The following is a 71,047-nucleotide window of genomic DNA, read 5'->3' on the forward strand; positions in this document are numbered from 1 at the left end:
TAAAAATAGTGCCGAGTACTGTTGTCACGATGTGGGCTTACTTTACTCTACCTACAGTACAGTCCAGCCCCTGGTAGCTAACTACAGACTAATGCTAAAGAACTAACCCAGTGACAAGTTACTTTTCTATGTTTAGATGGGTTCTTATCGACCCTCTGATATCTTTTACACAAACTTACATTTCACTGGTTAGGTTACTAAATTGGAAACAAACTTCAACACAAAAAAAATCACTTTACTGAATACTAGAAAATTCTACTAATTTTGGATCGCTGGGTTCCCTTTTCTCCTTAAAGGATACCCCAACTGAAATGTGACATGATGAGATAGACATGTGTATGTACAGTGCCTAGCACACAGATAACTATGCTGTGTTCCTTTTTTTCTTTCTCTGCCTGAAAGAGTTAAATATCAGGTATGTAAGTGGCTGACTCAGTCCTGACTCAGACAGGAAGTGACTACAGTGTGACTCTCACTGATAAGAAATTCCCCTTTTTTACCTCTTTCTTGCTCTCAGAAGCCATTTTCTGCTAGGAAAGTGTTTTATAGTTGGAATTTCTTATCAGTGAGGGTCACACTGTAGTCACTTCCTGTCTGAGTCAGGACTGAGTCAGCCACTTGCATACCTTATATTTAACTCTTTCAGGCAGAAAAATAAAAAAAGGAACACAGCATAGTTATCTGTGTGCTAGGCACCGTACATACACATGTCTATCTCATTATGTCACATTTCAGTTGGGGTATCCTTTAAACGCACTTTCCAAGTTTGTACGCCAATCGCGGTATTTTCAACTTTCTCTTCAAGTAGGAACCTAATCATCTGAGTCTAGTTTCTGAAGGAAGCCTTTACTGACCGGTTACGAGTATTTGGTCACGTGATACGCGTTCTCCCTTCCTATGGGCGGATGTTTTGACGCGCGTTGCTGTGAAGCTGTACTATACCTGCCTGGTAGTAGAATACTGTGTAACTGGTGTATATGTCCGCCTGTCAGAGATGGCCAGTGTGCATGAGAGCTTGTACTTCAACCCCATGATGACCAATGGGGTGGTGCACGCCAATGTGTTTGGCATTAAAGATTGGGTGACGCCGTACAAGATCTCCGTGTTGGTGCTGCTAAGCGAGATGACGAAGAACACGGAGATCACAATACTGGAGAAGAGGCGCCTGAACAAGCAGATCCTTCCGCTTCTACAGGTCAGTGCGAGGGAGGGCTTCTGGACTATGAGCTGAAGTGTCCACAGCAGCTGCTGACTCTTCCTTCCATTTACACTCTAACCTACATGTTTGACCATTCTATGGACAAGGCTTCTTCATATAGAGTGCATAGAAAATCAATTATCTCCAGAAGAATTCCTTTCATGTGACTGTCTTTTTGAGACCATACAGAATTTTATTTGGGATTCTGCTAACATTTGGTTTAATTAATTTTCAGGACTTCTAAAGGCTTTCTGAAATTGTCACATTGGTAAAATCAGTGCTAGTGTATCTTGGGTCATCCAGCAGGAAACCTCATAGGTCGCAGTTGTCCAATTCTAGCATCCTCTTACAGCACAAAGCGTTATAATTGGTGGAGTAGTGTGGGCTAATTATTTCTACAATCTATCTCACACCTAGACGTTTAAGAGGGTGCTGCCCACCCAATCACGCTAGCGGAATTTCTCTATTGACGTTCTTGTTGGGTCACCTAAAATATAGTAGCTCCCATTATGTAGCGGCATGTCTTTTGTAGTAAACAGGTAGAAAAATAAACACACCAAAAATGTCAGACTAAAAGCCTATCTAGCGGTATGTCTTGAGTAGTAAGGGGACAGAAAAATAAACACACCAACAATGTCAGACTAAAAGCCTAAAGTTACACTTTTGCTTTTAAGGTGAAATTCCACTTTTGTTATTAACGAGCACCTCCATCGTGCTCAAGAAGGTATTACCTGCCTGCTTAGTGTCCTAATACATCAGAATTGGTGGCTAAAAAGCACCCCCATTGACAAAACCGCAATGGTGGATTGTACCTGCAGCCTTTCCGAAGAAATCGGGAGCGCTGTGGCCACCCCCACTTATGTTACCACAGCCTGCCTCAAACTCAGCAATGGTGGTCTAACTGTGCTCTGTACTTGTAGCCCCCCCCCCACCACCACCACCATAGAATCACTGTTCTCTGCTGCCAGGTAAAAGCACTTTGTGATGAGCACAGACTTGTGGTTTTACAAACGCTGCCATTTAGCTGCATTTAAATTGTACCCTAACAGCGCTTTTGGGAAGGCAGCCAAGAGGCTGAGCTGCCTGATGAGGCGTATTTATATCCAAGTTGCCGTATAGTTGGGCACAGGGCGAGCCGAATGACGGATCTCCCTGTTGCCGCAAAACCCCATGATGGTGTTAAATACTGTTACCCCTCTGGGTTGTCGCAACTTGGAGGGAGATGTAATTTGGGATCCAGCAACTGCTGGAGCCCCGAACTACCCTTATGCACCACACGCAGTATTACATTACTGCTATGTGGAGCCTAGTCTCGGCACTGAGTGTGGTGCTTCACTGATAAGCGCACAGTTCAATCTTCCGTATGAAAGAGGCCTAAAGCTGTGCCTGAGCTACCACGCACCACCCTTCCAATCAGGATGATGAAAAAGCTGCAGCTCAGCCCCTTGTCCTAAATGAAATGCACAAGAGAAACAAAGGTGTCTGCTACCAAACCAGTTATCACCTGATTTATAATCTGGCTGCATAAGTGTCTCATGACATTTTAAGGCATAGCACATGCAAATTGCATCTCCAAGCCAGAATATGTAGGGTCTAAAGCAGGCATAGGCAAACTTGGCCCTCCAGCTGTTAAGGAACTACAAGTCTAACAATGCATTGCAGGAGTCTGACAGCCACAGCCATGACTCATAAAGGCAAATGCATTGTGGGACTTGTAGTTCCTTAACAGCTGGAGGGCCAAGTTTGCCCATGCCTGGTCTAAAGGTACTATTCTGCTTTCTGTTTGTCCCTGCAGGAGTCGGCCCATGCAAAATAATTTGCATCTCAACAGGGGTGCCTCGTGTTGGCCTCCTTATTGCCCCTACCCTAACCTCTCTCGAGCGTACCCCGAGAAAGGGGAGCAGCACTGGTGTGGCCCCCACCCTGGGCCCCCACCCTGGGGAAACTGTCTGCGGTCACCCCCCCCCCCCCCAAGAAAAAAAAAAAAGGATTACTACCTGACAGTCCCTTTTCCTGTTTGGGTCAATGGGGAGGGTTGTGTAGCAGATAGTGGGCATATTTTGGATGATTAACCCCTGCAGCTGCTCGCTGGAGACATCACTGCTAGTGAGTGCAAAAAGGAGCTCTAACTCCCCATCTGACTAAAGCCAATCCACTTTTGAGCGGTGGACAGATGGCTTGCCAAGAGCAATTTATGCCTTGATAAAGGGGCCCTGCGTGCCTCCGAAACGTTGACTTTTTAGCATTGCAAGTAACAATAAAAAACAGATGTGCCGGCTACCTTTCTTCTAATGTTTCACAAGGGGCATCAACCCTTTTTTTCAGCTGAAGCACTCCTGTCACAAAAATGCCTATTCCTATTGTGAGTGCGAGGCATACCCCAAGGATCACTGCAGTTGTATTCTTAAAGGATACCTTAGCGCAACTGCCTGCTTCGAGTGGAGCAGGCATGTTTAGTGGGTTAAAATCAGTAACCCTTTGCACGCTCGCATGCAAAATGTTCAAACCATTGCATTCACAGATTTACTCAACCAGGCACCACTGTTATCCCTACAGCTAAATTAAAAGCTGGGGTCTTAGTTCACAAAGGAATACATTCTTTTGTTTAGTCACCTACACTGTGCAGAAGTACCCAGGTAAACGTAGGTGTCCTAAAAGGGTTACTGATTTTTGCTATTTTTCTGTCCACACCCCCTTTAGCACCTCCCTTTCCTTAACCTCCTGAGCGTTACGCCGCTCAGGAGGTTTTGTCACTTTTTGGCTGATTTTAAAATAATTGTGCCTAATTGCTATAATCCCTCTAGCTAGCACTAGGCTAGCTAGAAGAAGTCTCCGTCACCCCCCCGATCGCTGCCGCTCCCCCGTTTATACGTTACTCAGCCTAGATCCAGCGATCGGCGCAGCCTCCCTGGACAGCTCTGGTGTTCACTATGGGGAGGATCGCAGATGACGTCATGCGCAAACCCGATCCTCCCCATAGAGAGACCAGAGCTGTGCCGGGAGGCTGCGCAATCGCTGGATCCAGGGGGGGGTGTTAATAAACGGGGGGATCGCAGGGGAGCGGAGGGTGCCGGAGACTCTTACTAGCTAGCCTAGAGAGATTTATTTCATTAAGGGGGACTCCTGGGGCCACAGAGCGGTAGTGTCGGGTATACCGCTAAGGAGGTTAAATTACTTATTTAAATGTCCTAACTAGAGGCGATGTGCCTGGATTTATGTGTTTTTTTTTCTTCTTATGGATCCTTGTGGCCAGGGTTTTAATCTAGTGCATTCCCTCCTTCCCCTGTTTGTGTTTTTTGTCAGCATGCACACAGCTTATGCTGGCGAACACGGTAAATCCAGCGCTGGACACTTGGGCGCAGCAGCGCAGGAGACTTGGGCGCAGCCGGCGCCACCATAGGCCGTAATAGGAACTACGGCTATCGCAGGCACAGGGAGTAACTTCAGCGCCGTCAGAAGACGGACCTGAAGTTGCTTTTAAAACAATAATTCGGCTTCCAGCAATTGCTGGAAGCCGAATTATTTCATTCCCCCACTATCCATGTCGGCCTGGAGGGGGAATAGTAATTAACACAGCCCGGACTTGTGCGGCAGCAGGATCAGTCATATACTGGCTGTGTCCTGCGCCCAAGTCTCCGGCGCCGTTCTCTCTCGTACGCTATGCTGGTGTATGTGCATTGTGCGCATGGATACATAACGTTAGCTCCCTTGTGCGATTGGTATGATGCATTATCTGTCCCATGAGAGGACGTTAGGATGTGTGCTCCTAATCCCTAGATAGGTTTGATGCAATGAATGTTTGCATGTCTGCACTATGCATGTTACAGGGCCAGAGTTAGGACACCTACATTTACCTGGGTACTTCTGCGCAGTGTAGGTGACTAAGCAAAAGAATGCATTCCTTTGTGAACTAAGACCCCGGCTTTTAATTTAGCTGTAGTGATAACAGTGGTGCCTGGATGAGTGAATCTGTGAATACAAGTGTTTGAACATTTGCATGTGAGCGTGCAAAGGGTTACTGATTTTTGCTATTTTTCTGTCCACACCCCCTTTAGCACCTCCCTTTCCTTAAATTGCTTATTTAAATGTCCTAACAAGAGGCGATGTGCCTGGATTTATGTGTTTTTTTCATGTTTAGTGGGTTCTCCTCATGCCCACCACTCGACCCGTTCTCCTCAGACCTCTTCCGGTACTGCCGACCCGTGCAGTCAGCCACAACCACCACAACCAGGAAGTAAGGAGGAGGGATGGTAGGCAGTACCGGAGGAGAACGGGGGAGCGGTGGATATGAGGAGAGCCCACAAAACATGCCTGCTCCCCTGTATTTAATTTTGTGCTAAGGTATCCTTGTAAATGAATACCGAGAGATCTGCTGCTAAGGCTGAAATGAAAGGCAGCTTGAGCATACTGATTGATTTAAAATTTTATTTAGAGCAGACTAAATTGTGAAGATCAAATTGATCTCTGTTCACGGCTATTTTTTTAAATTCAAAATAAAATTTACATTTAAATGCTCATGTTGTATTAATTATTATGCATGTTATTTGTATGACTTGCGTACCTCACTTTTTGAGACCATTTTTGTTCTTGTTTTAGGGTCCAGATATGTCACTTTCAAAACTGCTGAAGATTGTAGAAGAATGTTGTCCAAATGTAGCAAGTTCAGTGCAAATCAGGTACCTAGCATGTAACACAGCACTTTACTAACCACTGAACACTGAGCCAAGTTAAAAAAAAAAAAAAAAAAAAAAAAAAAAAAAAGGCCCGGTTCACACTCTTTAATGAGAGGAGCTGTTAGGTATAAGGTCTCAGAGAAAATAAACACATATATCAGTAGCTAAAGATTGGCTGTACTTACATTACATATGCATTTCACTGTCCGCGTTTGTACTTCACAGAATTTGTATATAGTATATGCAGAGATTGATGCTCCTGACAGCTCATGGCAGGCTCCAGGTTTGTCTGTCTCCTATGAAGTCAAATGTGTCGTCATGTCCTGCCTGCTTCCTGATCACAGAAAAGCTCGTACTGAATAACACTAGTGTGCAGTGAATATTAATTAGCCATGTGGCTAGGAACAATAGCGGACTCCTGCAGTGTACTCTGCCCGGAGATTTATCTGGACTGAGTTAGAAGCTGCTGAAACTTGATCCTGTCTTCTCCTTAGCAGCCGAGGGGAGGGCCCCAGAATGCTTTGCAGTATGGTATGCGGCTTGCGTCCTCTTGGGTCTAACAGCTTTGCTGATAAGCACACATCAAATGTAAGAGAGATTTTTATCTTCACTATTGCCTTTTTGGCTTCCGTCTAAACTGTTTAACACAGGAGAATAGAGGTTTAAATTAGCTTCTGCAGCCTGACAGTTACTCTTTAAGTTTCAAACTGATCTGATTACCAGTTGATCAGATCCGTTTTCACTTGATTTGCCTTCAGCTGCTTCCGTTCCCCCACATCTCCCCTAGATCCTCATCAGCAAAGTGAATTTTGCTGGATAGAACGGTCCATTTCTTCACTAGTGTGAAGAAACGTTCTGTTCTCCCATTGCCCCCAATGTAGTGTTTCAGCTTCCGTTTCCATTCCGCTGGGTTCAGCAGTCAAGAAAAATTGCTGCAGAAGGAAATTGTGATTCCGTTCAGTGGATCGTGCAGAACAGATCCGTTCGAACAGACGGATGAGAACGGATCCCAATGTTAATATTGGATCAATTTGCATCCGTTCCATTCTGATCTGCCAACAGACAGTTTTTTTTTTTAATGTAAGTGTGAACCGGGCATAAGTCTGGGGTAATCCCACTACCTGCTAATGGCTGGTGTAGTTATTAAGGGACAATTGTAGCAAAAGGGCTTTGGATTCTGACATTTATTTCCTTTTTAAAGAAACACTATTTTTTTGGGAAGTGCTGCTAAGTACTGGTGTATACATTTTAATTCTTATCTCTTTGTTTCCTATCTAATTTCTTTTACACTTTTCAGAATGAACCATGAAAAGGGAGTGGGCACTTCCTCACTCTTCATCTGCTTACGTGTGTGTGTGTGTGTGTGTGTGTGTGTGTGTGTGTGTGTGTGTGTGTGTGTGTGTGTGTGTGTGTGTGTGTGTGTGTGTGTGTGTGTGTGTGTGTGTGTGTGTGTGTGTGTACGCTCTACCTGTCTCTGACTGAGCTCTCTGCAGAGAGCAGAGGAAATATATCTTATGTGCAACATAATATTTGTAATTGTGTGTGAAACCTGACAGGCTTTTCATATAACTCTGCTTCAATATTACACTGTTCTTAGCATAGTAGATCCACATGGAGCAGGCACCAGCGATGAAAATAGTTGTATCTTTATTGATCACATTGATTAAAATCAGCAGTGATATAACAACAAGTTGTTATATCACTGCTGATTTTAATCAATGTGATCAATAAAGATACAACTATTTTCATCGCTGGTGCCTGCTCCATGTGGATTTACTGTATTAACGGCTCCAGTGGTGTGGAACGCCATAAGCTTGGGCACACGTTTCTCCCTACATTGGATAGGTGCTGATCCAAAACCTTTCTTGTGTTTACACTGTTCTTAGCATGTCATACTGCAGAGATTCATATCTTTGCAAATGAGACATTCCAAATGTAGCTAAAATCTACACACAATAAATTAAAGCTTTTGCCTCTATTTAACCACTTGCCGACCGCACGCTTATACCGTGCCTCGGCAAAGTGGCAGCTGCAGGACCAGCGACGCAGTACTGCGTCGCCAGCTGCAGGCTGATTAATCAGGAAGCAGCCGCTCGCGCGAGCGGCTGCTTCCTGTCAAATCACGGCGGGGGGCTCCGTGAATAGCCTGCGGGCCGCCGATGGCGGCTCGCAGGCTAAATGTAAACACAAACGGAAATAATCCACTTTGTTTACATTTGTACAGATCGGCGATCCCCGGCCAATCAGCGGCCGGGGATCGCCGCCATGTGACGGGACGACCTGTCACTGGCTGCACAGGACGGATAGCGTCCTGTGCAGCCTCGCTCACCGGGGGGGGGGGGGGGGACAGGTAGGAGAGGGAGGGGGGAATTTCGCCGCGGAGGGGGGCTTTGAGGTGCCCCCCCCGCCAGCCACACGCAGGCAGAAGAGATCAGACCCCCCCCTGCACATCATCCCCATAGGGGGGAAAAAAGGGGGGCAATCTGATCTCTCTGCCTGCACCCTGATCTGTGCTGGCGGCTGTAGAGCCCACCCAGCACAGATCACTAAAAACCACGCTGGTCCTTAAGGGGGGGTAAAGGGTGGGTCATCAAGTGGTTAACATGAAAAGTAGGAAAAGCAGCTACTTAGACATTATTTGTACATTATCAAACCAAGTGTTCTAAAATGACAGTGTTACTTTAAGCAATACCAGTTGCCTGGCTAGCTTGCTGATCCTCTGCCTGATACTTTTAGCCATAGACCCTGAACAAGAATGCAGCAGATCAGATGTTTCTGACATCATTGTCAGAGCTGACAAGATTAGCTGCATGCTGGTTTCTGGTGTGATTCAGACACTACTGCAGCCAAATAGATCAGTAGGGCTGCCAGGCAACTAGTATTGTTTAAAAGGAAATAAATATGGCAGCCTCCATAGCCCTCTTGCTACAGTTGTCCTTTAGAGTGACCCTGTAGGTAGAAGGTTATTAAGGTGGCCATATTTATTTCTTTTAAATATTCTTATTGACTGACAGTTCTGCTGCTCCACTGCCAGTTGTAGTTTAATACCTGGTACACACCATGCAATTTCCCGTTAGATATACAGGTCGAGTCCTTGGTTAATCCTGAGATTTGAAGACTTGTGTTCTTGGCTTTGTATATGAATATACTGTATGATTTTTGATAATATAAGGCAGATTTTTCAGTAAGGATTTCTTGAATGCCTCTTGTTATCTCGCTACAGGATAAAGCTTATGGCTGAAGGAGAGTTAAAAGACATGGAACAGTTTTTTGATGAGCTCTCTGATTCATTCTCTGGAACTGAGCCTGATGTGCACAAAACAAGTGTGGTTGGTAGGTGCAGATTGTTCAAGTAACAGTTTTTTTGTTTTGTTTAATGAAAGTGCTGCTGACAGCATAATTAAATGTTTGGCTCAATGCCAGTGTTCAGTACAGTACTAAGCACTTTTTCCTTCAGAGCCTTGCAGTGTCTAGAGTAGACACTGAGTGTGCCAGGTGTCTGTGTGTACTTGCAAGCACCTGGAGTGTTGGATACGCCACAGTTGTAATATGAGTAACTGACATACCTTCATGTAGAGGCTATAGCCTCCTAGGGTGCTAAAATAACTCATAATAATAAATAGTATAAGGCTTATTAAACATATAAACATGCCTGAACAGTCAGTCTGAAAAGCGCAACACAGAACTTTTACCTATTGTAAATTGTCCCAAATATAGGGGAAATACTGAAGAGTTGTGGACCTGTAATGAGCTGACCCTCTTAAAAAGGGATAATTATGCAGTTAAATGACTGGCTATGTACACAGCAGTCAGTGCAAATGCTATGGTGCTATAGCGTCTTCCTATGAATTTATATGGTACTGTTTGGTAGTGAGTTAATATTTTCCTTCCTGTGATACAATTCTACAAAAGCTGCTGTGAAACCCAATTATTGCAGTTGACCATTGAGCAGAGCAGTATTAGTTGGTTAGGCGATTACGGAACTCCTGTGGGAAGAATTGCATTGTAAAATCTCAATAGAAATATTTGTGTATAATACAGCCCTGGATTTCACTTAAGCTTTTTGTGGGGGTTGTATGCAGGGCTGTGGAGTCGGAGCAATTTTGGGTACATGGAGTCGTGGTTTCATAAACCGAGGAGTTGGAAGACTTTTGTACCGACACCACACCCCTGGTTGTACGAGTGAGAGGAAAAGCATATCGAGGTAAAAGGACTACTTGACACTACACACCTTGGCTGGAGGATTCCTCTCCAGGGCATCTACTACAAGTTCACTTTATGTTGCATGGTGTCAGTGACCAATAGAAAGATATGGTAGAGAAATTCCAGATTTTGCCTTTGCAGTCTCAAGTCAGAAAATGCAGAGAGACTTTTGCTTAGAAAAAGTGATACTCATCCAGTACTGGTGGCTGCAAATGCCCAAGATAAGGAGGGGTCTGTAGCCGTATTCAGTGTTAGAATGGAATCCTCTGCCTTGACCAGTAACAGTTCAGTGTTCTCACCAGAATTTGCTGATGGCATGAAAATGTAGCCAGTTGGGGTGCAATGGGGGAATGCAGGGCCGGTACACCTCTGCTTACAGCACAGGAGGAGGAAGAGGAGGCAAGCCAATGATAACCAGGTGCTCACCAAAATTAGCAGGGTGGAGAACCCGGCTAAAAAAGAACACTGCAGCTGTTTACAGTACAGGATCTCTCCTCTTCTGCTGTGAAGACCTTTTTAAGTTAGGTGTTGTAGACATGGCTTGTATTAAGTTACACTGGAGGTCTAGTGTTTCATCCTGTTAGAAAGTTAGCAGGATAGAATAAGCATTGGCTACATTTTGCATTGTGCATATGATCATGATATAAAGGCAAGACGCTAGATATCAATGTTGCTATATAGCCTGCAACCACCCAAGAAACAGCAGCACGTAAAACAGAAGTATGGAAATAGAACATTATATTTGATGTTTATTTGCTCTTTCCAGGGCTGTTCCTTCGTCACATGATTTTGGCCTACAATAAGCTTTCCTTCAGTCAAGTGTATAAGCTGCATACATCACTACACAGTTATCACAACAGTGACAAGGCCAAAGCTGTGCCCAAGACAGAAAATGACGAGGCAGAGATGGATCTCTCAAATACTGATGAGGAGGATGAATTGGATGAAGCTGGCAGGATGGAGAAAGAAGACCTTGAGCTTCCTATGGGGTAATGTTTTTTCTTTTATACAAGTGGACTCATTATTGGGTCCCACGCAAAGTTTGAATAAAAAATAAGCTGTCCAGAACTTACATGGCAATACAAACCTGACAGTTCTAATCATCCTGATGAAGATCAAGTATTTCAAATTGATAATCAAGATGAGATATGGAAGCTGTCATATTTGTATCCTTTTAAGAAATACAAGATACCTGGCAGCCCTGCTGATCTATTTGGCTGCAGTAGTGTCTAAAAGCTCCAGAAACAAGCATGCAGCTAATCTTGTCAGATTTGACAATAGTGTCAGAAACACCTGATCTGCTCCAAGCTTGTTTAGGGTCTGTGGCTAAAAGTATTAAAGACAGAGGTTCAGCAGGCTGCCAGGCAGCTGGTATTGCTTAAAAGGACATAAATATGGCAGCCTCCATATAACTCTCACCACAGGTTCACTTTAATTCAAACTTAATGTATATTAAATGCAAATGGCCTGAATGTTTTTGGGGTTTTTTTTGTTTATTTTTCCCTGTATATGGTAATAATTTGCTGGGCTTCCCCCGTCCTTCTCATTCCCATGGTAGTCTCGCTGGGCCCCTCCGAATGGCAGCCATGTAAATATTTACCTTCCCGGCTGCAGTGCAGGCACAGTAGCGGCTCTTGGCTCGGGCTTAGGCGGAAATAGTCGATCCCAGTTGGGTCTGCTTTACTGCACAGTAGAGCGGCCCCGATTGGGATCGGCTATTTCCACCTTAAAGGATACCACAACTGACATGAGACATGATGAGATAGACATGGGTATGTACAGTGCCTAGCACACAAATAACTATGCTGTGTTCCTTTTTTTCTTTCTCTGCCTGAAAGAGGTAAATATCAGGTATGTAAGTGGCTGACTCAGTCCTGACTCAGACAGGAAGTGACTACAGTGTGACCCTCACTGATAAGAATTTCCCCCTTTTTTATCTCTTTCTTGCTCTCAGAAGCCATTTTCTTCTAGGAAAGTGTTTTATAGTTGGAATTTCTTATCAGTGAAGGTCACACTGTAGTCACTTCCTGTCTGAGTCAGGACTGAGTCAGCCACTTACATACCTGATATTTACCTCTTTCAGGCAGAGAAAGAAAAAAAGGAACACAGCATAGTTATTTGTGTGCTAGGCACTGTACATACCCATGTCTATCTCATTATGCCACATGTCAGTTGTGGTATCCTTTAACCCATCAGGGAGCCGCTACTGCGCCGCAGCTGAGGAAGGTGAATATTGCAGGTGCGCCTGCGCCACAGCTTGACAAATTGCCGGCTGTGGCTTCAGAAGGGCCCAGCGAGACCCCCATGGGACGGAGGAAGACTCAAATGGACCCAGAGGCTTCCCCCTCCTGAGGTAAGTACCCCCCCCCCCCGTACACTTTTTTTTGTTACAGTCTGCTTCAAGCAGTGTCAGCACTTTGTAAATTTTGCCTTTTTCTCGGTCATCTCTTCAGAACAACAAAAGTTTACCTGGTCCATAAGGGGGTTCAAAACCCTGGAACTGAAGTGCTTAAACCAATAATAAATGGATGAAACATAAGTTTATCAAGAGACAGGATTTTGAAATTGAAGCATTGTCTATATAAGGGTTCAGTATTGAAAATCAAATGTACTTTGTAATTTTTTTGGAGAGAGACAACCAGTCTCTCTCCCCCCCCCCTTCCTCTCTCAAATAACCACCCCCCCCCCCCCCCTGTCTCTGTCTCTGTCTCTGTCTGTGTATTTGTTTTGCAGTACATACCAGTGAGTAAAGTAATTCACTTCTGCTTCATTCATGCAACAGGGAAGAGGATTTGGCATGCAATGGGCCCTTGTCACAGAAACAGGCAGAATACTTCCTTTCTCAGCAGGTATGAAGTAATCAAAATGTAAGGGGAGACCTGGGACCCAGTCTGTTTTTATTGGCATCTAAAAAAAATATTTGTTATATGTATCAGACATTTGGGGAGTATGCACAAACACTTTTAGAGCATATACATGATGTATTCTGTAATGCAACCATAGGACGTAATTGATACAAAAGACCAGGAAAAAGAACCTATTTAAGCTTGCGGGTTGATGAACCCCATATATAAATAACAATCGATGAATAAATAAGTAGTCCAAGTGATATAGATCAGTGAAAAAATATCAATTTATTATGGACGTATCCCATAAAAACAATTAAAATAATGCAATAGAATCCCCCACAAACTCTGCAGGTCAGCAGAACCCCTCAATGCTGGCTTGTATTGTCAAAATATAGGAATGAGAATGATAATAAATATGTTGGGAGGTAATTAGAAGAAAATGAAAAAGGAGAAAGTGGAGCAGCAAATGAATGGAAGAATAATTTGAGAAGAGTTAATATGTGCCAAGACACACCCAGATAGAAACTTAGTACGTACTTAATCCTCAAAAAAGGGGAATAGTAAGATACTACTTACTTGCTGGACAAGTCTTAGAAATCCAGAGCTCATGATTTCCAAATAAAATTTTTCTGTAAGATGAGACTAAACAAGATATACATTAGTATACTGTATATTTTACTACACCCCCCAAGAAACATCCAAAACTGGCATCCTCATTGAGACCCCTGGGCTGTTTTGATCTCAATATATGAATCCATCTTAATTCACTCTTTAGTAGTCTGATGGTGATAACTCCACTTCTCTCATTACTTTTGAATTGTTTTGTTAGCATCAATGGACAAATGGAACTCTTTCCGCATCTTAAATTTCCTGTAATACCCAATTTGTGTTGGTCCCTTACAAAGTGACTTGTACTCAGTAAGGTTTTCAAAGTCGGGGCTTGTTAGGCCGAAATGCTTGGATGGGGGGTGATGCAGCGTTTAATTACTGGATCGTTCTGTAACACTGCCCAATGTTTTTTTAAAAATGTCATAAAGATGACTCCAGGCTGCATTGTAAGGGGTTACCAGTCTAGTAATTCGGTTTTCCTTCTTGGGTTTCACTTTTAGTAGTTCATTTCTAGGTGTGGCTCTGGCTCTCCTATGTGCCCGTTCCACACACTTCCTCGGATATCCTCTGTTCCTAAATCTTTCCTTAAGTTCCACGCATTCTTTTTCAAATGCATCAGAAGTCGAGCATATTCTTTTCAGGCGAATGAATTGGCCTGTTGGAATGTTGGATTTTAAATTCTTGGTATGGTGTGAGTTAAATTCCAATAAGGTATTAACGGATGTTGGTTTCCGGAATATAGTGGTCTGTAGGACACCCTGCTCTCCCTTAGTGATCTCCACATCCAAAAATTCCACCACTGTATTGGAGACATTGTAAGTTTAATGTTGTTATTCAGACCATTCAAACATTCCAGGCACAGGTCCTGTGGACCCTGCCACAACATGAACAGGTCGTCGATGAAGCGATACCGCCCCAAAATGTGGGGGTGGTACCTCTCCATCGACAAATCCCAGACCACTTCCCGCTCCCACCTACCTAGGAACAAATTGGCCACTGAGGGTGTGCACTTGATCCCCATAGCCACTCCTCTCTTTCTGTACATTTTTTTTTTTTTTTTAATAATTGTTTTCCATAATACATTTCAATAATTGCAAAAGGAAGTTGTTCAAATCATACTCACCAATGCTGCCCATTTCCAAGAAGTATTTCATAGCAAGTAGTCCATGCTTATGGTCGAGTATAGAGATTCCTCATCACACGTGACAAGTAATGTGTCCCCATCAATTTCCAGGTTGTTGATCCTTCCCAACAAATCACCTGTGTCTCTGTTTTGGGAATTTGGGGAGTAGTCATTATTTTACTGTTTTTTTTACCACTTAATTTTTATTAGGTTACTGTAGAAATCTGTCTAAAAGTGAATTCGAGCCTGTTCTAGGTTTTTTTTGTTTGTTTTATAGCAGTTATGCAGATATCAGACAGAGAGGTAGCACAGTTATACAACATAGCACTAGGTTATACATGGAAACAGTGTATAAGATGCATGATCATGCGATTTTACCGAGACCCTGCTAATGGCTTATAATCTAAAGCTATGTGGATGCAAATTTCAACCTTTTTGCACAAATAAATCTTCTCTGTAATCTATTTTGCTTCAGTTTAGCAGGTTTATCAAATTATGTACAACAAAACAGAAGCGCATCCACTCCGGAACTTGTATAGTGTATCACACTGCTGCCACAGCCGGAACATTTCCTTTTCCCAAAGTAGCATATAATATATACTGTAGTGCTGTGCTGGTCACAAGAGTAGTTATCCTCGATTTTTCACAAGGAGGTCCACACTCCCCTTTGCTGTGGTGTAGCTTCACCTGTATTAGCACTCAAGGTGCATAATTGGAAGAAAGGGGAGGGATCCTCTCAGTGTGCTATCAACAAAGCTTTAATAGAAGTAGAAGACCTAAAATAAAAAGTACATGGTCATTCACATAGAGAGGGTCCTAATCCATCTAGGACCCGCCTCGGCTCTGCTGGCTTCCCACCCTTGTGGTACTCAGAACCCTTATGTACTGTGATCACACTGCCCACTCTTATCCCGCATAGTTTCGGCTATCGCCGTCCTCAGGGCATACGAGAGTGAGCGGGCATATGTGGCTTTATATAGAAAAAGATTACCTTAGCTACTAGTTCGATACCGCCACCGGCGATCACAAGTGCCAGGACATCGCTTACTGTTTGGCGGCCATATTGTTTCCAGCCGGCGGTGGTTTGTTTGCGTTCCACCATTCGTAAGTATCAGCGCTAGAGGGCATTCTGTCCCTTCATGCGCTGTGAATTATGGCAAAGGTCACAAAAAGGGCCCACATTTACAGTGTTAATTAAGATAATGTGCATACAGTGGTTTGCAAAAGTATTCAGCCCCCTTGAAGTTTTCCAAAATTTGTCATATTACTGCCACAAACCTGAATCAATTTTATTGGAATTCCTCGTGAAAGACCAATACAAAGTGGTGTACACGTGAGAAGTGGAACGAAAATCATACATGATTCCAAACATTTTTTACAAATCAATAACTGCAAAGTGGGGTGTGCGTAATTATTCAGCCCCCTTTGGTCTGAGTGCAGTCAGTTGCCCATAGACATTGCCTGATGAATGCTAATGACTAAAGTGCACCTGTGTGTAATCTAATGTCAGTACAAATACAGCTGCTCTGTGACGGCCTCAGAGGTTGTCTAAGAGAATATTGGGAGCAACAACACCATGAAGTCCAAAGAACACACCAGACAGGTCAGGGTAAAGTTATTGAGAAATTTAAAGCAGACTTGGGCTACAAAAAGATTTACAAAGCCTTGAACATCCCACGGAGCACTGTTCAAGCGATCATTCACAAATTGAAAGAGTATGGCACAACTGTAAACCTACCAAGACAAGGCTGTCCACCTAAACTCACAGGCCGAACAAGGAGAGCGCTGATCAGAAATGCAGTCAAGAGGCCCATGTTGACTCTGGACAAGCTGCAGAGATCTACAGCTCAGGTGGGGGAATCTGTCCATAGGACAACTATTAGTCGTGGACTGCACAAAGTTGGCCTTTATGGAAGAGTGGCAAGAAGAAAGCCCTTGTTAACAGAAAAGCATAAGAAGTCCCGTTTGCAGTTTGCCACAAGCCATGTGGGGGATACAATAAACATGTGGAAGAAGGTGCTCTGGTCAGATGAGACCAAAATTGAACTTTGTGGCCAAAATGCAAAACGCTATGTGTGGCGGAAAACTAACACTGCACAACACTCTGAACACACCATCCCCACTGTCAAATATGGTGGTGGCAGCATCATGCTCTGGGGGTGCTTCTCTTCAGCAGGGACAGGGAAGCTGGTCAGAGTTGATGGGAAGAGGGATGGAGCCAAATACAGGGCAATCTTGGAAGAAAACCTCTTGGAGTCTGCAAAAGACTTGAGACTGGGGCGGAGGTTCACCTTCCAGCAGGACAACGACCCTAAACATAAAGCCAGGGCAACAATGGAATGGTTTAAAACAAAACTTATCCATGTGTTACAATAGCCCAGTCAAAGTCCAGATCTAAATCCAATTGAGAATCTGTGGCAAGATCTGAACACTGCTGTTCACAAACGCTGTCCATCTAATCTGGCTGAGCCTGAGCTGTTTTGCAAAGAAGAATGGGCAAGGATTTCAGTCTCTAGATGTGCAAAGTTGGTAGAGACATACCCTAAAAGACTGGCAGCTGTAATTGCAGCAAAAGGTGGTTCTACAAAGTATTGACTCAGGGGGCTGAATAATTACGCACACCCCACTTTGCAGTTATTTTTTTTTTTTTTTTATTTTTTTTTAATGTTTGGAATCATGTATGATTTTCGTTCCACTTCTCACATGTACACCACTTTGTATTGCTCTTTAACGTGGAATTCCAATTAAATTGATTCATGTTTGTGGCAGTAATATGACAAAATGTGGAAAACTTCAAGGGGGGCCGAATACTTTTGCAAACCACTGTGTATATACACAAATTTTATGTGCATATGAAGGAGAGGGTGGCTATTACCCTAATTTAGGCATAGTAATAGTTTTTGGGAAGCCATCAGCCGTGGACAGTCCCTATCTATGAAGTTTAAACTATAACATATATATGAACACTGTAAATATTACAATAATGTACATATAATAAAACAGATAAAATATGGTCTCTAAAATGTCTTGATAATCTAATAAAATAGTAGCACTATAATATCTTGTATTAAGAATTTTACATTTTCTAAAGCTTGCAATATCTGTACCAGAGTCCTCTTTACTGACCTCTAGTGGAAAGTTACAGAAAGATTTTTGATGTTACTATAACAGTCTTCCTGCTGCATTTCTATTCCATCGTCCCTTGGATATTTGAAATCATAAAGATTGTTCAAATGACTAAAAATGCAGATATATTTCTTTTTTCTCCCTGAATGCCCGTGTAGTCAAACCCACATATTGTAGGCCACACGAGCGCTCAAGGAGATACACAACCATCTTTGACTCACCATTAAAAAAGTGCTTTATGTGGAAAGTCTCTCAATCTGTGTTTTATAAATGATACAGTCCTCCTAATATTTCCTTTACATATCTTACATGCAAAGCAATTTCCACACTTAAAGAAACCATTGAGATCCGCAATTCTGCCAGTAGATGTTTGTGGGACATCTATGGCGCTTTGTGATAGGGTATCTTTTTTTTTTTTTTTTTTTTAGTTTCGGGGCTCTCCTATATATGATTTCTGGTTTGTTTGGAATTATTCCTATTAGGTCAGGGTCTGTCAAGAGGACATGCCAATGTCTATTTAAGATTCTTTCTATGTCTTTGTGTTGTTCATTATACTCTGTAATGAAGGACATTCTCATTGGGTTTTCTTCCATTGTCCTTTTTCTCATAACCATTTCACTAAGGTCTTTATCACATATTTCCGCCATGGTCTTTTCTAAGTTTTCTTTGTTATATCCCTTTTCTAAAAATCTTCCCATTAGGAAGTCTGCTTGTTTCAAAAAGCGTTTTCTATCTGAACAGTTTCTATAGATGCGCAGAAATTTACCTGAGCCAGTTTCTATGGTGAAAACTATCAGTAGGGATGTAACTATTTCTGTCTGTGGTCTTAAAGAAAGTCTCTGTCTCATAGGTTCCTCGTATATTTGTGATGGTTAGAACTAAATAATTAACACGCTTTACTGTAATTACACGTGAACTTGAGATTGGCTTCATTCTGGTTGATATACACAATAAATTGCACCAGACTTTTCTCCTCTCCTTCCCGTATAAATATCATGTCGCCTATGTAAAGTTTCCACAATTTCAGTTCAAGAAATTTCTCTGGGTCGATAGTCTCTTTCCCACTTGGCCACATTTACCAAGCTAGGAGAGTATTTGGCCCCCATGGCAACACCCACTTTCTGCAGATAGAAAATTCCATCACACCAAAAGTAGTTGTGGCTCATGGTGTAGTGTAGACTCTCTCAATCAAAAATAGAATTTCACATTAAGGTCCCCGGTCCCCCCCTTTCTAAATAAAATTGGGCTGCTTCTATGCCTTTGTCTTGATCTATAACAGTATATAATGAGGTAACGTCTGCAGTAACCATATACTGACCTTTAGAATAGGAATGAGTTTTCCCCAGTATCTTAATTAAATCACTTGAGTCCTTTAAGTATGATGGTGTGCTGACCACTAGTGGCTGAAGGAAGTGGTCTATAAATCCGCCTAACCTAGAGGTGAGAGAACCAATACGGCTTACTTATGGGGCGACCGGGTGGATTTATGGAGTCTTTATGTATGTTCGGTAACGCATATATAACTGGAGTACGATAAAAGGAAGGGATTAGATAATCAGTTTCTTTATCTAAAAGGATACCTTCTGCCAGTTTTAATAAGCTCATTCAGTTGTTTCTTATACTCCTCTCCTGGATCTGCTTTTAGTACTTGGTACGTTTCTGTATCTTTTAATATATTGCCCATCATCTCTGCATATTGCGGTTTTGAGTGTGCCACAATACCTCCTCCCTTATCCGCTTGGTCTTTTTAATCACGTCCTTTCTATCATTTAGTTTTTTAATTGCTTGATGAACATCATCTTGGTGAAAATATTTCTTTTGCTTTAATTTCATTATATCTCTGACTAGTCTACCAAAGGTTTTGATTTCGTGATTACTTCCATGCGGAGGATTAAATGTAGTGGGTTTTTTTTGTGTTTTTTTTTAGGCCGCTGATCAGATATTAAGACTATTATCTACAGTCCGTGTTGTTGGTGCAGTATTACTTAAAAAGTATTTCTTAAGATGGAAGTTTTCTTACAAACTTTTGTGCATCAACCTATGATTTTACTTTATTCCCTTTTTTTTTAACATTTTTTTTGGAGGGGGGGATCATACTTCATTCCTTTATCTATTAGTCATATTTCATCTGTCTGTCTATAGGTGGATGCCACTGAGGTTAAAAATGCCTCAAATTGAAAGGATGAATATATATTCATTGCATAGTGTATGGCTAGCTTACATTTTAAAAGCCATCACTTTGGACTTGTAAAAAGCCTCTGTCCTCTGACTTCTTGCAGGCCTCACTGCTGAAGAATGATGAAAGTAAAGCCCTGCCACCGGTCTTGTTACAAAAAGAGCTGAATAATTTGCTGAAGTTCAATCCAGACTTTTCTGAAGCTGTGAGTATTCTTGTATCAAACATTTTTATTTTACATAGAAATTGTGACTTTGAAAATGTTTGGTTTTTTTAATCAATGATTTATCTTTTCAGGTAACGTAAACACACATGTAAGCTACGCCCAAACGTTTCATCACTCGTAATAATCATTCTCATTTTTGTGTGTGTGTGTGTGTGGGGGGGGGGGGGAATGGTGACCTTTCACAAATGTTGTATAGAAATGCTGCGTGTTTTGCTCAGTGGAGAAGTAAAGGGAGCAGTTGAGCAGGAGGAACCCTTCTGTGAGCTGCAGCTTGGAACTACTATAGCAGACAGCCAAGTTTTTTTTTTTTATTGTACAGTTTTTTTGCTGCAGAGAGAGGAGTACATTCAAAATAGTTGTGGTCAAATTTTTCGGCGCAGGGTGAAGCCAAAATATGTCTCACTCTGCTACTGCTGAAATTCCAACCCGCGTTAAAATGGATCTTCAGACTAAATTAACCACTTCACCACTGAGGGGTTTTACCCCTTGAACACCAGAGCAATTTTCACCTTTCAACGCTCCATCCATTCATTCGTCTATAACTTTATTATTACTTATCGCAATAAAATGAACTATATCTTGTTTTTTTCGCCACCAATTAGGCTTTCTTTAGGTGGGACATTATGCCAAGAATTATTTTATTCTAAATGTGTTTTAATGGGAAAATAGGAAAAAATGTGGGAAAAAAATATTATTTTTCAGTTTTCGGCCATTATAGTTTTTACATAATGCATGCTACTGTAATTAAAACCCATGACATGTATTTGCCCATTTGTCCCGGTTATAAAACCGTTTAAATTATGTCCCTATCACAATGTTTGGCGCCAATATTTTATTTGGAAATAAAGGTCCATTTTTTTCAGTTTTGCGTCCATCCCTAATTACAAGCCCATAGTTTATAAAGTAACAGTGTTATACCCTCTTGACATAAATATTTAAAAATTCAGTCCCTAAGGTAACTATTTATGTTTGTTTTTTTTAATTGTATTTTTGTTTTGTTTTTTTAAATTACAAAAAAAAAATTGGGGAGTGTGGGAGGTAATGAGTTAATTTATTGTGTAATCCAAATTATTTGTATGTGTAAAATGCTTTCAGGGTGTAGTTTACTATTTGGCCGCAAGATGGCCAGAGTGAGTCTGTTTACATGCGACCTGTAAGCGTCTGGAAGGACGCTTACAGGAAGCAGTAGGAGGCTGGGAGAATCACAATGATCGCGCTGTTTCTAATAGAAGCAGCGGATCATTGCGGGGGCTTAGATCAACGAACGGGAATGGATTTTCCCGTTCATTGATCTCCGGGCGAGTGGGTGCGCGCGCACGAGCGGCGGACAGCGGCGGTAGCGAGGAAGGTACGGATTTCTCCGTCCCTGGGGGTGAAAGGATGGAAAAAGGGACGGAGAAATTCGTACCGCCGGGGGTAAAGTGGTTAAAACTCCTGCAGCCTCCATGTAAAAGAAAGTTACAGTTGCTTGAGGAGCCTTGTCCCGCGAAGCCGTCATGTAGACCCCTACTTCCGGCGCCTGTAGTAAATATCTTGTCAGTTTTCTCCGGGGAGAGAAGAGAGGCGGGGCCACGTATCGGGAGTCGGCTGATGCAGGGTCTTTGGGATGGCTTCGAGGGACAAGGCTCCTCAAGTAACTAACTTTATTTTACAGGGAGGCTGCAGGAATTTTAATTTAGTCCAAAGATCCGCTTTAAAGGGATCCTTAAACCTTGGGTTAAAAAAAATCAGTTTTGCTCATCTGGGGCTTCTACCAGCCCCCTGCAGCCATCCCGTGTCCTCGCAGTCACTCACGGATCCTCCGGTCCCCAGCACACCAGTTAGTTGTTTTTGCTGACAGGCTTAACCATTTAAGCCTTCTGGACGTAGAAGCTATGTCCAGAAGGCCATGTGCTCTCCCGCAGCCGATCGTGCACGCGCGCTCGTGCACGCGCGCTCTCGGCCGCGGGTCGGTAGCCAAGGAATCAATTAATCGGGACATGGTACCCAATGATTGATTCCTCTCACCGGCAGACAAAGCAATTGCTTCTCTCGTAAGCCTCGTTTTTCTGCCTCTTACATCCCCCTACGTCCCTCTAAGCATACATGTTACACTTAGAGTGAGGTCATGTAAACACACTCAAGGTTGCCATCTTGTGGCCAAAAAGTAAAACTTTCAGCTACATGTAAAAAAAAAAATAAACACACATTTACATTAAAAAATTACTATTTACATCCCACCCTCCCAAAAATACCCAAATAAAATATTTAATAAAAAAAAAAAAATTACAATTAAAAAAAATAAAACATGTAAATATTTACCTAAGGGTCTAAACCTTTTTAAATATCAATGTAAAGATGATTTTTTTTTTTTTTTTTTTTTTTTTTTTATAAGCTTATAAATAGTGATGGATGCAAAACGGAAAAAATGCACTTTTATTTCCAAATAAAATATTGTCGCCATACATTGTGATAGGGACATAATTTAAATGGTGTGATACCCGGGACTATTAGGCAAATACAATATGTGGGTTTTAATTATGGATTCATGTATTATTTTAAAACTACAATGGCCGAAGACTGAGAAATAATGCATTTTTTTCGGGTTTTTTCTTATTCTTCCTGTTAAAGCGGAATATAACCCTACATTTCAACTTTGCTCTAAAACATTATTTACAGCATATTATATGCAACCGCATTTTTTTTTTACTAGACCAGCATTGGAAGGGTTAAACACAGAGGTTTAAAGTTCCGTGGAGAGATATGCAGTAGTTCAGATGGATACATTTAACTAAATAGAATGTAACAAGTGATAAATGTTACACACTCTTTGGCTGTCCTCCAGCTCCTTCTCAGTGAGAGAGAGTGAGTCACATGCCACACTTAAGATACATTTATGTAAACAAAATGTATCTATGTCAGCTTCGGATGCGTCTGCAGTTCTGTCCAGGACCTTTAAAGCTCTGTGTAACCCTTCCAATGCTGGTCTAGTAAAAAAAAAAAAAAATGCTGGTTGCATATAATATGCTGTAAATAATGTTTTAGAGCAAAGTTGAAATGCAGGGTTATATTCCGCTTTTAAATTGCATTTACAGTAAAGTAGCTCTTAGCAAAATGTACCACCCAAAGAAAGCCTAATTGGTGGCGGAAAAAACAAGATATAGATCAGTTCATTGTGATAAGTAGTGATAAAGTTATAGGCTAATGAATGGGAGGTGATAATTGCTCGGATACATAAAGTGAAAACGACTGAAGGCGGAAGTGGTTAATGTGCCTGCGCAGCCCTGGCCATACATCTCCTTCTTTGCATTCTCGTCCACAATAGCACCCTGTGCAGGACACTATTGCGGATGGGAACGCCAAGAAGGCTACATTTGGCCAGGCCTGCTGGCGGCGGGCGACCGGAGGATCTGTGAGTGACTGCAAGGGCACGGGGTGGCTGCAGGGGGCTGGCTTAAGTATCCTTTTTAAATGCTGTTCCCACCAGCTATTGCCATCAGCTGAACTACCTTATTTTATTTATTATTTTTGCTGCTGGCTATAGCCAGTGTACAAATTAGTCACCGAGCAACGCTATAGCTGTAATTTATATTGCGGCCTATAGCAGTGCCCAAATCATATGCCTGAATTTCATGTTGCTACAACTCGATTGGGAATAGTATTTAATGCGGGCAGGAGTTTCAGAAGCAGCTGCTAATAGGTGCAATGAAATCAGACAAATACCTCAGCACTTCCTGTACTAAAAGCCTAATCTGGATCCTTGCATCCAAACACAGCTAGTGGACGTGCAGTCACCGGGTGCTCAGAATTGACACAAACCAGTGACCATCACCACATCACATTGAAGATGGAGTCAGTAGTGTTTACACTCTTAAACCAATTTTAATGTAACACAAATAAACCGTCTCCAGAATACAGTACTTACATCGCTGACCTCTGACATGGGCCCAGTGGATGTATAAATGCATAAAAAGCACTTGCAAGTACCAGTTGTAATGACACCCTGTCTCCAGTTAATATTTAACTTGTCTAAAAAAAATAAAATAAAATACAAATCTTTATATTTGTTGGGGAAAATGTATTATTATATGCATTACTTTTAAGTAATCTGTATGTTCTGTTTTTCAGCATTATTTGAGCTATTTGAATAGCTTGCGCGTCCAGGACGTATTCAGTTCAACACACAGCCTGCTCCACTACTTTGACAGATTGATTCTCACCGGTGCGGAGAGTAAAAGTAATGGGGATGAAGGGTATGGGAGGAGCCTGCGGTATGCTGCACTCAACCTGGCTTCACTCCATTGTCGCTTTGGACACTAGTATGTATTCTAACTTGAAACCTTTTTGCAAAATGTGATCCTCTTTGAATCTGCCTCCAGTGACCAATAGGAATCCTCCTCAAAAAGGTCTTATCTGTCCAATCAGTGGACTGATGGTGCTTTGGGAATCCCCAGCAGGAAATTTAAAGATGCCTTTGTCAGGACTCCCTTATTTCTGTTGAGGTGGTTATGCATCAGTGGTCTGGCCACAGGTGACTCTCTAATCATGATATAAGACAAATAAAAGGAAGAAAAGAAGTTCAAAGTAGAAGAAAAGGGCCCACAGCAAAATTCGATAAGACAGAAGAATGCAGAAGACTTATCATGTTATAGTGATCGAGCATATAGAAGAAGATGGGTTAGAGGAGATGAGATGCATACTGTACAGATAAGTACCGTATTTTTCGGACTATAAGACGCTCCGGACTATAAGACGCACCTAGGTTTAGAGGGTAAAAACCAGGGAAAAAAAATATATACTAAACCTGGTGCATCCATGGTCGAGGAGCATCTTGTAGATGTTCTCCCCCACTTATTGTCCTCCTCCTTTCCCCCTCAGTGTCCTCCTCGTGTCTTCCTCCTGTTCCCTTGGTGTCCTCCACTCCCTTTAGTTTCTTTCTCCTGACTTCCCAGTTTCCTCCTGTCCCCCAGCGTCCTCATTCTGTCCTAATGCTGTCCTGCTTGTGTTCTCTTCGGTGTCCTGCTCCAGTTCCTCGTGTCCTCCTCCTGTCCCTCCAATGTTATTATATGGTCCACCAGTGTAATAATGCTATTCCCCTCAGTTTCCTCCTTGTGTCTTCCTCCTGTCCCCCAGTGTCCTTCTCGTGTCCTTCTCCTGTCTTCGCAGTGTCCTCATGCTGTTCCCCGTGCCTTTATTACTGTCCTTCAGTGTCCTATTTCTGTCCCCCAGTGCCTGCCTATGTGCCCCCTAATTGCGCTGAGCGTGCAGTAATTAGCGGCATTAGAATCACTCACCGGATTCTGTCTGCCGCTGCCTCCTTTTGTCCGCTCGCAATGTCGGGTCCCCGTTGCTGCACTGTCACTCACTATACCGATCGTGCCCGCGATGAGCAGCGGCTCCTCTCTTACACACGCCTTCCCCCTGAAGCCGCACTTCCTGGTCGCGTGCGTGGCCGCGTCATTATCTCCAGTCATGTGCATAATGACGCGGCCACGCACGCGACCAGGAAGTGCGGCTTCAGGGGGAAGGCGTGTGTAAGAGAGGAGCCGCTGCTCATCGCGGGCACGATCGGTATAGTTAATGACAGTGCAGCAACGGGGACCCGACATTGCGAGCGGACAAAAGGAGGCAGCGGCAGACAGAATCCGGTGAGTGATTTTAATGCCGCTAATTACTGCACGCTCAGCGCAATTAGGGGGCACATAAGCGGACAAAAGGAGGCAGCGGTGGGCACAGATGACAGTGAATGATGCTAATGCTGCCAATTACAGCAAGGAGAAGGCATACCAACGGGGCCCCGACACAATGCGGGTGGTCACAAGGTGGGCGGACACAGGCAATAACGAGCAATACAAGCGGCTGCTGCCGCTAATTGCAACATGCAGAGGCACAGCAACGGCCCCGACACAATGCGGGCGGACGGACACAGATGCTTTGGTTGATATTCGGACTATAAGACGCAGGGACTTTTTCTCACACCTTTTGGAGGAGAAAAAGTGCGTCTTATAGTCCGAAAAATACGGTACCTGTTTAAGGGAGGTTATGGTAACTGACATCTGGGTGTCCCCTTTTTGGTAATAGGGCTTCTAGAAAACAGATTCAACCTTATGTACTTACTTCCTACCCTGGAGCACAAAGTGGAGATGAAGCCCTTGTCCTTGAGCAACAAGTTCTGCCCCTTCTTGTAACACACACACACACACACACACACACACACACACACACACACACACACACACACACACACACACACACACACACACACACACACACACACACACACACACACACACACACACACACACACACACACACACACACACACACACACACACACACACACACAGTTATTTAGAGGCTGAATTGCTCTCAGTCTGTAGTGTGATGCACAGGGGATAGACCCCCGTGCAGAGAGTCTCTTATCTCCTTGGATTAAGACAGGGCCTAGATCTATGGTTAAGAGAGCATTGTGAGCTGCTGTGAGGACCTGTTAGTAACGTGAACAGTTGAGGGTGATCTGAGGTGCGTTGGAATGTCAGTGCTACAGTATATAAATGCATAACTATTGTGAATAGTACACCTTCATGGTGTAAGAAAGGACTAGAAAAAATATAAGAATCCAGGTTTAAACCATGGCCTTGTAGATGGCTACTTTTTATATGTTTTCTGTTTGAGGTTTACAACTATTACAGGCAGTCCTGCTTACAAATGATGCAAGTTATAAACGTCTCATGCATACTTATACTCTTTTGTTATTATATACTTACTTTACAGTATTGTGTAAACCGTTTTCGGTAGACTAAGGCCTCGTTCACATTGGGTGTGTTCAGAAACATGTAAAAGTGCATAAAAAAAAACTGCATGTGGTGTTTGTTTTTTTTAAAGCGGATCCGAGATGAAAAACTAACTATAACAACTTGTCTATTTATCTTATCTAAAGTTTAGATAGTTTACACAGCAAATCTAGCTGCAAACAACTTCAATAAAATATGATTATTTCTTCCTGTGATACAATGACAGCAGCCATGTTGTTTGTAAACATTACACAGAGGCAAGCTTATCTGCATCTTGAGCACTCAGCCTGTGAAAAAAACCTAATCCTCCCTCCTCCCCTCTGCCTCTGAAATCTCTGGCTAGTAATACCTCCCCCTCCTCCTGCCCAGACTGAGCTCCCATGAGCCCTTGCTACTGTCTGAAAATGCCTTGGCTGTATGAAAACTTGTGGGCGAGGCTTGTTTAGTTTATAGGGAATCAGCGTATTAAAACAAAAACAAAAAAGTATTTGGCTTGATTAATGCCCTATAAACAATAGGAAAGGAACACAATTATGCAATGAGTAAAAGTTCATCTCGGATCCACTTTAAGCAGACCCATGCGTTTGCACGCTTTTAAATGCAGTTTTTTCAGCATGTTTTGCTTCTTGTAGCAGTTGTCAATAAAGATTTGTTTTAATTTGAAAATGTTTTTTTTTAATTGAAGTAAAAAATACATGCGTTTCTATGCGCTAAAAAAACCCACACCCATTCACTTGCATTGATGTGCACTTTACAGCTCAACGCACAGAAATGCATGCAACACCGCGTTTTTGTAACGCAACGCATAGATGTGAACCAGGCACATTCATTTACTTGGGAAAATCAATACCTTGCAGCATGCACAGCGCAATGTGCTGTGAAAAGTGCACAGAAACGGCCCTGATGTAAAAAGGCCTAAAGTACATTCAAAACAACCAAAACACAGTATTCTTTCTGTTCACTTCCTGAGTTGTTCCAAAGTAAATCATTTATCCACATAGTCCAGTATGTATACCATTTGACTCGACTTACAACTTCCTGCAATGGGATCTGTTTGTAAATAGGAGACCACCTGTATATGTATTTTTATTGAGATGCTTGTTGTTGTGTATTGTGATTTTCTGTTGTTGTTTTTTTTTGTTCCATGTAGCCATCAAGCAGAACTTGCTCTGCAGGAAGCAATAAGGATCGCACAGGAATCAAGTGACCATGTTTGCCTGCAACACTGTCTGGTATGCTGAGATGAGTAGTTACACTAATACAAGCTCTTATGTTATAGCTTAAAGCGGAACTGAAATAATACAAAAAACAAAGTTTCACTTACCTGGGGCTTCTGCCAGCCCCTCGCAGCCTTCCTGTCCCGCACTGGTCCTCCACGATTCTACATTCTCCAGCGGCCAGCTGCTTTCGGTACTGTGATACCTTCGACTTATAAGTCAACGGCAACTGCGCATGCATGACCGGAACCTTGCGTATGTTTCTAGTGTCCTGCACTAATGGCGCAGGAAGCTATTGCGGAGAAAGATACCCGGGGCGCGTAGTTGCTGAGTCCACCGAAATGAAAGTAACTGGCAGAGGGAGAACGGATAATTGTGGAGGATCGGTGTGGGACAGGAAGGCTGCAAGGGGCTGGCAGAAGCCCCAGGTAAGTGAAACTTTTTTTTTTTCTTGTATTATTTCAGTTCCGCTATAAGTATGTAAAGGCTCATACACACATCAGACTATAGTCTTTGGAAAATGAAAGATCACAGACCAATCTTACCACCCTTCATGTAGTATGAGAGCCATACTCTACACAGTCTTTTCTATGGAGCTGAACTCCACATCAGAAAAAAATCTTTGCAAGATGCTGCACACACGGATGCTGTACAGACACAAAAGATCAGTATCTGCAAAAGATCTGTTCCTGCCAAAAATCCATTCCTGCAAATTGCAATGATAGTCTATGAGATCTGCAGATCATCATACACACGTGATTTAAAGAGAATCTGTATTGTTAAAATCGCACAAAAGTAAACATATCAGTGCGTTAGGGGACATCTCCTATTCCCCTCTGTCACAATTTTGCCGCTCCCCGCCGCATTAAAAGTGGTTAAAAACAGTTTTAAAAAGTTTGTTTATAAACAAACAAAATGGCCACCAAAACAGGAAGTAGGTTGATGTACAGTATGTCCACACATAGAAAATACATCCATACACAAGCAGGCTGTATACAGCATTCCTTTTGAATCTCAAGAGATCATTTGTGTGTTTCTTTCCCCCTGAGGGGGGAGTGCAAAGCAGAACCACAACACTGAAGAACTTGGCAGCCTTCCAGACACAGGCTGACAAGTCTGACAAGGGAAAGATACATTGATTTATTACAGAGACTGTGATAGTACAAAGTGCTGCAGTAAGCCAGAACACATTAGAATAGCTTTTGGAACTTGTAGGATGATAAAAAACAGGATGCAATTTTTGTTACGGAGTTTCTTTAACTGACATTTATCTGCAGATCAAGCAATCATCTGCAGATCTGAAAATCCATCCTGGTGGATCTGATCTGCAGATGAATGTCAGTTAAATCATGTGTGTATGATGATCTGCAGATCTCATAGACTATCATTGCAATTTGCAGGAATGGATTTTTGGCAGGAACAGATCTTTTGCAGATACTGATCTTTTGTGTCTGTACAGCATCTGTGTGTGCAGCATCTTGCAAAGATTTTTTTCTGATGAGGAGTTCAGCTCCATAGAAAAAACTGTGTAGAGTATGGCTCTCATACTACATGAAGGGTGGTAAGATTGGTCTGTAATCTTTCATTTTCAAAAGACTATGGTCTGATGTGTGTATGGGGCCTTAGTCTTGCACATCCATAATTTTTGTATTTTCTAGTCCACTGTACACAAGTGAATCTTCTTTGCCACAGCTCCACTATTTTTGTTAGCATGTTTATATCAAGTGTTTTTTATTCCACTCACCAGTTGTTTGGAGACACGTTGTCCTATTATGAAGCATGTAGAAATGCTGCTGCTGAGGGGCGTGGTTTGCTAATGGCCGATAGAGGCGTGTTTCTCAAGAGCTCCCGCCCACCCAGCACCGAATACCATATTTAACAACTTCCCAGTCCCCTAATCCCGTCTCATGGTTGGTGGCAGAAAGATGAACGCCGCCAAGAAATGTAAGTCTAGTCCAGCGCAAATCTGCCATTTTGATCGGCCACTTGCAAGGAGGCTTCAGCTGTTGGAGAGGGAGGAGAACATGACGGACTCACCACAGGGCTCACAGGGCCGTAACTCCCCGCTGTAGACAGTGGATGGTAAGAATAACTCCCCAGCACAGCACACCGATGACAGTTCTAGTACAGCTCGGGACTTAGGAAAACAGACCCCAGCCTCTCCTGCAGCCTCGGATGGGGCAGAGTCCTTTTTAGATGTCGATCTGCATGATTATATACATTCTCTCCCCACTAAACAGGACCTCGAGAACTGTGTCATCAGAATCATGGCCACTTGCAAAAAAGAGATGGCTGAACTTAAACAAGAAGTTTCCCAGAGAGTAACAGACATTGAAGACAGACAGGATAAGATGGACAAAACCATAGAGGCTCATCAGCTCTCTATCGATACACATTCTGACCATATCTCCAATATCTATATGAAAATCAATGATATGGAAAATCGCCATAGGCGTAACAATATCAGAGTGAGGGGAGTCCCTGAAACAACGCGTGCTCCAGACATTATGGCGACAACTGAGGTAGTCTTTAATCGTTTTCTAGAAGCTGAAAACTGGCCACAAGATTGAATTAGACAGAGCTCACAGAGCCGCTGGTCCACCTAGCACTAATCCCTCGCGTCCAAGAGATATCATCTGTAGAGTCCATTTCTTTCGAGAGAGGGAGAGCGCGCATAATGGCTGCTGCGCGCCAGAAAGGGGAAATAGATTTCGACGGAGCCAAGATACATCTCCTACCAGATCTATCCAGTCTCGCACTACAGCTCAGGAAGGCGGTAAGGCCATTGGTGACGGTCCTCCGTGATAGAGAAATGACGTATCGCTGGGGTTACCCCTTTGCCATCTACATCACAGAGGAGAATAAAACCTTCTATTCACCTCAAGACCTACAAAAGGTGAGAGATGCATTCGACATACCCACGATTAAGCTTGCTGAATGGCCGGTTCCGTTACCATCACAGACCAGACCACAGGGTGAAGGATGGAGGAGAGTTGAGGAGTGCGGCAGGCCTCAACGCAACCTCCCTGTCCCACGGGAATGAAGCTAATACAGCCTCTACGCTTGACACTTTCTTCAGGCAGAGTCCTGTCTACCCAGCTACTTCTCTGTAAGTACTGTTCACTCTCTACCCACCCAACACTATGAGAACGTTCAGATGCCTCATCCATATAACCCCCCTTTTTTTAGAGATCCACTGTTTACTGTACTTTTCGCCATAACTTTTTGGATCATTGCATATCCTGATCACATTTTATTTTTTTCCCAGATTGAACTTGTTCTGTTTTATGGATGTACAATATTGCATTTACCAACTGACTTTCTCAAGAGGTCTCACTCGCTGGTTTTGCTCTCTCCCCTGTATCTGAGAAAATCGAGTAATCCAGAGAGCAAATAGACCACTATCACGCATCCTGAGTCTTCTGACTCTGCCTTTTGTGTGGGATCTATAACTCACCTTATGGCTATACGGTTGGAACGGTATGATACCCCCTTTTCCTGGCTCCTTCGCGGGGTTTTTTATACCATTCACTTGGCTGCGTAAGTAAGATCCAACCCAGAGTTTCCACATCCTTTACAGTGGTCAGACATGACTGACAGTTCACCAAATATATGTTATGCAGACACCTGTGAGATCCGTGGATCTAGCTAGTGCTTCTAGATAGGCATCTAAAGATTTATTTTTGTTAAGTTGTATTAGCAATTTAATAATAGACAATGTTCATATTACTTAGCCGTAAGAGATTAGTATGAATGATTGCTCCATGGGACAACCTTACATTAATAGAAGACTAACCCTAAGTAGCAGTCAGATTGCCCTCAATTCTTATACATCTATTACCATTCCCTAATAGCCACATGGTAATAAAAACCTTATCCCATGGGCATTAAAGCGGACCCAAACCAAACATTTTTTTTAATTCAAAATATTTAGTTGCACCACTCTGACACATAGATAAATAAACACTCCTTTAAGCCTATGAGCATTTCAGTGCATGCATTCTCTTTTCATAACTTGGGTTATACAGGTGGCAGCCATTACTTCTGTGCTTAGGAGTTTTAGATCATGGGTGTGTTTGTCATCAGCTACCCTCCCTCACATGGGCATCGTCTATGTGAAATCTCACACAAGCTGAGATCACCTCCCCTGTGACATCATCAGTAGCAGCCTGTGTTTTGTTTTTGATTTTCATCTGCTCCACCAGTTTGCTGGAAAAATCCCGGCAATATGAAAGGAAGGGAGGGGTTCCTCCAAAATCATTCAGCTGAACAAATGCTGCTATTTATCATTATAATTTAGAAAATAGATTTTATTTCGGAAATCTTGTATTTTTAATTTGGGTCCACTTTAAGTAAACTCCTTGATACCATTTGCACTCATCCGTTACCAGATGACACCCCTCTCTTTTCGTGTTAGTCTATAACAACATATTTATGCAGGTGTCCCATGTTGCAATTCTGTTTAGTTGGGTTGTTATTGGTTACATGTTGACTGAATTCATTTAGGATCTACAGTTATTGTTTTTTATAGCTTGACCTTCGCTATGTTTGATTGTATTCTCCAGCTGTTATACACAATTAACATATTCTGATTCGGGGTTGGGATTCGGTGGGGACTCATGGAGACTGAAATGGTTTCTACTCCCCACCGAATCACCCTCCTGGATAGTGCCTCTGAGGTACTTTCAGAGTGTTTCTTCAACTCACAATGTACTACTCTGTCAGCTTTCTTATAAAGCTGGCCTTTTGGGTTCTCTCTGTCTTTCTTTCCCCTATCACTTTCTCTTTTTCTATCCTTTCTTCTGGATGCGTTGTTTGCTTGAGACCCCCAGGCCTTCACCCACCTTCCCTCTGCAATCCTATTTACATGACAATAAACTCCATCACACCCCATTATAAAAATGGCTACTTGTCAAATGGCATCATTTAAAGTAGTTCTGCGCCTGCGCAGTAAAGCCCGGAGGACGTCCGATGACGTCAGCGCGCCCGCGTGGGACGCAGAAGAGCCCGTCCTTGGAGCGCAGAAGAGCCCGACCTGGCAGCCGGCCTGGCCAGGTCGGGTCGGCCACCGAAGACGACCGGAAGCCCCTGGAGCGGCGGCGAGGGCACCTCCTGCCTGCCACGGGCTGGAGGAAGCCCCAGGTAAGTGGATATGGATTTTTATTTTTTTAAAGGTTTCCCTGAACCTTCCCTTTAATGTCAAGGGCCTCAACGCCCCTACCAAACGGTCTCAAATTTTATACCACCTACATAAGCAAAAAGTTTCAATAGGTTTTTTTTACAGGAAACCAATTTTAAAACCAATGAGATTCCAATTATTAAATCTAGATACTATAATAGATGGTTTCACAGCTCTAATTCAATAAATAAATCTAAGGGGGTATCCATTGGCCTGCATAAACATCTCAATTTAACAGTCTTAAAAGAACAGCTGAATCCACATGGAAGATATGTTTTTCTTGTGGTCCAGCTGAATACACGTAAATATACTCTGGCCAATTTGTACCTCCCCAACCAAAATCAGGGCAATGCCCTCCTTACTTACCTCGCCAAACTTTCAGCCTTTGCTGAAGGAGACTTGGTATTGGGGGAGATTTTAATCTCTGCATGAATCCTGGGTTGGACTCCTCGACTCAAAGATCTAGTTTGCCTAAAACTATTTTATGAAAAATCCATGCTAAATTGGCCTCTATGCGATTGGTAGACGCGTGGAGAACTTTGAACTCGGGGGCACGTGACTACACCTTTTTTTTCTTCAGTTTATAAGACATTTAGTCGCATAGACTATATTTATGTATCTCAATCTATACTTGATCTAAATTTACAGGCCTCAATTGGCAGCAGACTGTGGTCTGATCATGCCCCGGTTTTCTGTTCCTTCCATGCAGTGGAGGCTTAATGAAAACCTCTTGAAAGATCCCCAATGTGCAGACGCAATCAAGACCACAATTGATCAATTTATGCAGGATCATGCCCAAGATGACACTTCCCCGACAATAAAATGGGTGGCGCTTAAATGTGTCTTGAGAGGAGGTTTTATCTCTCATGGGGCAAGATTGAAGAGTGAAGGAGAGTTACAGATCACTGAACTCCTTTCCAAAATAAACAATTTGGAGAATGCTCCTAAGACCTTCGTACAATCACACTCTTGAATTAGAGCTCTCAAATGTCAGGCAATCTCTATTATTATTACTAGATGAGAAAACATTACTGGCTTGAGAACGGTTTCAGAGCATTTTCCATCAGAGGGGCAAATGTGGCACCCTACTGGCGTGCCATATACATCCACGGCTTAACCCCATTAACATCTTCTCTATCAAGGACTCCTAGTGTCACACAAAATGTAAAACCTCAGAAATCGCCCACGAATTCAATAAATATTACTCTTCACTTTACAACCTGGGGGGGGCGGAAATTCCACGGCATGACTATTTCCAAACTTAGAAATAAAATATCCACATATATAAACTCAACCAAACTGCCCACCATTTCGCAAGAAGAGGCCAAAGACTTTGATTCTGACTTTTCGGACTTTGAACTCACTGCCTGTATTAAAGCTCTGAAGAACGGTAAAAGCCCAGGTCCAGACGGCCTATCTGGTCCGTTCTATAAACGTTTTTGCTCGTCATTAGCCCCCCTACTCCTCCAATCCTTTAACTCAATCGACGACAAGTGCACTTTTACCCCACAAACATCCATGGCCCACATCACGGTCATCCCCAAACCCGACAGGGACCCCAACTGTTGTGCTAGTTACCGCCCCATTTCTGTAATTAATATTGACCTCAAAATAAATGAAACCCTGTTGGACGCCTTCACTATAACAAATGGAACACGTCAGGGGTGCCCTCTCTCCCCATTTGTTGTATGTATTGTGCATGGAGCACCTAGCAGTGGCAAAACCCAGCTATCCAGGGAATCTCAAAGGGGGATAAACATTTTAAACTAATGTTATTTGCAGACGACCTCCTGATTTACATTTCTAATCCTCTCATAGCATTTCCAAATCTACTTAAAGAACTAGATCACTTTGGAGATGTAAGCAACTTTAAGATCAACATAACTAAAACAAATATTAAATGTCAAACTCCCACAATCCCTTATGACATAATTACAGCGCTCTTTCTCCTTTTGATGGCAGACATAAAATAAAGTACCTAGGAGCGTATATTATCTCCGATCCTGCTGCTCTCTTCTCTTTAAATTTCCCTCCTCTGATTTCTAATATTACAAAAGATCTTGAGAATTGGAATTCTCTTCACTTACCGTGGTCCAGTCGAATTAATATCATAAAAATGGACATACTCCCAAAACTTCTATACATTATGCAGGCGATCCCAATTGTTGTTCCCATAAAGTACATAAATAAAATTCAATCCCTCCTCCTAAAGTTTGTTTGGCACCACAGACCACATAGGACCAAATTTAAACTTCTTACCAGGCCCAAATCACATGGAGGCATGGGCCTCCCTGATATCAAAGCTTACTATCGGGCCATCCTTTTCACTCATATACTGAACTGGTTCCAGGATAGGACAGATAAACAATGGGTTGAATTGGAGACCTCCCTCTCCAGTCTTGATCCGCGAGCAGTACTGTGGTTTCCTACAGAACACAGACCAATCCCAACTAACATGGCTTTCTAGGCTCAAATAGTGCTCAAATTATGGTTTAACTTAAGGGCAGGGGCGTCGCTAGCCCTATTTTGGGGGGGCACGTGCCCCCAATCTGTCCTGAGGTGCCACGGATCTCCTGGCCGCCGCTGCCCCGCTCTGTCAGCGGCTCCCTCCAGCCGCCGCCGCCACGTCACTCAGACCTCAGGATCAGGCGGCGAGCCGGCGACCAATCGTGCGGGCGCTAGGACCCAGCGCCTGCACTGATATGCGGAAGTGACATCACTTCCGCATATCGAGCGGGTGCGTCCGGCGCCCGCTAGTACTGGTCGGGTCGCCGCTGATCCTGAGGTCTGAATATACTGCCAGGTGAGGGGGGAGCGGCGGGCCTCCCTGTCACTCACTCACTTCCTAAAGGGACTCCCTGTCACTCACTCCCTAAAGGGGCCTCCGTCACTCACTCACTGCCTAAAGGGGCCTCCCTGTCACTCACTCACTACCTAAAGGGACTCCCTGCCACTCACTACCTAAAGGGGCCTCCCTGTCACTCACTCACTGCCTAAAGGGGCTCCCTGGCACTCACTCACTACCTAAAGGGGCTCCCTGGCACTCACTCACTGCCTAAAGGCGCTCCCTGGCACTCACTCACTACCTAAAGGCGCTCCCTGGCACTCACTCACTACCTAAAGGCGCTCCCTGGCACTCACTCACTGCCTGAAGGGGCTCCCTGGCACTCACTCACTGCCTGAAGGGGCTCCCTGGCACTCACTCACTGCCTGAAGGGGCTCCCTGGCACTCACTCACTGCCTAAAGGGGCTCCCTGGCACTTACTCACTACTTAAAGGGGCTCCCTGGCACTTACTCACTACCTAAAGGGGCTCCCTGTCACTCACTTTTGGGGTCCCTGTCACTCACTACCTAACTGGAGGCGCCTGTCACTCACTAGCTAACCTGGGGGTCCCTGTCACTCACTACCTAACTTGGGGGGCTACCATATTAAGGGGGCATTCTGCCTATTTATGTGAAATGCTGTCTATTTATGTGCCTCATGACTGCTGAATTTGTCTTTTTGGGAGCCTTATGATTTGTTGGGGGCCTCAAGATTACTGAATTTGTCTTGTTGGGGGCCTCATGATTGCTGAATTTGTCTTGTTGGGGGCCTCATGATTTGTTGGGGGCCTCATGATTGCTGAATTTGTCTTGTTGGGGGTCACATGATTGCTAACTGCGAGACTATGGGAAAAGCTGAATCCTTATCATATGAGACAATAGCATTAAACCTACTTTTTTAGCTTTTTAAAACAGAAAATAAAACTGGGAGGTTCTAAAAAATTGAATACATTTTTCAGGAGTAGGATGGATGAAATTGTTTATCTTCACAGTTTATTTTCAACTTGGATTTTCCATAATGTTCATGTATGAGTTAAAACGTTTGTACAGTATTTAGTTTAAATTGCTGTTGCCACTTTGCGATAGAGAAGTGACTTTTGGGTTGCAGTTTGGGCACTCGGCCTCCAAAAGGTTCGCCACCACTGTCATAATCTAATGTCCCTCCATTGCTAGGTTCATGTAAATTTGTCTCCACCCGTTACCACACCTATATTCTGGTCCATGGCCCACCCATTTTTCGGTGCAGCGCGATAAGCACGCCGCACAACGTGATCCTCATATTTTTGGCACGCTAGCTGCAGTGTGCTGAATTCTGCTGCCTACAGTATGTACAGTATACGCTGTTCTCTAGTGCCTGCACTGTGTGCTGATTTACCTACAGTGTGTACAGTGTAAGGTGTTACTCTGTGCCTTTACTGATTGTAAACCAGCTATATTGTATGCTGATCCCTGCTACTTTCAGTAGCAGGGAAAGTAGCAGGGATGTGTGTACCAGCTGTAAAGCCTGGTACACACATACAATTTTGATTAGCTAATTTTAGCTCTGTTCATAAAATTAATTGTCTGTTGGCCCACTTACTGCACGGGGCTGGTAAAATTGGGGGGTCAGTGATTGACCAATCAAAATTGTATGTGCGTATACATCTTTGATCTATGCCTATACTGATTGTAAATTATCTAAATAAAGGACAGGGGGCTCCATCCAATATTTTGATGGGCAGGCCCGTTATCTGCAGCTTACACCGCTGCTAAGTTCATGTACATTTGGCCCCACCCATGGCCACGCCCACTCACCTCATGGCCACGCCCATTAGCCCCCCCCCCCCCCCCCCCCCCCGCATATACCTTCCGCGCCGCATATACCTTCCCACCTGGTGCCCACAGGTGCCCCCGATCTCCAAGGACCCTAGAAACGCCCCTGCTTAAGGGACAAACTTAACCTGTCCTCCAACTTTCCTCTCACCTCCTTTATTGAAATACTGCTGCTTCTCTGTTGTTATTATTATTATCATTATTATTATTATTCTTGTATTTATAAAATGCCAACATATCACGCAGCACTGCACATTCAGAGCTACGCCCCTCTGAGAGCAGTATTTATTTATTTTTTATGCTCCCTTGGTGTGTCCAAGACCTACAGTACTGGTCTAACTCCTGAGAATTGTAGCAATCTTGGATTTTATAGTGTCCAGTTAATGTTTAGTCTCTTTATAGGTTAGGAGAACATCTGTATTTTTATTGAGTAGCTATGTTTGTGCTGCCACCATAAAGTTTACTTACAGGTGGTTCACATCTGAGTTGCCACGTGGGCTTTATTTATTTTTATTAGCAACACCTGTACATCTGCCTATGGACGCAAGCATCTGATAGTCCAATTGTGGCTGCATAGCATAAAGTCATACAGCTCCTGGTGAGGAAACTTCACAGGTGTGTTTTTTTTTTTTTAGTTTTTTTTTTAACACACCCTAAAATAAAGCGATTTATTTTATTTATTTATTTTTTTTGACCATTGCACAATTGTTATTGCTGGAAAAATTAGTTGAACCCTAGGTAGGGAGAACCCTCTGGATAATCCAGAGGCTTCCCATTTCCTCCTCGACCCCACCGCTGCTGTACATGGACCAGTACAGCCACTCCTGCACAGTAATCTAAAGCCTCTCTGTCACCCAAGCACAGTATGGACCACTTCATACAAGAATGGGAGCACAGCCGCGAACCAGAAGAGAGTCCCGGCCAGCAGCGGTGGGTTTGAGGGAGGCACCATCCAGAGGATACAAAATTATGTTTTTTCACCTTTTACTTTTTGTTTCTTTTTCACTGAATCGTGATTGGTTCATCTTATTTCACATGTGTGATTATTTCAGATTTGGCTGTACATCCTAAAGAATAAAAAGGGAGAGGACACCAGTGTCTTGCTGGAGCACTCTATAAAGAAAGCTGTACACTTTGGACTCCCAGTAAGTGACTCGATACTTTTTTTTTTACTGGGTTGTTTTTTTTTTTGTCGTGTTTTATTTTCAGCACCATATGATATAGAAGCTTGGAGCATTGGAAACCTGAAAGTTGATTTAACTGTCTTTTATGTTTGGCAGCTGTCTTGAGAACAAAGGTTTTAGAGTCAGGCTTGTTGTTGGTGGTGAAATAATGTCTGTTTTGTGCACAGTATATGTTCATGAACCCATTCTCTGTCTTTCAAGTATCTGGCCTCTCTTGGCATACAGTCTTTAGTTCAGCAAAGAGCTCTTGCTGGCAAGACTGCAGATAAATTGATGGATGCCCTGAAAGACTCTGACCTCCTTCACTGGAAGCACAGCCTGTCTGACCTAATTGACATCAGCCTTGCACAAAAGACTGCCGTGTGGAGGCTGTATGGTCAAAGGTATGTCTTCATTACAGCATTATATTTTATTTCCGGCATTCAGAGAGACGTATTAAGCTATATACACATGCTGAATTAAACTCTGTCAGGCATGCCAATAAAGACTGCCTCAGATGTGAACCGGTACTCCCATATGTTGCCTAAAGTGACGAAATACAAATCACCTGCACGGCTGTGTGCCTTCAAATCAAAAACATGAGTCCCATACAAATTGACGTGCTCATACCTAATCCTTTGTCATAGCACATTTCTATACAAATAATGTGCTATGAATAATAATAATCACTTGACAAAGATCGGTTCTACCACTCGAAACACACCAAACACCTACCCCCCCCCCCCCCCCCCCAATAGCCAAGTGCATTGTTTTCCCACTGACCCAGGCCGCCAAAAGCTATGCTGTTACCTGTCCTGTGGCACACATTGACCCTTTCCCCCCCCCCCCCCCCTCCGTAGCAACAATGGATCGAGTCCTGAACCCAGCTGGGCAACAGTCCTTGTACATGTGTACAAGGGTTTAGGCTTCATTATAGGCCTGAACAATAGATCTAATTTAAACCGAAATCGCGATCACAAAGATCACAATTTCAGATTTGTCAAAACGGCGAGTATCACAATGACGTCATTTCCGCTTGGGGGAAGTTTGAAGACACGGCTTCATCCCCCCCCCCCCCCCCCCCCCCCAGTCCCGGCGAGTGCGGCCCACAGCATCTACAGTGTTGGACATACCTTCCGCACAAACCCAACGCTGTCTGCAGTTTTGCATTCGCTGAACCTGTCGTCATATTGTGATTGCATACATTATCTTCCAGAGAAGACCACAGCTAGGATGTAAAAATATCTGAAACCACTCGGCAATTGCCAAGTGTGTAGGTTCACATAATAAAAGTACAGCTTTCTATACTCTCAATGTGTGGTCGGATCTGCAGAGAGTTTGCCTTCGGTTTACTTTCAACTATTTTTTTTGTGTTGCTTTGTTACAGTTTGTGTGTTTGAGAAGTGATTTTGAATATTTGCTGTTTAGATGACCATTTTTGTAAACATTTGATGACATAAAGGAGAACTCAACTCACTGCCATTCAGTATCATCGGTGACAGGGAGTGCATGTATGTGTAACATACATACCTATCAAGCGACAGACATTGGATCTAATTGCTCGAAAACATGGTCTCCAGGTGGTTTTGCTGCACTTCCTTTGTGGAATGCTCCATTTAGTCAATTGACCACCTACTACTAAAGGGGTCATTTGATTACACCACCTGGAAGCTACAGACTCCCAAGTGCAGCATGTAGGCTTATAAGCCACAGGGCACAGTCTCTTTACGATCGTGGATCCAGTGGTTGCTGTCTTACAAGCATATACTGTATGTTACCCATATCTGCACTAGCCTTCACCCTCACCCTCACTACCAAGTGGGTGGATTTGTCCTGTAATTGTGTACCTCTGTGTTACAGCACCATGGCTTTGCAGCAGGCACAGATGCTGCTTACTATGAACAGCTTGGATGCTGTTAATGTGAATGTGCAGCAGAACAACACAGAGCCATTCGCTGTGGTGCTCTGCCATCTAGCGGAACTCCATGCCGAGCAGGTGAGATAAAGGCTTCAACCTAAACGAGGGGTAGAAGTTGCCTGTAGTCTGTAGGTCCTGCTTTATAAAGAAAGGGGAAGAAAAATAATATAAATAAATATCTATATATCTCTATCTATATATCTCTATCTATCTATCTATCTATCTATCTATCTATCTATCTATCTATCTATCTATCTATCTATCTATCTATCTATCTATCTATCTATCTATATATATATATATATATATATATATATATATACTGTATATTCCTGCGTATAAGACTACTTTTTAACCCTTGAAAATCTTCTGAAAAGTTGGGGGTCGTCTTATACGCCGGGTGATACCCCCTATCCTGTTACCGCCTCTCAGATCTCCCTGCTGAGGGAGCTCAATCTATTCTTCCATACCGCTCTGATAAACAGGTAGACAAGGAGAGCGGTCAGTCTACTTAAGGTGAGTTGACCAATGCAACAAGTCAAGTGACTATATACTGTTATATACTGGGTAACACATACAGTACAGCACCAGTATCTGTTCATACACAGCAACAATACATGATTTTTTTTATTTTAATTTTAATTTGGTGTGCGTTGGACGAGGGGTAGTCTTATACGGCGAATGTATCCCAAACTATATTTTAACTGGAAAACTTGGGGGGTCGTCTTATACACCCAGTCGTCTTATACGCCGGAATATACGGTATATATATATATATATATATATATATATATATATATATATATATATATCAAGTTCAACAGGAACCAGAATTTGCACCAGAGTGGAGCACAGAGAGGGGAGGAAGGGGCGTTCCTATCCCCAGAGTGGAGCACAGAGAGGGGAGGAAGGGGCGTTCCTATCACCAGAGTGGAGCACAGAAGGGTCAGGAAGGGGCGTTCCTATCACCAGAGTGGAGCACAGAAGGGTCAGGAAGGGGCGTTCCTATCACCAGAGTGGAGCACAGAAGGGTCAGGAAGGGGCGTTCCTATCACCAGAGTGGAGCACAGAGAGGGGAGGAAAGAGCATTCCCATCACCAGAGTGGAGCACAGAGAGGGGAGGAAAGAGCATTCCTATCACCAGAGGTGCACAGAGAGGTCAGAAAGTGGTGTTACTAGTGCAGGAGTGGGCGTTATGCAGGAGTGGCTTTCCTGAAACTGATGCCCTTTCCTGGTTTAAGCTGCCGACAGCTTGTCGGTAATTTCGGGGGGGGGGGGGGGGGGAGCGGAGAGCAGGGGGGACAGAGAGCAGCGCTGACATGACACACGTCTGTGACTGAGAAGGGAACATGCCCCTGTGTCCCATTTGTTCTATAAAATCCACCTCGGGTTCACTTTGCTTTTTGTTGTTTAATTTGCAGGGCTGTTTTTCTGCTGCTTCTGAGATACTGAAACATTTAAAGGAGAGGTTCCCACCTGGTTCCCAACATGCAAAGGTGAGCAAGCTCTGATGGTTCACAGGGGTTGTTTTTTTGTTGTTTGTTTCTTTTTCCTTCCCCTATTCCTGAGTAATGGATAACATTACGTGATTAGGGAAAAAACAGTATTGTATTCAGCTTCAGTTTGGGTCAGTCAGATGCCCCTGCTGTTTTAATTGTCCCAGTTACAAGCTGCATACGATTTGCATGAAATTTGCACAATATTGAACAAGATTACGGTAGTTGTATGACGTTGACCATCTCTAGTGATGAGTAGTGAGAATTGTTTCAGCAAAAGTAACGCGCAGAGTTGAGACCGGAGCTGCATTGCTGTGATGCACAGGCTACGAAGCATGGAATCATGGAGTCCTGCAGGAGAAGGGGACACAGTTAGGGGCCGTTCACACTAGTGGTGATTTCCACCTTTTTTTCAAGCGCAGGCGATTTTTAAAATCGCCCACAAAACGCTTGTGCAATGATTCCCTTTGAGAGAGTTCACATCTGAGCGGTTCGTTTCTGATCCGCCCAGCAAAGCGGTGCCTGGACCATTTTTGAGGCATTTTTGCTATAATTAAAGGTATAGGAAAAACCCAAAACGCTCACAAAATCGCTTTGTGCATTGATTGCGTTTGCATTTTTGAGAATACATTGTATTTATTATTTTCCGGGTGAAAGAGTTCATTTCCTGACTTGCGTCAGGGAGTGAATTAAAAAAACGGTTTTAAAAATGCTCTTAGAAAAGCGCTTTTTAAAACAACAGAGTGCCGGGAGGAGAAGAAAAAACACGCACAAAAATGCAATACGCTTGCGTTTGCTTTTTTTCGTTTTTAGATATAAATGTGGCCTAACAGCAGATTGTGTATCAAAATTACAGGATGTAATCGGGAACAATATCTAATAAGCAGGTTACATCCTGACCGTAGGGAAAGGCAATACCGTCCTATTTCTGTGATGGGAAGTAGCAGAAAAAAAGGGATTGCACATAAAAAAGCACCACTCACTGTTTTAAACCACATCAACAATACTTTATTGTCTAAATCTGCATTCCATATGAAAACTTCAGGATAAAAACATTAAAAACAAACCTCAGACACTGATCCATATATTATAATCATGAAATATAGAAGAAATAAATCTGTATTCAGTATACCTGATATCCCATGAATCAATCACCTCCACAACTATCAAATTAAGCTAGCGTGTCAGTGTAATCCCGGGTTCAGTTGTGCAATTCACCTATATACTGTACATACAATAGTGTCAAGTGTCTGAGGTTTGTTTTTAAAGTGGATCCGAGGTGAACTTTTACTCATTGCATAATTGTGTTCCTTTCCTATTGTTTCTAGGGCATTCCTCAAGCCAAATACTTTTTTTGTTTTTGTTTTAATACTCTAATTCCCTATAAACTAAATAAACCACGCCCACAGGTTTTCAGAGAGCTTTGGCAGTAGCAAGGGCTCATGGGAGCTCAGTCTGGGCATGAGGAGGAGGTGTTACTAGCCATCGATTTCAGGGGAGGAGGGGGGATTCGTGTTTTTTTTTCGCAGGCTGAGTGCTCAAGATACAGATAAGCCTGCCTCTGTGTAATGTTTACAAACAACATGACTGCCCTCATTGTATCACAGGACGAAATAATAATTTTCTATTAAAGCTGTTTGCAGCTAGATTTGCTGTGTAAACTATCTAAACTTTAGATAAGATATATAGCCAAGTTACTCGTTATAGTTAGTTTTTCATCTCGGATTCGCTTTAAGGGTTTCATCCTGAAGTTTTCATATGGAATGCAAATTTATACAATTAATTATTGTTGATAATTTTTAAAACAGTGAGTGGTGCTGTTTTATGGGCATTCTCTTTTTCTCCTGCTACTTTCTAATACTTAACCCATAGTACGCTCCATACTGGTCTGAGTTCAGCATCTTTTTTTGGTTACTACATTTTTGTAATAGGAGATGCACTTTGATTATAATCAGTCCCCTCATTATCTTCAGTAATTTCAGAACTTGCCTTGACCTTGTGGTCTCTGTAAGTACTCAGATCAATCTTGGCTAGTGTAAAGGAGCCTCAAGTACTCTCTTGCTGGCAGTGGACTTCACCCTATCCTTTAAAAATACCTCCACCATTACAAGAGTGCATCAGAGTACATTAGATCTATTGGCTTGATCATTTGTGGCCGTGTTTTCTTTCAGCTTTGGATGTTGTTTGATCAGAAAATCCAGTTTGACCGAGCAATGAATGATGGGAAGTATCATCTGACTGAATCACTTGTGACAGGCATTACTGCCCTGGATAGTGTGGAGGGGTTATACAGGTATGCAGTCAGCAGTCTTTTCTTACCCTGCCTCACACTGAAAATGAACAGTTATTTTTATTACTGCTTCTCTATTGTACCTTTTTAATAAAATGTAATATTACAAAGCTTCAGTTGTTTTCCACCAGCCAAGCTTCCAGTCAATAATTTCACTAATCTGTGCCTGAATACTGACATTCATGTGTATAGCATTGTCTAGCTTCTGCCTGCATATTCAGCACCAACACAGTATTGACCCAGCACTGTCTGCAGGTCAAAGTGTGTTTCAATATCTTAAAAGGCTCATACATATGAGTACAGCTCTCTTTAATTACAAATGTAAATGCCTGGAATAATCCTCAGATGACATTTCCAAAGGGCATCCTTTCTTTATCAAGCTATATCCAGAAATACAAGTAAACAAACAGAGCTATCTACAGTGCCGTTTCAGTCAGTATCCAATCACATAAAAAAGCTGCACTGTACTGACCAATCCAAATGTATCCAGAGGGTACAAAAGTGACGTAAAAACGAACAACAAATCAAGAATAAAACTAGAAAGCAGACCTGGTGGGGAGGCAAATAAAGAAAAAAAAATCATGCGCAAGTGACAAGAAGAGATGGCTGCAGACGGTGGAGAGTCACTGCTTTGTTGACGTTTGGATCAGGGCTGTGCAGTCGGATTCGAGGAGTCGAGAAATTGTGGGTACCTGGAGTCAGTAGGTGGTTTCAATAAACTGAGGAGTCAGATGATTTTTGAACCAAATCCATAGCCTTTGTAAAAATTAGACTAAGGAGTCGAGGAGTCTATCGGAGCAAATTTTGGTACCTGGAGTCGGTGGTTTCATAAACTGAGGAGTCTGAGTCGGATGATTTTTGTACTGACTCCACAGCCGTGGTTTGGAAGCTTGCTCCTGAGAGATGGTGCGTTAACACATCATTGCACTCCACAGGATGCTATTTCAGGTATGATCTCTGCATATTCTGCACTAAAGATCGGCTAAATCTCCCAATCTATGCAAAATCTAAACTATTCTGAAATTGTCATAGGAATACCACTTCAGCTCCGAAGCTACTATAATACTAAAATGTGGTGCCGCGTCTCCTGTTTGTGTATCCAATGCATTGCCCTAGACGTTATTTACCTCAGACACATATTGTATGCTGTATAGTATGTGAGAAACCTCTCAATAAAAATAGTAAAATAGTGTTTTTGTTTTTCTGCAGGAAAGCTGTTGTTCTCAAAGCACAAAATCAAACGGCTGAAGCTCATAAGCTTCTGCAGGTGCTTCTGACTCACTGCCAGAAAGTGAGGAACATAGAGATGGTTATAAGGTAAGTAGAAGTCGCTGTCACTTTTACTATGTTGAGCTGCTACCAGGATGTCCTGAGATCTGTTGGCAAAATATCTCTCCTTTTAAAGAACATTTAAAGTGATTTAAAAAAAAAAAAAAATTAGATTTTTGAAGTGAACCTGAGACAGGGGGAAGAAAAGTTTTTTGTTTTACACACACACACACACACACACACACACACACACACACACACACACACACACACACACACACACACACACACACACACACACACACACACACACACACACACACACACACACACACACACACACACACACACACACACACACACACACACACACACACACACACACACACACACACACACACACACACACACACACACACACACACACACACACACACATACATACATACATGCCTGGGGCTTCCTCCAGCCCCCCTCCATGCAGATTGCTCCCTCGCCGCGGTCCAAAGTCTCCTAGGTAGCAACCTTGTTCACCGCGGCCAGTCAGCGCAGTGTGCATGCACAGAATGCTCACAGCCAAGGGAGCGAGACGCAGGGCCGGGCCGAGGCATAGGCTGGAGAGGCTCCAGCCTCAGGGCGCAGTGTAGGAGGGGGCGCACAATTCATTCAGCTGTCATTCCTAATTGTGTTTGAAACAGAAAGAAATAAGAAAAGGAGATAGATGGAAGTGACTGCAAGCCAGATAACTAGATATTAAGGTGTTGGGGGCCCTGGGGTGCCTCCTAGTCTAATAGCAATCAGTGTGTGACGGCTGGGGTGGAGGGATGGAGGGGCGCACTTTGGTGTCTCAGCCTTGGGTGCTGGAGGACCTTGTCTCTGCTCTGGCGAGACGGGGAAGCGCGCTTGGCCGCACTGCGCTGACTAGCCTCGGAAGAACAGGGCTGCTACCGGGGAATCTAGGAGGCTTTGGACCGCGGCGAGGGAGCGATCTGCACAGAGGGGGCTGGAGGAAGCCCCAGGTATGTATGAAAAACGTTTCTTCTCCCTCCACTTTAGCTCTGTAGTGGGAAGGCTCCGGGGGGCTTCCACAATCCTCCTACAGCCCAGTGTTCTAGCGCAGAATCCCTCTATACTTATTTGACAAAAGCTTGTCAAATAGGTTTGTTCTGGCTACGAGCTCAGCTGTGGATGAACTCAATAGAACAAAGCACTCGTGCATGGAGGAAGAAAGCTGTGTGTATGAGCAGCTTCATTCTACTGGGGATGTGAGAACCTTACTCACATGTGCAAAGCTTGGATTTGTTTGTCCAGGCCCGAGAGTGGGGTAAGGAGATGAAGGGCATGCACTGGAATGTTGGGCTCCAACAGGATCCACAAAGCCTCTGGACCATCCAGAAGCTTCCAGATACTAACGTAGGTATCCCCCCACTTGTAACTCTGGGTGTTTCAAGTCCTACCCCATAGAGCCATATTAATCCATGCCATGCACTGATGATCAGTCAGTCTGAAACAGTCAACACTAAAGGACAACTGTAATAAGAGGGTTATGGAGGCTGCCATTTTTTTTTTACCCACTTGATTACCATGGGCTTAACACCCCCCCCCCCCTATAGACCAGGCCATTTTTAACAAAATAGGCTACTGCAGCTTTAAGGCCTTGCTGCAGGGCCATACAACTTAGCACACAAGTGATTCCCCCCCCCCCCTTTTCTGCCCACCAATAGAGCTCTCTGTTGGTGGCTTTCATTGCTCCCCCCATGTTTGTTTATTTTTTGTCAATATTTTTTAAATTATTATGCCTATTTTTGTTAATTTTTTTTTTTTTTTATCCCCCCTCCCTCCTCCCGCCAGCCTATGACAGCGATCGGCTGTCATAGGCTTCAGCCAATGAGAGCTGATTGTTCTCCTGTGTCCCAGTAGATTGCAGCGCTGTACTGTGTAAATAGATGGTGGTTTTGCCGTTTAACAGTCCCCTTAGCTGCGATCGCTGCTGGGAGACTGATGGCGGAGCGGAGCTCCGTCATCCACGCGGAGATGCACGCAATCTCCTGCAAATCCCCGCCCCAGGACTTAATGCCGGTCGGCGTTGGGCGGTCCTGGGGCTGCTGCCGTGGCCACGCCCATTGGTGGCATCTAGTCAAACAATACCAGTTGCCTGGCTACCCTGCTAATCCTTTGACTCTAATACTTTTAGACATAGACCCTGAACAAGCATGCAGCAGATCAGATGTTTCTGACATTATTGTCAGATCTGACAAGATTAGCTGCATGCTTGCATGCTTGTTTCTGGTGTTAATTAGATACTACTGCAGCCAAATACATCAGCAGGGCTGCCAGACAACTGGTATTGTTTAAAAGGAAATAAATATGACAGCCTCCATATTCTTCTCACTGCAGTTGTTCTTTAAATTTAATCTGCTAATGCCTGCTCATATAGCAATCTTGTCAATACCCTGTTGTAAAATGTCATTATCCTGCTTAGTATTGATGATTCTTCATAATTTTGTATAATCTCCAAAGATGGCAACATTGCTCCGTATTCTATTCACTAGATCATTAATAAATAGTTGGAAAACCATGGGACCCTTGAGGAAGCCCTCTGCTAACAGTTCTCCATTTTGAGTATGTTCTGTTTACCAGCAAACTGCACCTTTGGTCTCTGAACCAGTTCTCTATCCACATACAAATCTGCACAACTGGTGGCATGTATGATACCAATTCAAGGAAAGTACTATATTCAAAAATCACTTTAGTGCTAGTTCACACTTCCAGTCTCAATACAAAACCACCCAGTGATTGGACAATTTTGGTTGGGCAACGAGAAACGCATTTGCGGTTTTACACGTATCGCAGTGCTGCAGTGTGAATACGTTTATTTAAATACATTGGCACAGCACTTTGCTGATTGCAGAAATGCGCCCAAATGCGAACTAGCCCTTAATCCAGATTACGATCTTTTCTAGGGGCACCAACAAATGTGTCCAGGCCACTGCAGAATTTATTTGCAGAAGACTGCATGTTATAGAAAGGCCTTTTTTAAATAAAAAAAAAAAATGCCTACACCATCCCACTGCTATCAGATTTCTGGCTAGTTTATGTGCTTGTCTAGACTGCTTCCAACTTGTTTTCACTCACCTGTTATGGTTATTTACAATATGATGTTTCAACATATAATGCCCCTGTGTCCCAGCAACAAGAATGACATTGTTTATCATTGTGTTTGCAGAGTGCTTCTGTCCCTAGCAGAGCTGTACTGGAGATCTTCCTGTCACCCTGTGGCACTGCCTGTACTGCTACAAGCTCTAGCTCTATCCAGGGAATACCACCTCCAGTATCTGGCTTCTGAGACTGTGCTCAATCTGGCTTTCTCTCAGGTGAGAAACACTCACACCTCTGGTTTGTTTGTTTTTTTAAATAATTTCAGACAGATAAAAATACACTGTTCCTCTACACAAAATGCATTCTCAGATACACCATTCCACATAAGATTTGCACAATTTGTCTGTTTTTCCATCAAACTGCTTTAACATTTGTCTCTGGTCTACTTTATAATTTGTCCTCTACTTACACAATTGAAAAAGAACCTATAGTGAGTAAAATCTAAATGTTCCAGCAAAGCCCTAGTGTCCTTTCCTGATACCCCAAGTCTTTGTCTTCCAAAACCCAATGTGATGTGATGGGGAGAGACTTGCAATATCCATTTTCCATAATGACTACCTCATCTCTCACCTTCCAATTACAGCTGTTATATAGAGAGACTGTGTGGGAGTGGCCTTATTCTCCCATGTCCATTAACTGGCATGGAGAATGAGGTCCTTACAGTGTACATTTTCATTGGGAAAGGGTGTTTGACTGAAATATCACTGTTCTGCACTTTGAGGCATATACATCTAATTTTTGCATTTCAGTGGGGATGCTATGCCCTCACTGCAACGCAATATTAAGGCATATGACCCTGCGGCAGAGTGCGCTGACAGGGTCATATGCATAGCCCCCCACTGTTGAGCAGGAAGTACCTCACTGAGATTCCTGTTGGTCCATGCATGCCTGCCGTGTCGCACCCCGCTCCAGTCAATAAAATTCCTGCATCGCCCATTGACTCCAATGACTTCCATCACTGTGGAAGTCCTAAGGTAATTTTTAAATTTCGAGGCAACGTGGTAGGTGTGCTAGGCCCCACTGACTTGCATTGCCATTGCTATAAAGCATGGAAGCACAACACGCACTTTCAATGCAAGTGTAAAAGGGGTCTGAAAGTAGTGAACACTATTGAAGATAATAAAGTTTTCAGTCATTCTATCTGCCCTTTTACAAATACTTTATAAGTATCATGATCTCTACTGATCTATGGCAATTGTGATATTAAAGTAGTGATCACAGGAAACTGGCGAACAATTAGTATTGATAATTTAAAGGCTACCAGAGGTGAAAAGGGTGGGAGAAATGTGGGAATCAGGCACCTGTAGCTTCTTCTAGGTTGCCGGGAGTCCCTATCACTGCGCAGATGTGGGCCTAGCTGCTCGCGGCTGGGAGCGCCCTGCGCATGACGTCATCATGACGAAATGGGCATGCGCAGGGTGATCCCGGTCAATGTAGGACGCGAGCACCCGTGACGACATCTGTGCAGGGATAGCGACTCCGAGCAACCCGGAAAGAAGCTGCAGGGAGGGTTCTTTAGATGATCACAATTGCCATAGATCCGTGGAGATCATCCTACCTAATAAAACAGTGTTGCTGCATCGTCCTCCAGCTGTCTGTGTCCGTGGTTTTGCGTACCACGCTTGCTCAGCACATGGGTGGACCTTGGAGGAGGATGGGGGGGGGGGGGGGGGGGGGGTCAGCCGTGTGTGTGTGTGTGTGTGTGTGTGTGTGTGTGTGTGTGTGTGTGTGTGTGTGTGTGTGTGTGTGTGTGTGTGTGTGTGTGTGTGTGTGTGTGTGTGTGTGTGTGTGTGTGTGTGTGTGTGTGTGTGTGTGTGTGCGCGCGCACGCGCGGTGATGGGCAGTGGGGGAGGAGGGGGGGGTTGTGAAAGTGGCCTAGAGCCCATTATTGTAATGACTTAGGTCCAGTAGTGATATTTGTAAAATAGCGATTAGAATGACTGAAAACTTTATTATCTTCAATAGTGTTCACTACTTTCAGACCCCTTTTACACTTGTGTTGTGCTTCCATGCTTTATCGCAGGGCAACGCAACGGCTATGCAAGTCAGTGGGGCCTAGCACACCTACCGCATAGGTGCGCCTGCGCAGTAGAGCAGACCTGACTGGGATCGGCTATTTCTGCCTATATCCGAGCCGATGCTGCGCTGGAGCCGGTAAGGTAATTATATACATTGCTGCTGCTCGTGGACCTCTAGCAAGACCACCATGGGACAGAGGAGGACGAGGCAAGCCTCAATAGGATCCAGAGGCTTTCCCTTCCCGAGGTGAGTACCCCCAGGGGAATATTTTTTTATTTTTTTTAAAACGCCCCTTAAAGAGACTCCGTAACAAAAATTGCATCCTGTTTTTTATCATCCTACAAGTTCCAAAAGCTATTCTAATGTGTTCTGGCTTACTGCAGCACTTTCTACTATCACAGTCTCTGTAATAAATCAATGTATCTTTCCCTTGTCAGACTTGTCAGCCTGTGTCTGGAAGGCTGCCAAGTTCTTCAGTGTTGTGGTTCTGCTATGCACTCCCCCCTCAGGGGGGAAAGAAACACACAAATGATCTCTTGAGATTCAAAAGGAAGGCTGTATACAGCCTGCTTGTGTATGGATGTATTTTCTATGTGTGGACATACTGTACATCAACCTACTTCCTGTTTTGGTGGCCATTTTGTTTGTTTATAAACAAACTTTTTAAAACTGTTTTTAACCACTTTTAATGCGGCGAGGAGGGGCGAAATTGTGACAGAGGGTAATAGGAGATGTCATCTAACGCACTGGTATGTTTACTTTTGTGCGATTTTAACAATACAGATTCTCTTTAAAATGGCAAGTAAATCAGTTGTTCTCTTAGGGTACCTTCAAAAAGAGCCCAATACATTTCTGGAGGTTTGGGGTATCTCGGTAGAAGACTTGGACAAAACCATTCCTAACCTGAATACATTATTATTATTATTATTATTATTATTATTATTATTATTATTATTATTATTTATTGTATTTATAAAGCAGCGCTGATACATGTAGTGTATTGTGGGGGTGTTAAGTAGATACTCCATAGGGGTCTGTTCCTGGTGCCTGTTTAACTTCTTTGCACATGTGAGATTGATGTCGCCCCACGGGGATCAGGACTTCAGGGGACATTGCTGGGCCGAGACTGTACAGTTGGGTAGTTGCTCTGCAGGCAAGCGATGTGTTCTGTTGCTATACGGGGAGCTGCGCAGATGTGACTTCGTGGGATGAGTGGCAAGAACAAAGCTGTCGGCCATTGCTCGGCCGAGTTGATTTGCCTGGTGGATCGCTGGGCGGTCAAGGGCTACTGTACACACGTCTGGTTATCGGCAGAGGCAGTTGTTACCAGCCACCTCAGAGACTTTAATCTACGATATGTGCGGGCTTAAGTGTCTTATGTGAGCTCATTGCAGATGTGGGTTTTGTGTGATGGTATGTACTGTTTGCTTTTCTCTTTGCTGTTATGGTAGCAGTTTCTATTAATCTATACTGGATGCAGTTGTTTGACACTCAGAGTAACGGCTCAGTTTCGGTTCTGCCAGTCGATGGCCACTGCGCCTGTCAGCATTCCTGTCACCAGAGCGACCTGCGCAGGCGCAGTACAAAAAAACCTTGTACTGCACAGGACGCTCCTGGCGATGGGAGCGCGAACAAGGACGCACGCAGCCAGAGACACACGGTGGCCATCGACTTACAAGTTGGCAGTAATGAAACTTTGCCACAGCTGACTGGAGCATCGAGGAGTGACGACACGTGCACAGGGCAGCTGCAGGGGGCTGGCAGAATCCCCATGTAAGTGAAACTTTTTGTTAAAAAAAGTTATTTAAGGTGTCCTTTAAAAAAATTGCACATAAAGCACAAAAGGGTGTTTGAGGCCTTAGGAAGTTAATCTTGCTCATCAGGGCGAGATGTGCTTCAAAACTGCTAATTTGAAAAGAGTCTGTCAGGTGAGCTTCTATCAGCCTTGTGATGTTACTGTGACCATAGCGAACTATGTAAGCTGTATAAACTAATCTAATAAGCGCAAAACATTTGCTTTTCTAGCTGATGCTTGGAATCCCAGAGCAAGCGCTGAATATTCTGCACATGGCAATAGAGCCCATTCTGGCTCATGGAGCAGTACTGGATAAGGGCAGAGCTATGTTCCTTGTTGCAAAGTGTCAGGTAGCATCAGCTGCAGCCTACAATCCCCAGAAGAAAACTGAAGGTAAGTCCTAAGTCTTACAAACCTTTCACATATGGAAATACTAGTGTGTGTTGCTGGACTTCTGATAGCAGTTTAGATATTTTTATGCCTCCTTGCATACTTTTTCTTCAAATTTAGGAATGGCCTTTTCATTTGGTGCTGGAAAAAAATGCTTTGTTTAATTTTTTCCCTTCTGTGTCTTGTGTTTTACAGCCCTAGAATCCGCCATCTTAAACTTGAATGAAGCAAAAACCTACTTTGGGATGGTGGACTGTAAAGAACAGATCCGTGACATTCTGTACCTGCAGGCGAGACTGTACCACAGCTTAGGAAACATCCAGGAGAGAAACAAGTGCTCCATGCTTTTCCGACAGATCCATCAGGAACTTCCTTCCCATGGAGTTTCTTTGCTGATCCGCTTGTAGGAGATTCAGTGGTAAAATCACTGCTAGTATTACATCTGTGACCAGTACCTGATCACTGCTTTACATTGGTGGCATGCTGTATGTGATGCAGAGAATGCACTGCTGGTGTCACCAGAGAGTCACCATTAGCTGCTATAGATGCTGAATAGGTTTGAAAGACTCCCAGTGGTGGCATCTTCCTGTATGCTTAGTGGCATTCTGTCTGATACTGGTTATGAGGAATAACACTGGTTTATATACGGAGTAGCTGGACAGAAGAATGCTGCAATGCTGTGTGAGGTGACTGTTCTATCATTAGAAGTCTTATTTGAATATTTCTAATGTGACATTAGACTTCAGTTCACTGAGGTCTGTTTGGTAAAAAATATAGGTTTGTAAAATACCACAGTCTGTATTTTAGACGTTTTGAAGAATGGCTGTTCTATACGCTCCTACTTTGTAATTTGGTACTGGTAGATCCCTTGATGCTTCATCTGAAGGTGCACTTTGTCCACTGCCATGTGCAGACTTCACTGCTATGACCCATCATGCACTGCTGCACAGCGGCTGAAAGTAAGATTTTAACAGTACTTTATGATGAGGTCACGGAAGTGGATCACAGGACTGGTCACCACAGAGAAGATCACAAACGAGGATTTATGTAAGTTTCCTTGGGGAACTTTTTAATGTTCCCGAGAGATCCACTTCTAAAACCTTCCCTTCTTGACAACTAAAACTGGTCAGTAATGTGCAAAAGGTTATGCAAATTACTAACACTTGAAAATAGACCAGTCGCATGAAGCCAAGGTCAAATTTGATTGGTCAATTTGCAAGTAAAATTAAAATATTTACATAATTCTGCATCAACTTGAAATTATTTGCATCTCATTGGCCATCCCTTAGCATGTCTTGTTTGTTACAACAAAAATGTAGGAAGTAGAAAAAAAGTCATCCACGTTCCTAGACTTTCAGTATTCAAGCATTTTCTGTTGACTTCTTGAGGGTGTGGACTCTGAAACTTTCCAGAAGGAAAGCCACTGAAGGTGCAACCAGTGGTTACATGGCTTCTTCAAACTGATATTTTAAAATGGCTTTGTGGCCTGACCTTAAACATCCAAGTAAGATAATTTTACACTTCCATGCTTGATGGATGGAGCACTTAGGCTTTACCACATTCCTTCAGTGGTTGCCTCATAATGTACTGTACACAGAAGTGCAGCCATATGTTTCTGGTGATATGGATTTACATCTGCATCCCGCTCTCCTGAGAGTAAGGCTGGAAGAAAAATAGAATGAAGGAGAAAACAATACTGAGCCACAGGGCTGTGGAGTCAGCCTACATTTATGAAGACTCAGACTCCAGGTACCCAAAATTGCTCCGACTCCTTAGTCTAATTCTTACCAGGGCTGTGAGTTGGTACAAAAATCACCTGACTCGAACTATTCAGTTTATTGAAACCATCGACTCCAGGTACCCAAAATTTCTCCGACTCCACAGCTTAGTTGAGCCGGATAGCTAGCTTTGTTTACTGCACCTTTGAAGTGTCCTCTAATTTGCAGAGATCTTTTCCTCAGGGCTTATTTCCATATGCACTCTTTTAGCCGCGCACATGGAAATGCAATCCCAGGGACATCAGGGATTGCATAGACTGCAGTGTCTGTTTCCATATATGTGCTGCAATTCACCACTGAATCAAAGCACATGGTTGCATGCATTTTGGGGTGAGTGCGCCCGCTATAGCATTCATTATAATGAATGGGATGTATGATGTTGTTCAGTATACTCTTAAGGTCATGTACCGTAAATAAATTATTTTTCTACTACTCTTGTCTTTTTCTGTGTGATATTTATAGTTCTACTATTGCTAGCATCTCACGGTATTTTTTTTACATCAGGCTTTGCACAGTAGAATCCCTTTATAGTAAACGCCAAGAGACTAAACCAGGTAGTTTACGTTATCAGAAGTTTACTATATCAGAAAATTGCCATACTCAAGCACTTAAAGTACACTGTAGTACTGTAGCTTAACCACTTAAGCCCATCTGGACGAACATTCTCGTCCAGATGAGCTGCGCGCACTCCCGCGGGCCGCGCACGCTACCACCGGCCGGCCGTTAGCCCAGCGATCAATGAATGGGATTATAGATCCCATTCATTGATCGAAACCCCCTGCAGAAAAGCCGACAGCCTCTTATCAGAGGTGTTACAAAAAGGTTCCCATCCTAATACTTCCTGGAAGCGTACGATCACGCTTCCAGGATTTTTTGACTGTGGCCATCTTGTGGCCAAATAGTAAAACTAGACTCACATCTATTTTTTATCAAATACATTATTTTACATTTAAAATTAGCGGTTTACCTCCCACACCACAAATTACCCAAAACATTTTCAATAAAAAAAAATTACAATTAAAAAAACAACAAATAGTTACCTAAGGGTTTGAACGTTTTAAATGTGCATGTCAAAGGAGTATATTAATATATTTTTTTAAATTATGGGCTTGTAAATGGTGATGGACGCAAATTGAAAAAAATGCACCTTTATTTTCAAATAAAATATCGGCGTCATACATTGTGATAGGGACATAATTTAAATGGTGTAATACAGTGGCTTGCAAAAGTATTTGGCCCCCTTGAAGTTTTCCACAGTTTGTCACATTACTGCCACAAACCTGAATCAATTTTTTTGGAATTCCATGTGAAAGACCAATACAAAGTGGTGTACACGTGAGAAGTGGAACGAAAATCATACATGATTCCAAACATTTTTTACAAATCAATAACTGCAAAGTGGGGTGTGCGTAATTATTTAGCCCCCTGGGTCAATACTTTGTAGAACCATATTTTGCTGCAATTACAGCTGCCAGTCTTTTAGGGTATGTCTCTACCAGCTTTGCACATCTAGAGACTGAAATCCTTGCCAAAACAGCTGCAGCTCAGTCAGATTAGATGGACAGCGTTTGTGAATAGCAGTTTTCTGATCTTGCCACAGATTCTCAATTGGATTTAGATCTGGATGTTGACTGGGCCATTCTAACACATGGATATGTTTTGTTTAAAACCATTCCATTGTTGCCCTGGCTTTATGTTTAGGGTCGTTGTCCTGCTGGAAGGTGAACCTCCGCCACAGTCTCAAGCCTTTTGCGGACTCCAAGAGGTTTTCTTCCAAGATTACCCTGTATTTGGCTCCATCCATCTTCCCATTAACTCTGACCAGCTTCCCTGTCCCTGCTGAAGAGAAGTATCCCTAGAGCATGATGCTGCCACCACCATATTTGAAAGTGGGGATGGTGTATTCAGAGTGATGTGCAGTGTTAGTTTTCCGCCACACATAGCGTTTTGCATTTTGGCCAAAAAGTTCCATTTTGGTCTCATCTGACCAGAGCACCTTCTTTCACGTGTTTGCTGTGTTCCCCACATGGCTTGTGGCAAACTGCAAACAGGACTTCTTATGCTTTTCTGTTAACAAGGGCTTTCTTCTTGCCACTCTTCCATAAAGGCCAACTTTGTGCAGTGCATGACTAATAGTTGTCCTATGGACAGATTCCCCCACCTGAGCTGTAGATCTCTGCAGCTCATCCAGAGTCACCATGGGCCTCTTGACTGCATTTCTGATCAGTGCTTTCCTTGTTTGGCCTGCAACTTTAGGTAGATGGCCTTGTATTGTAGGCCTGAACGATTTTAGGAAAAAATTGAATTGAGCGATTTCTGTCCAAAATTACGATTTCGATTCGATTCACGATTTCCTTCAAATCAAGCTTTGTTCCCCCCCTTTGTGCCTGTTTTTTCCCCCTCTGTCCCCCTGTCTCTCCTTGTGCCCCCTTTGCCTCTTCATGCCTCCTCTGGGTATCTCTCTTGCCTCCTTTGTGTCTCTGTGCCCACTCTGTGTCTCTCTTTGTGCCCCCTCTGTGTCTCCTATCTCTGTTTCTGTGCCTCCTCTGTGTCTCGCTGTGCCTCCTCTGTCCCCCAAGTTGCATCAGTTCTGGACATAGCTTCAAGCACGAGTCCAGCGATGCCTGTCTATCCACTTTGCCTCCTGCAGGCTCTAATGCACGGCATACTTCCTGTATATCATGTGACATACAGGAACCCAAAGTTTTGCCAAGCACAAGAGGCGGCAGAGGGCGATAGAGGATGGAAGGTATGTCCAACGCTGTGGGCCGCACGCACTGGGACGTTGGGAAAGTTTGAAGGCACTTCTTCAAACTTCCCCATGTGGAAATGACGTGATCACGATATTCGCCGCTTTGACGATTCTGAAATTGTGATCTTGGTGATCGCGATTTCGATTTAAATTCGATTTATCTTTCAGGCCTATTGTATTGGTAGGTTTATAGTTGTGCCATACTCCTTCCATTTCTGAATGATCGCTTGAACAGTGCTCCGTGGGATGTTCAAGGCTTTGGAAATCTTTTTGTAGCCTAAGGGCCCTTTTACACTTAATCAGTTGCTCTCAGTTAGGCTGCATTTCCACTTGTGCGGTGCGAATCGCCGCGGTAAAAATTCGCGTGCGGATGCGAAATTCGCATGCGGGACCATGCGAATTTTCATGCGAATTCGCACACGAATTCGCATGGATGACGATGTATGCGAATTTAACCATGGCAGTGCTGGTGTGCTTTGCCATTGTTTCTATGCAAATTGCGAATTCGCATGAAAATTCGCATGCCCAAACCTCATGCGAATTTCCTATTACATACATTATATGCGATTCGCATAGCGGTATGCGAATTCTGATGGCTCTGCCATGCGAATTTTTTCTGCACAGAAAAACGCAAAGGAATCCTGACAAGTGGAAACAGTCCCATTCACTTGTATTGCTATGCGATTTTTGCATGCGAAAAACGCATGCGAATTCGCGATAGTGGAAATGAGCCCTTAAAAACGGAAAGAAAACTGATTTTCAAAGTAATGCCCATGTTTTACTAGGGCACCTTTCACACTTAACGCGTTTTAACTGAAATCTTTGTCACAATGCACTGCTATTGAAAAACGCGTACTAACGCATACCAACTGATTAAGTGTAAAAGGGGCCTTAGCCTGCTTTTAAATTTCTCAATAACTTAATCTCTGACCTGTCTGGTGTGTTCTTTGGACTTCATGGTGTTGTTGCTTCCAATATTCTCTTAGACAACCTCTGAGGCCGTCACAGAGCAGCTGTATTTGTACTGACATTAGATTACACACAGGTGCACTCTATTTAGTCATTAGCACTCATTAGGCAATGTCTATGGGCAACTGACTGCACTCAGACCAAAGGGGGCTGAATAACACTCCACTTTGCAATTATTGATTTGTAAAAAATGTTTGGAATCGTGTATGATTTTCGTTCCACTTCTCACGTGTACACCACTTTGTATTGGTCTTTCACATGGAACTCAAATAAAATTGATTCATGTTTGTGGCAGTAATGTGACAAAATGTGGAAAATTTCAAGGGGGCTGAATACTTTTGCAAACCACTGTAAGTGGGACATATGGGCAAATAAAATACATGGGTTTTAATTATGGTAGCATGTATTAATTTCAAACTATAACGGCCAAAAACTGAGAAATATTTTTTTTTTCCATTTCTTTCTTAATATTCCTGTTAAAAATGGATTTAGAATAAATTAATTCTTAGCAAAATGTACCACCCAAAGAAAGCCTAATTGGTGGCGGAAAAAACAAGATATAGATCAATTCATTGTGATGAGCAGTGATAAAGTTATTGGCAAATTAATGGAAGGTTAAAGTTGCTCAGATACAAAAAAATAAACAACCCTGTGGGCTTAAAGAGAACCCGAGGTGTGTTTTAAGAATGTTATCTGCATACAGAGGCTGGATCTGCCTATACAGCCCAGCCTCTGTTGCTATCCCAAACCCCACTAAGGTCCCCCTGCACTCTGCAATCCTTCATAAATCACAGCCGTGCTGTGAGGCTGTGTTTACATCTGTAGTGTCAGTCTCAGCTGCTCCCCCGCCTCCTGCATAGCTCCTGTCCGTGCCCCGTCCCTTCCCTCCAATCAGCAGGGAGGAAAGGGATGCAGGCGGGGACTGGAGTTCTGCAGGAGGCGGGTAGAGCAGCAGACTGACACTATAGAGATAAACACAGCCAGCTCTGACAAGCTGTTTGTCAGCAGCGTGGCTGTGATTTATGAGGGATTGCAGAGTGTAGGGGGACCTTAGAGGGGTTTGGGATAGCAACAGAGGCTGGACTGTATAGGCAGATCCAGCCTCTGTATGCAGATAATATTCTTCAAACCCACATCGGGTTCTCTTTAAGTGGTTAGTTCAGTCAATAATTGGGAGTGCTTTTTTTCTTTTCAATACTTCAACAAGTGATCACAGACAGTGTCGAAGCTAGATTAAAATGCACAGACAGAACTCAATATGCACGGAATTGCATGCAATGATCAAACAGCTTGCACAGGAAGCATAGGTCTCACCGGTTAATGCAGGTAGAGTACTGATAGTTTGCTCCTCAGTCAATATGTCATGCAAAACGAGTGTTTCGAGTGCAGACCACTTTTGCTGCAAGAAGTCAGGATCTCTGTAAACCTAGAGCAACCCCCTGCCCTTAAGTGTCTGCCCACTGGTGTGTTATATTACAACTTTCCCTCCTATAATTTAGTAATGGCCGTCTTGTTTTCCTGTATGCAGGTATGTTGTGTGGTCATACACGCATACAGGAGCACAAGAGGGAATTTTAGATTTTAAACAACATGGGCACTCGAGCAAGAAAATCTGCCTTTAAAGGACAGCCAAAATGAGAGGTATATGGATACTGACATATTTCCTTTTAAGCAATACCAGTTGCCTGGTTATCCTGCTGATCCTATGCCTCTAATACTTTTAGCCATAGAACCTGAACAAGCATGCAGCAGATCAGGTGTTTCTGACATTTTTGTTAAATATAGGATTAGCTGCATGCTTGTTTCTTGTGTGATTTAGACACTACTGCAGCCAAATACACCAGCAGGGCTGCCAGGCAACTGGTATTGTTTAAAAGGAAATAAACATGGCAGCCTCCATATCACTCTCACTTTATTTTTGTGTGTATGGGAAACCGTACCGCCTTTGACTGCATTGCAAATATTGTAACTTAAGCATGAGACATTACCACTCCTGTCATTGCTCAAACCTCCTTTTTTGTTATCCACGTCTGCCTTTCCTATATAATTCTGGACAGTCCTTTCCATTCTGAGGGAAAACAAAGGACCATCCTAAAACAGAGCACCCACCTCATTGTCATCAGCCAGAACTTCCGCCTTTAATCAATTGTGTGTTGCGACCAAAATTGAAAGCAAAAGGAATGTGTCTGTGCAGCCTGTATGATACTGTAGTGTTGCAACCGTGCACAAGCAAGTCACAGATGATGGGCAATTACCTCGGTAATTGGGCAGCAGCTTACACAGAAAGCATAGAGCAGCTCAGGTTCATTTTTTTTCCAGCTGAGCACGAGTAGCTCCATGATACTGCGCATACGCAAGCCGCCCTGTGCAGTGTTGCCATGCTGTATCGTGTACAGAAGCGCAGCAGCGGACCTTCAGAGGGTCCTGGTAAAAACCCGGTGGTCTGGAGAAGGACCTGGGAAGTCTCTGGGGGAGCCAGAGGCTTCCCTCTGCTGATGCAAGTAATTTAAACTCACAGGTTTGCTTTACCACCTCCCCCCCAGCATTATGATTATTTTCAGATTTTAGGGACTAACAGCGATGCAATTTTTTTGCATGCTCTCAGACCCTAAAATGTGGAAATAATCATTACCGCAAAGAGATCTACGGCAGCCCCTGCACTTACTCACCTCCCTGGGATCCAGCACTGCAGTTCTCCCTCTGTACTCCGGGTGGCACTATGAGATCGCTGGCTGTCACGACAGGTGGCGTTCTCACCAGGGGGATGCAGAGCCTTGGAGGACAGGGAGGAGAATGGCTGCCGGTGTCTGGTTTCCCAGGGAGGTGAGTGAAAACATCCGCTGCACACCATTGCTCTGCATAGACCTTAGCGGTCTATGCAGTCTAGATTGTGTGATTCAGACACTATTGCAGCCTGAGCTGCGGATTTTAAACCCCGAGCCTGATTCTGGGTTACCGCCAGGGAGGTTAAGGTATCTTAAGAACACTAGTTGAGTACAAGGGTTAATACTGATTTGCATTTGATTTGGCCACATAACTTTGCACCTTTCTCCTATAGATGGTCTGAGTAAAATGGGCACAGCTATTTTTTATGTCCAAATGCTTCTGGAAGCCATGTTGGGCAGGCTTCAAGCTGTAGCTCTCCTATCCTTCTACCACTTCAGCCCATATTGCAATGGTGTAAGGAGTGAAGCCCACTAGCAGCGATTTTTGCAGCGCTTGCCGATCACCGGTGATCAGCAAAGCCCTGCAGCAATGGAACCCTATGGGGAGTTCCACAGCAGTGTTGGGATCACAGTGCAGAAATTTTGCATTTACCTGGAGCCATCGCTATACAAGGCAATGAGGCCTTTTCTCAATCGCTCTGGGAATTATTGACTGAGGAGCACACTATCAGTACTCTACCTGCATTAACTAGTGAGACTTATGCTTCCTGTGCAAGCTGTTTGATCATTGCATGCAATTCCGTGCAGCCAGGCAACTGGTATTGCTTAAAAGGAAATAAATATGGCAGACTCCTTTTCACTCATACCTCGGGTTCACCTTAAAGAGAACCCGAGGTGGGTTTGAAGAATATTATCTGCATACAGAGGCTGGATCTGCCTATACAGCCCAGCCTGTGTTGCTATTCCAAATCCCCCTAAGGTCCCCCTGCACTCTGCAATCCCTCATAAATCACAGCCACGCTGCTGACAAACAGCTTGTCAGAGCTGGCTGTGTTTATCTCTATAGTGTCAGTCTGCTGCTCTCCCCGCCTCCTGCAGAACTCCAGTCCCCGCCTGCATCCCTTCCGTCCCTGCTGATTGGAGGGAAGGGACGGGGGCAGGGACCGGAGCTATGCAGGAGGCGGGGGAGCAGCTGAGACTGACACTACAGATGTAAACACAGCCTCACAGCATGGCTGTGATTTATGAGGGATTGCAGAGTGCAGGGGGACCTTAATGGTGTTTGGGATAGCAACAGAGGCTGGGCTGTATAGGCAGATCCAGTCTCTGTATGCAGATAACATTCTTTAAACACACCTCGGGTTCTCTTTAAGGAGGGAACCTCGAGGATTTGTGGTGGTTGGCCTAATTTTGAGAATGCTGCAGCATTTGTTATGAGCAGCTGAAGGCGGTGCTAGCGCTCAGCACAGGCAGCTGACCGGTCCCCCCATGTAGTTGCATTTGAGCACAGCAGACATGAGACGGTTTTTCGCTGCCAGGTAACGCCACTGCATGCCAAATGTTACATGTGGTGTTACCAAACACTGTCATTCCACTGCATGTAATAAAACTGCACTTGTGGCTGAATTGCTTGACAAACAAGCAGTTCAACCATCTGTGGGAAAAGTGCTAGTAGAGACAAAGAACACATGGACACTGGGAGCCCATTTGGCATAACATTGCCGGGTAATGGGTAGAGGATACTAGATATGAGATATAATCACAAGTGTGGGTTCTCCAAGAAACAACCACTGGTATGGACATGTGGGGAAGTACTGTCCCCACGCATTCTTTGGGAAAGGTATATCTGTTGCTGCTCCAAAAAGGTTCACTCCTAAACCCAGTTGTGGTGCGGGTTCCCTATCGAGGTAGGGTGACTAAGGGTAAACTAAACCCAAGAATAGGAGGCACCCAAAAGTAGAGGTACTGTTTAGCTCAAAGAAAAATTAAAAAAATTAAAAGTCCTGATCCTACCTTGAGAAGGAGGGTCACAGTAGGTAGAATTACTCAATTACCAAACGGGCAATTTATTTAACCTGAAGAAGCAGCTTACGCTGTGAAACGCATTGTCCTAGCTCTACTGAATAAATAAAAGTCTCTACCTTTTTTATATACAAAACCTACTGTGAGCCTCCTTCTTAAAGGAATCATCAGCCAATATTAATGGAAATCCGATTTACTTACCTGGGGCTTTCTCCAGCCCCTCGCAGCTGTCTGTCCCTCGCTGACAGCTCCGTTCACAGCCGCCGGCCCGGGGTCCCCGCACAGTGCAGAGGACGACCCCGATGTCCTTACTGCGCCTGCGTGAAGCGCTGCTGTCAGTCAAGCCCACGTTGTCCTGCGCCTGTGCATTACTACGCGGACAATGTGGGCCTGATTGACAGCAGCGCTTTACGCAGGTGCAGTCAGGACGACCTCTTGGTCATCCTCTCTGCACCGTGCGGGGACCCCGGGCCGGCGGCTGTGAGGGACAGACAGCTGAGAGGGGCTGGAGAAAGCCTCAGGTAAGTAAATTGGATTTACATTATTATTGGCTGATATTCCTTTAAAGGTAGGATCAGGCCCTTTTATTTTGTTTTCTTTGATCTGTACTGTACTTCTACTTTTTGGCGCCTCCTGTTCTTCGATTCAATCTGGAAAAAAGAACGGTGATCCTCCATTGCACAAACTTGCATCAAACGCATCAATTTAGAATTTTAGCATCTCTTTGAACATCACCAGTATTGGAGACAATGGCTAGAATAAATCTTCTCTATGTGGGCTCTGCAACAGTGCCTTTTACTTTTCATCCTGGGGTACTGCTTCAACTTTATTTATTCATGTTCACTGAGTCATTATTTTCTCTTGTCGCTGGCTGAATGAAAATAACAGCTGACTCCTCCCTATGTTGTGTATTTATTGCTAGTGTCGCTTATGCTCCCTGCGGTTGAGTGGACAATTTTATTTTTGTCATTTTGTTAGATACAGGCTTTTTTTATGTTTTACCCATATTCACTTTCAGTTCTGTAAAAGCTTTCATGTAATTAAGAAGGTTGGACAAGAATAAATTGTAGTAATGACTGCTAATTATCCATTCGGTGTACTTGCTAAGGCCATAATTTACTGTACAGTATCCAAGCAGTTTGTGGGATGTTGTTTTGCTTTTCGAGGATGTAGTTGAGGAACTTTTGCAATAAATCACCAAGAAATTAGTGTTTGTGATCCACTATCCAGCCAAAGGACTACATAGTTGATTCAGTGCAATGTTTCCTACAGCAGCTGGGCATCGTATTAGCCATTCAGGACTTACATAAACAGGTGTGTTTTCTTCAGCCCCAGCACTGTTTAGGCCTGGAACTCACTAGCAGCGCTTTTCTTGCTTGCCATTTGAAAAGCTCTTCCTTGGGGGGCGTGGCCAGCGGCCGAAGAAGATGGCGGCTAAGAAGCCCTGCTCCGCACCCACCGCTCGCACAAGCCTGCATCTACCGCACTGTAGCGATATATAAACACAGGCTGAGACTCCTGGGGACTCGCAGGCAACATCCGGACCCGAATGGGAGGTCGGCGCTCACACAAACCCCGCAAATCCGCCTCTACACAGCGCGCCTCTCCCAAGTCCAGCAAATCAAAGATGGCGCCCGGACAGCAGCGCAGCAGCTCCCCCGCTCAGGCATCCGACGATAGCAGGTGGTCACAATTCAAAGGTACAATAAATATAGGTTGCCAGCCACCTTAATATGCCAAGTGTCAAAATGTATTAGTCAAAAAGGGAAAACATTAAAATCTCCAAAAATGCACATGTGGATGGAGCACCTATGATTCAATGATTAAAATTGCATAAGCAAAGGCTTTGTAGCTATCATATCAGCAATAGATAATATATATCCAATTGATATTGCACATGTATAATTTCACCCATGCACACTTCACTCATCCCGCGCTTACATACTGGTGCCTTATGTGTCGACACGATTTTTTGATGGGGGCCCCCCTTTCTTTTGAAATATATCTACAGTCCAAATGAACTCCGGGTGTTGGCCACAATTCGTGGAACTCAACTCATGACCCCACTAATTATCCATGTAGCTGGGGCCAACAGACCAGGTCCCTGGAGAAATCACAGTTCAATTGTCCATGTAATAAATAAAGGGTGGGTCTCACCAAACGTGGATGCTGGCGTCTCATTAACTTCTCCAAAGTGCTTTATAGGACGATTTGGGAGAGTGTAGGGCCGTCTTATCTATCTGCCCACCATTGTTTCAGGGTTGGCCCCGCCCATGATTGCTTATATGGGTAAGGTAGACAAGTGCTTGGGGAATACTTAATTGCCCTTTTTCTCTTTATATAGATAGCAGGTGGTCAGCCTGCTCCCAACAGACCAGGAGATCGGAAAGGCAAGCCCAGGCTACAGAAGGTACTGGGGATCCCTCTAATAAAGATAAAAAGCTTCTGGAACAGTTTGAACTAATATTACAACGCAAGCTGGATGAAACTACTAAAAAGATAACATCCCAGCTAAAACGGGAGATAAGAGACCTGGGGGCATGTACAAACACCCTTGAACAACGCATGGATAAGGCTGAGGTAGTGTTAGCTGCCCATGAAGGGGAGATGGAGACTGTCCAAGCTGATGCGCAGTTCTCACAGCTGAAACTGGAGGACTTTGAGAACAGGGCCCGGAGGGTGAACTTAAGAATCAGAGGGGTCCCAGAGACTGTCACTGACCTTACTTCCACAATCACAGCTTTATTTCAGGAATTGGACCCTACAATTCCTATTGACAGACTGGAATTTGACAGGATCCACAGGGCCCTTATGCCCCTGAAATCAAACGGCCCCCCTAGAGACATAATTGTTAAACCAACATTTTATAACACGAAAGAGGCTCTATTGAAAGCAGCAAGGGACAAAGGAGATCTTGTGTTTCAAAGTTATACGTATCAACTGTTTTCAGACCTAGCTCCTGCCACGGTTCAACGTAGGCGAGCCATGAAACCCTTTCTACAGATCCTGATTGCCCATAAAATAAAATACAGGTGGGGATTCCCCTTTAAGCTGCTTTTCACATATCAAGACGAACAGATTACAGCTTCTACTCTGGAGGAAGCACAGCGGAAATTTGAGAAACTGAATCTAAGTCTCCCAGCAGGCTCACCCACCCACAGCCAGCAGTCTGCTCGATCTACCCCTCTTTGGGAAACAGTGAAATCCAAACACACAACCTCAAGGCGTCGTAACAATTCTGAATCACCCTCTAGACTCTCGGACCCCGGATGAACTATATCTCAACCCCCTTTTTGGTGATCGCCAGACACTGATTACCCTAGGCACTTTGAGCCTCCCCAGTCCCTCAACTCAGGAGAGACTGGCATTCTAACATGATGTGCGAAATCCACTTTTTCCCTTCAGTTTTTGAATAATCATCACCTGAACCCTTTACCGGTTATAGCTATTCTAATATGTTCTTTAGAGGTTAACCCTTAAGGTTTTATACTCCTTGTATTGATAGACGTTTTAAGATGACCAGTCAATTGTTACCTTCTTTGGGCTGGGTGTGTGTTTAAGGTCAATTCCCGTCGCGCCACAACTGGATGGGGCTACTGGAAGGGACCTAGCACGCAGCACTTGCTACCCTATCCCTTATGTAACTTAAACAGTCCATAATAATCCCTAATGGGTTCAAGTTTTACATTACTGGGCTGAGCAGATAGGACTGAAATATACTCTCGTCTGTTGCGGAATTCGATTATATTGTTCCTTTAAGAATGCTGTGCGAGCGGAGGGGACCATTAGTTCCCCTTTTACCTTTTGGATGGCTTTGCAAGCGGCAAAGCCAGGTAGGTTTTTTGGCCCTTATGTGTCAGTTCGACACAGAGGTAGCCATTCTAAAGTTTGTGTTTGCATCCCCCTGTTTGGCCTCCTTCCAGGGGGATGCACCCTTCTAACCTTTTCATTTTTCTCCCTTTTTTCCTCCTTTTCCTTATTTCTGTCTCCCTTTCCGTGTTCCGGCGAGTCCACTGAGGTCGGAGTAGCAGCCCAGGATACGACTACAGATCTCAATTCAGTATATAATCAGATGCTACCTGAGGTAAGATGGCCATGATAAACTCTGCTGACCTTTCTGTGATCTCTCACAATGTTCAAGGCTTTAACTCTCCTCAGAAAAGAACAAAAGCCTTCCATTTTTATAAATCTTGTAAAGCAGACATAGTATGTCTCCAGGAAACGAGATTTTCAGTTTCATCATGTCCCTCTTACCTTAGCTATCATTTTCCCTTAGTTTTCCATTCCAGAGCGCGGGAGAAAGTGAGGGGGGTTACAATCGCCATCCGACGAGGCCTATCTTTTAAATGCACTTTTCAAATATCCGACCCAACTGGCAGATATGTGTTACTAGTGGGAGACCTACACGACACACGGGTCACACTAGTGTCATACTATGCCCCTAACAGTTTTCAGGAGCGATTCTTATCACATTTACTACAAGTCATACAACAGGCCCAGAGGAAGCCGCCATAGCGCAGAACGGCGAATCGCGATGGCCCCACGGTTGCTAGCCACGACTTTCTAATCTAGGTGTCTGCCTTGGTAAGTACTGGGTACTCTCTTCATCTTCACTTTCATCACTTTGGCACTACCGGCACCTTATACTTCACATTGGTGATTTTTGCACTTGTCACTTTAAATCCGTTCTGGATTCTTTTTCTAACAATTGGTTGCTATTTACGCACATAATGATTTGTACTATATGCAATGCACTTTTCATATGTATTTTTTGAGTGCTGTAGTCTGCCAGGCAGATTGACCTTAAAAGGACTATTTATTTTACCAGGATCCCCTGCATGTATATTTATTCATGTATTTACACATTGATGTACTTATAATCCTTTGGACTCAGGGGAATTCACTGTTTATATGAATTTTGTCGTGGCTGTGAACCATACCTGTTTTTAAGTGTTTTTATTTCTTGTTGTCTGAATAAAGTTGAATTGCATTGATTTTGGTTTGAGTGGTGCGGTTTTGTAAGGGAATTACTGTTCTTGGTTTGTATAGTGTTTCATTAAGTTCCCCTTCTGCACACTCATAGATTACCTATTGTAGGTGTTTGGTTGATGGTGCTTGCCCCCTTTGTGTGTAAAAATGCCAAATGGTGGAGAGACAAGGGCCTAGAGCAAGTACAATCTTTGATAGGGAGATCAGGGATCTTAAGGTGGGAGGACCTCCAAGCAAAATACCAAATTCCTTCTGGGGAATGGTTCCGATATACACAACTAAAACATTGGTTGCAATCTCTCCTACCAACACAAACACAATTTCCACTATCTCTCACAAATTTTGAACGTCTCTGTGCTAATAACCCCTTTTCAAAATTGATAATATCAGAACTATATGCCTCACTCAACAACCCATCTCCATCATTTCATCACAATTATGTAATAAAGTGGGAATCTGACTTGAAAAACAATAAAACTACAGAGGAATGGGGAAAAGTGTGGGGCGCAGTCCCTAAGCTCTCCCTTAATTTGATGACAGTTGAATCAGCATATAAAGTTTTATTTCGATGGTACTGGGTACCAGCCAGATTATCGTATTTGGCCACCCCAGACTCAGATAAATGCTTTCGGGGCTGTGGAACAAAGGGGGACATGCTACACACCTTTTGGTCATGTTCTATGTTATCCAGATTCTGGGGCAGAATCTTTAGACTTTTATCCACGTTATTTGGCAAAACAATTTCCAGAGATCCCTGGTCAGCTCTACTGCATCATAAAATTGACTCCCTTACTAAAACCCAGAATGCTCTAGCTCACTTTATATTTGTCGCAGCCGCTCAGACTATCGCTAAGGCGTGGAAGACTCAATTTGTATCATTTGAGAAAGTCAAGAATAGAGTAACGGCCTTCATGATCCAAGAACAGATGGCTAGTCAGCTTGAAGACAAGGCAAAATTGTTTTCTAAAATATGGGATCCCTGGAGGTTGTATATTGGCCTACCCTGACTGCCATTTATTGAGAATTGATAGCGGACTTTAGTGGACGACCGGACTCTTCTCTCTTCTCTTTTTTTTTCTTCCCTTTTCTTCTTCTTTTTCCTCTCTATCCTCCTCGAACCCCTATATATATGGGCTAATCTTGCTCTTTCATAGGTATAAGTTAAGTCTATAGCCTAACAGTAACTATTAGAAATCCTGAGATAACAATGACGCTTTGATCTAGGTTCGTCTGTTGATACAACATGATACTGAATATGAAGCCTATGGCAAGACTATTTGAACCTTTTACTGTAATCATCCTTGTTATTTGGTAAAATGTCATTGTGTCTCTCTGTTTGATGAATTGCAAGGACATTGCAATCTTGCTTGTTAAAATTATCTTTGAAAACTTCAATAAAAATATTGAAACAGAAAAGCTCTTCCTTGGGGTGATTTGTAAAAAATCACATCCCCCAAGTGGGATCACATACATAGCATTATATAAGCAAGAGCGTTTCAAATCACAAGTGCCTAGAAAAGTGCTGCCAGTGGGCCTTAAAGTGGATCCGAGAAAAACTTTTACTCATTGCATAATTGTGTTCCTTACATATAGTTTATAGGGTATTCCTCAAGCCAAATACTTTTTTTTGTTTTAATACTCGAATTCCCTATAAACTAAACAAGCCTCGCCCACGGCTTTTCAGAGAGCCGTGGCACTTAGTCTCAGGTAGCAGGGGCTTATGGAAGCTCAGTCTGGGCAGGAGGAGGTTACTAGCCATTGATTTCAGAGGCAGAGGGGAGGAGGGAGGGGGAGAGGGGACTGAATTTACACACAGGGAAGCTGATAAAATCTCAGGCATGTGACAAACAGAACATGGCTTCCCTCATTGTATCACAGCAATACATAATCATAAACTTTTAAAGCTTTTTGCAGCTAGATTTGCTGTTTAACCACTTAAGGACTGCAGTCATAAAACCCCTTAAGGACCAGAGCCTTTTGTTCCATTCAGACCACTGCAGCTTTAACGGTTTTGCTCGGTCATACAACCTACCATCTAAATGAATTTTACCTCCTTTTCTTGTCACTAATACAGCTTTCTTTTGTGCTATTTGATTGCTGCTGCGATTTTTACTTTTTATTATATTCATCAAAAAAGACATGAATTTTGTCAAAAAAATGACTTTTTTTACTTTCTGTGCTGACATTTTTCAAATAAAGTAAAATTTCCTATACATTTGAGTGCGAAAGTTATTCTGCTACATGTCTTTGATAAAAAAAAAATCCATTCAGTGTATATTTATTGGTTTGGGTAAAAGTTATAGCGTTTACAAACTATGGTGCAAAAAGTGAATTTTCCCATTTTGAAGCATCTCTGACTTTTCTGAGCACCTGTCATGTTTCAT

At 43.4% G+C, this 71,047-nt stretch overlaps 1 protein-coding gene across 1 annotated transcript; it reads left to right on the forward strand.

Moving 5' to 3' along the window:
* Positions 1-876: 876 nt before the first annotated feature.
* Positions 877-55,697, forward strand: ANAPC5 (anaphase promoting complex subunit 5). Its single transcript, XM_068245127.1, has 17 exons — positions 877-1,195; positions 5,795-5,874; positions 9,095-9,204; positions 10,841-11,063; positions 12,857-12,923; positions 20,061-20,162; positions 24,291-24,481; positions 28,107-28,188; positions 39,041-39,133; positions 39,374-39,555; positions 41,012-41,147; positions 42,491-42,565; positions 44,737-44,858; positions 46,065-46,172; positions 49,351-49,498; positions 53,328-53,490; positions 53,683-55,697. Exons 1-17 carry the CDS (start codon positions 995-997, stop codon positions 53,892-53,894), a joined length of 2,295 nt encoding a protein of 764 aa, XP_068101228.1. The 5' UTR covers positions 877-994; the 3' UTR covers positions 53,895-55,697.
* The last annotated feature ends 15,350 nt before the right edge of the window (positions 55,698-71,047 follow it).

This window comes from Hyperolius riggenbachi, chromosome 1, assembly GCF_040937935.1.
Source record: "Hyperolius riggenbachi isolate aHypRig1 chromosome 1, aHypRig1.pri, whole genome shotgun sequence".
NCBI classification, from domain to species: Eukaryota; Metazoa; Chordata; class Amphibia; order Anura; family Hyperoliidae; genus Hyperolius; species Hyperolius riggenbachi.

What these genes read in the sequence shown, in the direction of transcription:
- ANAPC5 (XM_068245127.1), top strand. Translation starts at nt 995, where the DNA reads ATGGCCAGTGTGCATGAGAGCTTGTACTTCAACCCCATGATGACCAAT. An exon ending in GCACAAAACAAGTGTGGTTG is followed by an intron (nt 9,205 to 10,840) that starts GTAGGTGCAGAT and finishes TGCTCTTTCCAG; the next exon opens with GGCTGTTCCTTCGTCACATG. An exon ending in CTGGTTCCCAACATGCAAAG is followed by an intron (nt 42,566 to 44,736) that starts GTGAGCAAGCTC and finishes GTTTTCTTTCAG; the next exon opens with CTTTGGATGTTGTTTGATCA.